The 55626-nt window shown below is 57.1% G+C and overlaps 3 protein-coding genes across 6 annotated transcripts; all 3 read right to left on the reverse strand.

Annotated features, from left to right (window-relative positions):
• Positions 1–11248: 11248 nt before the first annotated feature.
• Positions 11249–15105, reverse strand: XXYLT1 (xyloside xylosyltransferase 1). Its single transcript, XM_026722237.2, has 4 exons — positions 14641–15105; positions 14075–14222; positions 13164–13296; positions 11249–12145 (listed from the first exon to the last, which is right to left on the reverse strand). The coding sequence occupies exons 1-4, from the start codon at positions 15076–15078 to the stop codon at positions 11749–11751; spliced, it is 1116 nt and encodes a 371-aa protein (XP_026578022.2). The 5' UTR covers positions 15079–15105; the 3' UTR covers positions 11249–11748.
• An 824-nt stretch (positions 15106–15929) lies between these two features.
• ACAP2 (ArfGAP with coiled-coil, ankyrin repeat and PH domains 2) lies at positions 15930–41560 on the reverse strand. 2 transcript variants are annotated; one of them, XM_087933756.1, is made up of 24 exons: positions 41345–41560; positions 40511–40568; positions 36963–37082; positions 36608–36661; positions 33512–33570; positions 32561–32744; positions 32162–32206; positions 29118–29213; positions 28601–28675; positions 25828–25940; positions 23583–23603; positions 21783–21834; positions 21303–21403; positions 20565–20670; positions 20159–20364; positions 20008–20077; positions 19655–19749; positions 18672–18805; positions 17994–18092; positions 17510–17718; positions 17244–17353; positions 17037–17147; positions 16856–16917; positions 15930–16130 (listed from the first exon to the last, which is right to left on the reverse strand). In XM_087933756.1, the coding sequence occupies exons 1-24, from the start codon at positions 41395–41397 to the stop codon at positions 16027–16029; spliced, it is 2337 nt and encodes a 778-aa protein (XP_087789882.1). In that variant the 5' UTR covers positions 41398–41560; the 3' UTR covers positions 15930–16026. The 2 variants fall into 2 exon arrangements, with proteins under 2 accessions (XP_087789882.1, XP_026578021.1); XM_026722236.2 differs by lacking the exon at positions 23583–23603 and having other exon boundaries at positions 41345–41535.
• Positions 41561–42477: 917 nt separating this feature from the next.
• On the reverse strand, positions 42478–55149 carry PPP1R2 (protein phosphatase 1 regulatory inhibitor subunit 2). Of its 3 annotated transcripts, none has more exons than XM_026722241.2 (6): positions 54829–55149; positions 54623–54730; positions 54431–54502; positions 48512–48621; positions 47351–47560; positions 42478–43880 (listed from the first exon to the last, which is right to left on the reverse strand). In XM_026722241.2, the coding sequence occupies exons 1-6, from the start codon at positions 55017–55019 to the stop codon at positions 43813–43815; spliced, it is 759 nt and encodes a 252-aa protein (XP_026578026.1). In that variant the 5' UTR covers positions 55020–55149; the 3' UTR covers positions 42478–43812. The 3 variants fall into 3 exon arrangements, with proteins under 3 accessions (XP_026578026.1, XP_026578028.1, XP_087789883.1); XM_026722243.2 differs by having other exon boundaries at positions 42478–46920; positions 54829–55089; XM_087933757.1 differs by having other exon boundaries at positions 42478–44008; positions 54829–55083.
• Between the last annotated feature and the right edge of the window lie 477 nt (positions 55150–55626).

Here is a 55626-nt window from a genome sequence, read left to right on the forward strand (position 1 = left end):
ATGCTGGGAGCAATCCTGACTTGCAACCCGAATAGTTGAGCTGGCGATTGGGTGCAGCTGCCATAGAGGCGGGTTCAACGTCTGTGGGATTCATTGGGCTCAGGGTTGCCAAAGGGGCTTTTTCAAGAGGAAACTGGATTTTCTGGGGGGAGGGGGGGTCCCCCCTTTGAGAACATTTGCCTTCTCATCCCAGCAGCTTTTCCAGTTCAGAATGGAGGAAGCTTCTTGGATGAGGAGCAAAACGTCTTCTTCCTCAGGGAAAAAAACAAAGTCCAGTTGCCTCTCGAAGGAGCCCCTTGGCGAGGGCGGCTGCATCTCAGGCTGCCCTGGCAGAGACCTTCCTGGGCCGGCCTGCCTGCAGCTCGGCCAGCTGCCCTTCAAATGGCTGAGAGGAACCGGCAGGAGTTCCCAGAAAGGCCCCAAGGGATGGAAAGCGGAAGTCGGAGAATGTTTGGCCTCCCGAACAGCGATGAGGACCGTGGAAGCGGCTTCCCGAAGCCTGCCCAAAAGAAGGCGGCGGCGGCGGCTGAGGAGAAGGTGGAGGGTGTCTCCTTCCAGATGGAGGCACTTCGAGGAATAATGGATCCCGCGGGGAGTTGGGCCTCGGCCACCCATTGCCCCACCTGGCCCCCTCCCGCTCGGTTTCACCCTCCTGGAAGCAGCTGTGGCTGTTCCGGTCAGCACAATCGGGGTGCAAGGAGGGGCTCCAGAGGCGGGGTGGGGTCTGCAATCCGCTCTGCAAAATTGATCGAGCGGGTCTGCTTAGGGACCCTCACCCTTTCCCCCCGGTGGGTGAGCTCAGGGCCTGTTCTTAAGCCATGGCTGCTCCCTTGCGCCACAGTCCTGCTGACCACAGCGCCTGGGCCACACTGCGGACCTTTGTCCCCCGGATGGGTGTGTGGGGCAGAGGGAGCCTTCTGCTGGGCTGACCGTCCCCTGGATGCTGCTCAGCTCCGGGCACCTTGCCTGATCAAGGCAGATGGAGCTCCAGCAGAAAGGAAACGGAGCAGCTACCAGGGAACAGCTTGGCATGTATTTGCGTGCCCTTGTCCTGCACAACACATGCAGCTGGGGGGCTCTGGAAGGGTGGACCTTCCACCCCCACGGCCTCCACCCAACACGGGTTGTCCAACCTGCCTGGAGGCAGAGAGAGGGCAACGTAGCGAGGCCGCCATTCCAGGAAAAGGCCCGGCTGGCTTGAGGCTGCAAGTGAGGCCCAAGGAACGAGCCAAGGAGGCCGCGGTCACAGTGTGAGGGGCCCAATGGGTGCTGCGCCCAGCTGAGGGTGAAGGTGCCGAGCCTGGAGAGGCTGACCAATCCAGGAAAGAGGAACCGCTGGATTTCTGGAAGGACCTTCACGGTGTTGCTAATAGGATAACCGGGATTGGGGGGTGGGGTCGAAAGCCTCCTGGGGGATCCTCCGGTTCAGCCCCTGCCCAGCAGAAGGATCAAGGGAGGTCCTGCTCCGGGGTCTCCCCTCTCGGCTGCCCAGCCACCCTTTAGGCACTTAAGGCCTGCAAGGTCCCCAGCAGGACCAGGTCACGAGAGAGAAAAGGCTGGGGGAGGGGGGGCAAACTGGGACCTCCATGGGGCTGCCCTACCTCAGGTGTGAAGAGAGGACGCTGGGCACCCAGGCAGCCCCCTGCCCCCCGCCTGCCCCCCAGCAGAGGGCTGGCACGATTGGGGTGGGGGGGAGGGAAAGGAGGCAAGAAAAGGGAGGGGCAAACCCTAGCATAAGGAAGAGACCAATTGGGGGTAGGGGGGTTCAGTGCTCAGCCTCCCCAGCAGGGCAGAAGGCTCAGTGGCAGCTCTCTCTGCTCTGCCTTCTGGAGCCCCCAGCAATGCTTTGCCCCCCACCTGGAAACAGGCCGCCTGGTCGCCCCCCGGCAGTCCCTCCCAGGGCCAGGGGTGAAGGGGAGGGACAGGCTCTCCCTCAGCCAGGGCTCCAGGGTGAACCTCAGAGGAGGCCAAAGCCCAGGGGAGGAGCGCCGGGAGGGGCAGGGATCTCCCACGCAGGAGCCCTTCTGGGCCCCTCGCCCGGGCAGGCGGCCGTCCCAGCAGCCCTGGCACAGGCAGGCCCCACCTGCAGCCTCGCTGGAGGAAGGCTCGGCTCTGCCCCCCAGGAAGCCCTCCCCTTCCTGCCGTGGGGCCTTTCCCCACCAGGGACCCCAAGGGCTCCTTCTACCCCGGAGGAGGCCTGCCTGCCCGCCTTCCACCTGCCCGTCATCCTCCTCCTGCTGCTGCTGCCTTGGCGGCTTTCCTGGCTCACGGCTGGGAGCAGGCCGGCCGCAACCTTGTGTTGGGTCGCTGCCGCTCAGGCGGCTTCTGCTTCAAAGGCGGCTTCTGCTTCAAAGGCGGCTTCTGCCTCCCAGCAGCACAGCCTCCCTTCCAGCCCCACCGATTTCCAGGCAGCCCCACTTTCCATGTGACCCAGCACAGGCCTCCCCCCACCCTTTGGCCTTGGTGGGAGGACCCACCTCAGGGGCCTTTGTGAGCAGCGCAGCTCCCCAGAGCCTGAGCCCCCCATCCGCAGCCCACAGCAACCCAGAGCCTCGGAGGGCCCGTAGCAAAACGTAAACTCGGAAAGGGCCAATCCAGCCTTACGTAGCTGTTCACCCCCAGACTCCCAGAGGTTCTCCTTGGGTGGGAGGGGAGGGGCTGCAGGGCCCCAGCAAGCAGAGAGACCATCACCGGAAACGCTGGGCAGGGCAGGCAGCGAGGCCTTGGCCGATGGGCGCCTGCCTGCCTGCCTGCCTGCCACAAGCAAGCAGGTGCCCTCTGGGCCAAGAAAGGTCCTGGGTGGCCCTCGGAGGTGGTCAAGGGGCGTGGCCCTAGAGATGGGGGGCAGGCAGGAGCCCCTCCCACAAGGACCAAACGCAAGAGAGCGGTATGGACCGGCCTATTTATCTGCAAGGGGCTGAAGCTGCCCGGCCCTCAAAGGATCAGGCCAGGGTGATTACAGGGGGTCCCTGCTTGGAGATCCATTTCATCACCCTAGAGAGCCCAGAGGTGGGCAAGGGGAACTGCTCCCTCCATGTAGCTCTGATGATGTAACCTAGTTAGGAAAAGAAACATCTGTAAGAAAACAGCCGAGCTCAGAGAACACCAACCCTGCAGTACCTCCATTTGCTCATGTTCTGCACAGAAAACGTCGACCCTTCGGCTGGGGTCACACACCATGGGAAGCCATCCCGCAAAACTCTGACCCGGGCTAACAACAGTGAGGAAGCCCTGCTTGTTGCGTGAAAGTGACTGGAGGATTCCAAGACGAGACGGGAGTCTGAACTTGTCTGAAATGGTATAAAGTCTCTTGCGTGAGAAGACTCCAACCCTTTTGTTCTCTGTTCTTCAAGGACCTCTTGCGTGATCCGAGCGTCAGCTATAGTTTAATCAAATGTTATTTGCGGGGGTCCCTCAGATTTGACCGCTTCTTCCAAACTTGTTGCATTTCCCTGGGCTACAGGAAGGACTCGGGTGTCGAAGGGAAGGACCGGAAGTGACACAGAGGCGTTTTGGACAAAACAGGAAGAAAGAATGGGCTGGAAGGCTCCGTCTGCTTTGCTTACGCATCAAGGGCAGAGATTAGGAAGGGGGCCAGGCCAGAAGAGGCTCTTCCAAGCCCTCAGAGGACACCCAGCCTGGGTCAGGAGGCAGAGCCGCCCCGGGAGAGCCTCTGGCAGGCCTGTGGGACCCTCCGCCCCTTTCCCGGCCTTGGGGTTTCCCGTATTTGGCAAAGCAGATGCGAAGCCGAGGTTTCTTTTCAATGCACACAGACTTCCTGCCTTCCCTGCACTCTCCGAAGCGCCACTCTGGGGAAGTCTTGTTTGGCCTCCGAGGGCGGCTGATCCAGCCAGGCTTGCTTGCCTTCATCTCCCGCCAAGGACGACCCTCCCTGATCAGCCCTGATCGGCAGCTGCCCCTCCCCTGAGATGGGCTTGCTGGCCCTCAGAAGAGGCCACCTGCCTCACCTGTCGGAGGGGAGCCGGCCGGGACTCGAGCCGGCATCAGGAAAGCTTTTTTTCTAGGGGTGCCCCTCAACCAGGGGGTCCCGGAGGCAGCAGCCCCTCCCCTTTGCCCTGGTCAGGTGGGCCTGCTGGCAGGTTTCCCCCTGAAATGCACTTTGGATAGGCTGGTTCCATGGCTGTGCAAATGGAGAGGGGCGTCCCTGGCCCCTCCCCTCACCGGCCTTCCCTTCTCCCACTAGAGGAATGGGGGGTGGGGGGGGGTCCTTGCCTCTTCTTTCTTCCCTGCCAAGGCTGCAGTTTTCTTGCCATGAATTCCCACCGACCAGGGTTCTGCTGGCAGCCCTTCCCTCCCTCACACACACACACACACACACACACACACACACCCGGCAGAGCAGATTTCACTGTCCCCTTTGCAGGAAGCAGCTGCTTCCTCCCCCTCCCATGCCCCCCACCTGACCCTATGACCCCAAAGGAGCCACCAGCTTTCCGAGACGCTTCCTTCCGCTCCGGGCTCCTTCCTGGAGGGCCCAGCCGGAGAAGCCCCCTTCAGCTGGGCACATTGGCCAGGATTTTATTCCACCTCTCGGGGAAAAAAGAGCAGGTTGGTCTAGTGGGCAGGGCGGCAGGCTAGGGGCCAGGAGACAGTATCATCCTGGCCATGAAAGCCGGCTAGGGGACTTTGGGCCTCCCCGCCTCAGCCTAAGTCACTGGCGGGTGATTGTTGTTGTGGGGAGAATGGGAGGAGGAAGGAGTCCAGGGTGTGTGTTGGCCACCCCAGAAGGCACCTGTGGGCCAGTCCAGGCCCTGGGGAGTGGGGGGGGCGTGTGTGCTTCGGTTGGGGAACTGGCCCTTTGGCTGAGTCACCCTGGAGGAGGAGGAGGAGGAGGGCAGAGTCTGCCAGCTGCAGCCTGGTTGGCGTCAGTGCTGAGGTTCCCCCATTTTGGGACTGCTGATTCCATGGACGTTTCAGCACAATGTCCTGTGCAGCTTCCTGCTGTGTAATCCCCAGCGTCTGATTTGGCAGCTGTAACTATCTCTGGATCAGAAAAGCTAAGCTGGGCTCCAACTGAGGCAGCCACAGGCTAAGGAGAATCAGGGCGGCCCCCTCCTAGCAGGAGAGCCTGTTCTGGGCCCCCTGAAAGGGCCAACTACCCCCACCCCCCGCTGGCTGGCTGGCTGGAAAGGGGCCTCCAAGCCCTGGACTGCCTTCTCCTTTGGGGAGGTGCCCGAAAGCCAGAGCTGCCCTGGTCCCTGCAGGGGCTCTTGCCCATCAGCTTTCAGAAATGCCCCCCCCCCCATTCCCCAGGCAGCCCCCTCCACTCTGTCGCCGGGCAGTTCAGCCTTCCCAAGTCTTTTCTTGAGCCAAGAACCGGCCTCCCTCGGCTGCTCCTTTGCCCGCCCCCAAAACCCTCCATTCCCCCGTTTGATCCCTTCTGGCTGGTTAAGGCTGCCCGGGAGGGGCCCCGGGATGGGTCCGGGCGGCGGCGGCGGCGGCTTCCTCGGAGGAAGGAAATCTGCAGAGCCGCTTTGATTCGAGGGAGCCTTCCTGTCCTGGAGCGGCCACCGCCCGCCCCCCGCACCAGAAGGCGTCCTCTGCCTGCAACTATTCCAGGCGGAGCTGCTGCTGCTGCTGCTGCTGCCGTCTTCCGGAGGGAAAAGGCTTCCTCTCCGGAAAGACGCGGCCCGGCCCTGGCAGGCGAAGCGCAGCCGGACCGCCTGACTCGCAAGGCCCGGGAGGACCTGCGACGCGCTCGGCGGGACGGTTCGCTCGCCCTGCAAGCGATTTCCCCGATGCGGCCGGGCAGATGGGAAGAAGAGAAGCGGCGTCTGCAGCCCGGAGAGGGTTTCGCGCGCCTTGGTGGGTTCCTGGAAAAGGCGCTGGCCGGACTGAAAAGGATGCCGGTGGGCAACGCACCAAAGAATACAAAGCTCTTAAGCGCCACAGGCAAATGGCACACATTGCGACAGGCGCGACAGGCGGTTGGGGAAAAGGGGGAAACACGCCAGGACCGGCTCTCCGGGGCAGAAAACGGGGGCCGGCCAGAAGCATTTCCTTCTGGGAGGAGCTTGGGAGGAGCCCAGGGAAATCGGGGCGGTGGGGGGGGGGAGTATGGGGAAGGTTGCCCCAGATGGGGTTGGGGGGGGACACATCACATTCTTTCCCAGTTTGCATCACAGCAACCTTGCAAGGTCGGCCAACCTGAGAGAAAACCCACAGGCCTTGGAGTCAGGTGGGGCTCTGCACCTAGAGCTTTGCCATCCTGGCCAGTGCTGCTCTGCACAGGTGTGCATGCCACACCTAAGCACGCAGTTTCTTGGCAGAGCCAGGCTTCCTTGTCGGCTTTGCCAGCTGGTTCTGCTCAGGTGAGGGGGAGCAGAGACCAACTGTACAAACAAACGTGGCAGCCCATCATCCTGGGCAGATTGGCTCAGGGGTCTGCTGGGCCTCTCCACTCCGTTCTTTCAGCCCCACCGATTGTGCTGTCTGTGGAAGAAGCACTCGCCTCTTGGGGGGGGGGGGAGGGCAGGGAAGGGCCTCTGTGGGGGATATTGTGCCTCAGCCATAATGACTGGGTTCTGTGGCCCATGGACTCTTTGGGGAACCTTCTCCCCAAACATCTGGGATGCAGAAGCCAGGAACAAACCATCTCCACAGGATCAGCCTTTCCCCGTAGCAGCCAAAGCTCACGCTGTGCCTGTCCCAGGAATGGCTGAGGGCAGCTCAGCAGGCTAAGCCAGCGAGGAAGAATTGGTTAGCTCAGCTGTTCGTGGGAAACACACCCTCCTCTCTGGCAGTTGCCCTCAATTCAGAGAGACTCCCGTCCAGCACACGCAAATATTTTTCCTTGGTGATTTGCAGAGAGAAAAGAGCCACTTCCAAATCTCAGAGCAAGTTCAATGCTTTATTTAAAATACCAAACACTTCCAGGGTGAGGTAGGCGTCCATGTTTGCTTTTGTGCTTTTGTAGCCAAAAGTCTTTATGCTGAGAACGTGAGTTTGGGCCTGCTAACTTTGCCCCACTGAGGAAGCAGGAATGGGGGAACGGAGAGCTGGGAGAGGAGGAGGAGGAGGAGGAGGAGGGGGAGCCCATGTAGAAGCTTGGGCGGCTGAGTCTGTCTGAAGGGGGGGCTGGGGTGTCTACAAGAGAGGCTATGCCCTGCTGCCCAGCCCAGGCCCTGCCTTCTTCCTGGAAGAACGAGGACCAATTCGGCAAGGACTTTCAGCGCGTTGCAGAGTGAAGGCAAGAATAGCAGGAGACCACAGGTACAGGAATGGCGGTCAAGGGCGGCTGCTCTGCGAGTGAAACTTCTAAAACCTTCAGAGATCCTGTGCTGCTTCCTGGCATGAGAGAGAGGCTGGGGTGGGGCTCCCTGCTCAGCCCGCGCAGAGGATGAAGCGCTGCAGCTGACGTGTTCCCATGCCAGGAACAGGATCTGGGGCTGGGAGTGTCTTCACAGCTGAGCTGCAGAGGAAGTCCCCCCGCCCCCCCAATGGAAGGAAGGCCCCTGTGCCTGGAGGGTTCTTTTCCCCCAGCCAAACCCTCTGGAAATGCAGCAGTGAACCTCTGAAGCGAAGGGCAGCCCTTCCCTGCCAGGTTCTGCTTTCTTTGGGTTTTGCTGCAAGGTTTGGAAGGCAGCCCACAGCCCAGCCCAGGTTCCAGGGGTGGTGGGGGCGATGTCAGTAACCCCTGGGCTACCCCCCAGCTGTGCCAGTGCCCCCCTTGTTTATCCCTGGTGGCTGGGGGTCCCCGAGGCCCTGGCATTGCCAACTCCAGAGCCTGGATACCAGTGGTGCCTACCGGCCTTGGGAAACTCAAGGGGACTCTGAAGGACTCTTCCCTATCAAAGGGGGGAGGGGCTTCTTTTGCTGGGGGGGCCCCCCTGCGTGGGGCTGTGGGGGTCCGGTTGCACTGGGACTCCCGATTTTCCCCTCCAGTTTGTTGCTTTGTTGTTCCCCCCGTTTTGAGGGAAGTGAGGGGGACATACACCCAGAAGAATGGGTTAAGTTGGCATCTAAGTGAAGCCTGTTTCCAAAATGGAGTCTAGGCTTCCATTTCATCTTCTCTGTAAGGGCTCAGGGTAGCCTTCAGGCTGACCCTCTTCACTGTGTACCCACAACAACAGCCCTGTGAGGTAAGTTTAGGCTGGGATAGAACAGCCGGCCCCAAGTCAGGGAGCTCCGCAAGGGTCTCTGGCTGCCCCCAGGGCAAGTCACCCAGGGCGACCAAGAGTTTGGGACCTTTGTGGGTGGGGGAGGGGAAGGCAGGCTGGAGATGTCCAAGACTCTCCACAGCCCCCCCATGCCTGGCCCACCTAACCCCACAGCCAAGAGGAGGCCAAGAAGTTAATCCTGGCATTTAAGATTAAGGCCAGCCGGGCCGTCTTTGTTCTTGGTGGCACCTCCCAGGTCGGCTGGCTGTCCTGGCAGGGCCTTTGGCTTCCCCAGACAGGCAGGGTTGCCGTGTGGCTCTGGGTTGGAGGCCATCATCCCTGCTGGGAGGCTAAAGAACCGGCCGGCTCCCCCCTGCGGGGCCAGAGAAGGGCAGCCGGGTGTTGATCTGAGGTCAGGGCAGGAGGTGAACCATTTGGCTCTCAGGCCTGGGCGAGCAAGGGTGGCCGATGCTTCCGGTGGGCTTAGAGGAGAGCGGCGCTGAGGGCAAGAGCCCAGGGCAGCCATGGAGAAGGGCCGGCGTGTGCCAGCCCTTTGAGGTAGGAGCAGCTCAGACGCAAATCCTCCTCCGTCCTTATGGGGAGGTTACAATGGCAGAACCTCCTTGCAGCTCGGGCCGTCCCCTCCCAGTCCTCTTTTACTCTCTGGGAGAATTCCTCCCAAGCCCCTCCCTCCCTCAAAGTTGGGCTCCTGGGCGGCTCTCCCTCCTGCCTCCCAAGGCCCTTCGCACAGACTGCCAGCGTCACTCCTGGCTGGGTCTCAGAGCAGCACCTCACTTTCTCACCCTGCTCTCACCCACAAAAGGTTCTCCTGGACACGCCCAGGTCAGGGCCTGCCCCCATCCCTAAGCCTGCCCTTCCTCTGTTGTGGGAGACGAGCCAGGGGTGGGGGTGGGGAGAAGGAATAGCTGGGGTGGCAACGGGCCTCTGCAGGGAACCGGGGCTGGAGCCAGTCCCCTCCCGGCAGGAGCCAAAGGGCTGCCTGAGATGCAGACGTTGGCTCCCTTGTCCCTGCTGGCCTCTGGCCTGAGCCAAAGGAAACCTGACCCGGTTGCAGCGTGCACGGAGCACCACAGAACCGGCCTTGTTAAAGGCTGCCTCTGCCTTGTGCAAGGGAGGCAACCAGGCGCTGGCTTCAGTCTGAGCAGGGACATGGGGAGGCCAGCTGCAAAGCAGCCGAAATGTGCCCCACCCGGGCGTTAGCAAGGGCCACTGCCCATCGCAGGGAGGGGGCCTAGGTTAGGCCCACCAGGAATGGGGGTTCCCGAGCCCCCCGCCTGGCACAGAGCCTCTATGGGGCTTTTCGCACAGAGGGCGCTGGAAGACCTTGGCACGCTCTGTGAAGCAGCTCTGCCGCCTCTTCACTGGGCGCTGGCTGGCCAAGTTCTCCACCAGAAGCTCTCCTGAGACGCGGCTCCCGCCCACTTAGTTTCCTGCCGCTTGACAGGAGGAAACGAAACAAGGCTGCCCCACCTTCCGCCCACACCTGCCATCTGTGCCCAGGCCAGTTCAGAACTGGCACACTGGGGACAGAGACAGGGCTGGGCGGGGGAATTGGCACCCATCAGCCGCAGAAAAGAACTCAGCTGGATCAGGACACAGCCCACTTGTGACACCTGCTTTTCAGTTGGCACTCAGGGCCTCTCACAAGCCTGAAATTCCCCACCCCCCCGCTCCATTGTTTTCCTGGTATTTGGGGCTGGTCATCCTGCTGGGAGCCTTGACCCACAGCCCTTGTTTAGCCCAACCCTCCCGAAGTCAGCCCAGTTGGAGGCCGTCCCCTCCCCTTGCAAGGAGTCCGTTAATGATGCATTTGGGGGTTAACTGCTTCCCCCCAGCTACCTGGTCTCAGGCCCGTGAGAGCTTCTGACGGGGCTCAAAAGGCTGCTGGCTTCCCCGACTCCCAGAAAGGCCTGGGGAAGAGCGCCCTCGTCCCACGTGGCTGGAGGGGGAGATGCACCCAGCGGTGGGACACAGAGGTGCACCCCCCCCCGCCCATGATTAGCCAAGGGGACTCTACCGCCAGACCTGCCAGGAGGACCACAGCCAAATGGCTCCCCGCCCCCCAAAGAAATGCTCCCCCATCAGTCTCTCGGCCCACTTAGGCCATGCAGCATCACAACTGCCAGACTGAAACCTGCAAGCTCCGCCCTCTTTTCTGCCATCCGGGTTTTGGTGATGCCGGCCAGGTCCACCTGCTCCTCTGCACGATGCCAAAGAAGCCCAGCCTCCCCTCAGACGCAGCAGGCGCTTCTCAGCAGGCCCCCCGGGGCCAGCTGAAGCTGCTGAACCCCACGCAGAGCAGCAAAGGAGGGGGGCCCTCCCCCACCTCACTGGGATCCCTTAGGTAAGAGGTGGAGATGCGGTGGAATTGGGGAACCAGGGGCGGGAACCAGGGACAGAGCGGCTGAGGGCTGGAACCCCCTCGGCCCCCAATAAGGAGGTTGACTTCTACCAGCACTCAGTTGCCCCCCCCCCCCATTCTAGTGACCAGGGGTCCACGCCCAGGCCCCCTTCAGTGCAAGTCTAACTCAACCCCCCCACCCCACCCCCTCCTTTCTGCGAACAGAACGAAGGGCAGGCCTGGGGAAGGGTGAGGGGTCCTGCAACTGCAGATCAGGGGCCGGAGGAGGGGGGCTCCCAGCTGCAGCTTCTGAAGATCCACTGGGAATGGCCACAAGCCTCCTCTCTGCCAGCCAAGGGGCTGCCACCTTCACCCCCAGCACTCACCGGCTCCCAGAGCAGCTCTGGGCCTTCAACGCCAGGGCTACACTTGTTGCAGGAGGCCTCCACAAGGGGGCGCAAATGGCCCCCTCCTTAGAAAAACCTGGGATTCGGCTGGAGGATCCGGGGTTGCTACCTGGCCCCTTCTGGCCTGCCCTTCTCCTCCCTTGCCCACCAAGACCCTGGCTGTGGGCACCATCCCTGGGGGCTTCCTGCTCCAGGAGTCCAGCAAAGTGGCCTAGCAAGGGGGGCCCAGCCCTTCCGGGAGGAGGAGGAGGAGGAGGAGGAGCAGCGCATGAACGGCAGCTGGCCTGTGGCTGGTGCTCCTTCCGTGGCCCTCCTGGCTGCCTTGACTGGGACAAGCAAGCGGGTGCAGGCAGCGGATGGAAGTGGTCCTCACAATTTTATTGCACAAGGGGAGAGAAGCCGCAGCATCCCCACTCCTGCCCGGGGGGTGGGGGGGCAAGGGCTAGGCAGCTGCCCCTGATAACCAGAGACCCCCCCCTCCATGCACCCAGCCCAGGAACCCAGAGGCAGCTCCAGCCAGGCATTCAAGCCGGCATCGGCAGAGGGTGGCTGAGGACGAGACGGGGCGGTGGCTCAGGGTCCCCTCCATGGAGTGCTCTTGAGCATGGAGCCCAGTGGCCTCTTCGCCAGGCGCAGGACGCCCACGCTCGACCGTCCCACACACAGGACACTCCCCCCCACGGGCCCTTCTGCCCAACACCCCCCACGGCCCCGAGTCCGAGGGCCAGGCGATGGCTCCTTCCACTGGGGAGGTGGCCTGGGCTGCTGCTGGACTGCTTCTCGGAAGGCCCCTTCCAGTCTCCTCACTGCTGCCCCTCAGGTCCGACCTGTGGCCACCCCTCTGCCCCCCCAGCAGCCGCTACTCTGCCGGGATGGGCGTGTTGCAGTTCCCGTGGTAGATGCGGACGTGGCCGTTGCAGCAGAAGTAGCGCTCGAAGACATCGCTGTAGCCGTGGTCCCGCCACCAGGTGCAGAGCTGGCGGTTCCAGGTGCAGTCCAAGACGTGGAAGAGCTCGGGGTGCTCCATGCCCACCAGGGTGAAGAAATCCTGGTCCCCCAGGTGGCCCTTGAAGTGGAACTTGCTGGCCAGCTGCTGCACCACCGCCGGCTCTAGCAGACGGTTGTAGAGCTCTGACTGGCGCATGGCCTCCAGGTCCAGGAGCAGCACCCCGCTGTTGAAGCCAGGCAGTCCGTCCGGAGGTGGCTCCCCCACCCTGGTCCCGGGATGTTCCTGCCGATACTGCCAGAAGATGTGCCTGGGGGGTGGGGTGGGGGGGGGAAGAGCAGAGAGGTCAGTCCTGCCCACAAACGAGACGATGGGCGAGGAGGGAAGTGGGCACAGCAGCGGAGGGGCCGTTTCCGAGCTCTCGGGTGCCCCAACCTGAGGAAGCCCCCGGAGCACCAGGGACAGCCGCTGCCCCCTTGCAAAACCGCGTCGTCTTTCTCCCTCTCCCTCCCTCTCTCGCCCGCAGGCAGGGGGGGAGGCTTCATGCCACTACTTGCCAGGGAACAATGCCCTCTGGCCACAGGTGGCACCTGCCCTCAGGGAGGGCAACCCAGCCTGGAGCAGCTCCAGAAAGGAAGGAAGCCCTTGGTCCATTCGCAGCAACCGTTTCCTTGTGGGTTGAAGCGACGCATCTCCATGCTCCTCGGCAGCGATGGGCACAGAGTGGCATGCAGCCCCTGACCCTAAAGATACATTGCCACGAAGACCGGGAGCTTTAGGCGGCTTCTTCTTCTCCAGGACACCAAGGCAGATCATTGGAGCATCCAGGGAATAGCAGTTTACCCCAAGAGGCCGCCGTGGGCAACGGGGCCAGGGTTGCCACAGGACCCTGCTCAGCCGGGGGAGGCAAGTGACGAAAGCCCCTGGCAGCCCCAGGAGCTGGTCTTCCCCCTGGTAGCTGCCTTGGCCTCAGTCTGGCTGCCCAATCGCCCTTCCATCACCTGGCCCTGGTGCCAGGCAGGATCTCCACCAAGCCTTGTTTGCAGGCTGTGAGGCAGCCTCCATTTGTTGGGCAGAGGAGCCATCGAGACCCCTGTGCCCTACCAGTGTCAAGACCTCCCTCTGCCCCACAGCCCAACCTGCGGTTGTCACACAGACCGCTTGCCTGCCCCACGTACCACAAGGGCCCCTCCTGCCCTGTGGGCTTTGGCTGACTTCCAGAAGCCCACGCAGTGCCAGGGCTGGCCTGGCCGGCACCCTCCCCTCCACAGGGGCCCTCAGCGGGGAAGGGCCTGGGGAAAGACACCATGCCAGGCGTGGCTACATACCGATAGACCGGCTGCATTTCTTGGGCGATGCCAATAACTGCTCCTTCTGGGAAGTTGTCAAATTCCTGAAACAGTTCCCGGATATTGGCCCGGTACTCCACATCCAGGTCCACCTGTATGACCCGTGAAACTTCTGGAAGCACAAAAAGAGCAGGTAAGACAGGGGCCTCTGCTGCCTTCAGCAGTCCCGGTCGCTAAGCAGGGGAGCCCCCCCCCCCCGAAGACCGGGTCAGAAGGGGGGGCCTCTTCAGATGTCCTCTCAGCAGTCCTTTCTGGGGTGCATCCACTGGGTAGACAACTGGGCTACCTGAGGAAGGGGCCTGCCTTTTCTCCCCCAGCCACTCGAAGGCCCTTCCTGCCCAAAGCCAAACCCCACGGCTGCTTCTCCACCCGCAGAACCCCAGAAGCGGCTGAGCTGAGGCTGAGTCCAGCCTTCGGCTCTGTGGAAAGAGGAAACACTCTGACTCTGGACCCTGAATGTCCAGTACCCTCGGCCGGGTCCCCTGGGCGGGGGCAGTGGGGCTCGGTGGCCACCTGTGCCCTGGCTGGTCTCCCCCTAGAACAACAACCAGCAAAGTAGAAAACATGGTGGAAGGTCAAGCACACCAACGAGGCGCCTCCCCTCTGCAAAATACATTTCCCCAGGAAGAAACATTCAAGAGGATCTGGGTGGACGGAAAAGGCCCCCAGGCTCCAGCAGCCGAGAAGACCTTAACGGGCACTGCCTTAGACGCCTCTGTTCAGTTCCAGCGCCTTAGGATTCCTCCCCCTCCGCCCCGCAGGTCCTTCTTGGGGGGGGTGGGGGAATCCAGACTGGCTGCGATGCTACAAATACTTCTTCAAATTTATCCTTCTCAGCCGGTTAGTCCACAAAGGTCCCCTGGGCACCGATGCCCCCCAGCGCCCCTCACCTCTGGGCATGAGGTGGTGCATGGCGACCGAGAGGAAGAAGAGCGAGTCCCCGTAGTAGCTGCCAGCCCCCGCACTGAAGAGCTTCTGCATGGCCTCCACCGTGGGCTGCAGCTTCTGGGTCAGCACCTCCAGGTCGTGGAAGACCACCTGCGGAGGAGGGCAGAGGGGCTCTCAGGGCAAGGGGGAGCTCTCCCCAACAGGGCACGCCCCCCGCTTCTTTCGGTGCTGTCCAGATGCCAGTTAAGCTACAACAGACTGAGCCACGGAGGGAGACGCCCGGGGGGTGGGGCGGGTGGGGCGGGAAACGAGGCCCAAGGGAGCCGGGCCTGCGGATGCCGCTCCCTCCCGCCCCAAAACCCAACTCTCCGCCTGGCTGAGGGGCCAAACGGGACCCAGCGGAGGCCACCTGGCTGGGCGCGGCTGCTGGGACAAGCCGAGGGAGTCCCCGCTCCCGAAACCGGGAAGAGCCGCCCCGGCGTCGGTTCACAGGGTCCCGCCGGGCCGGCGAGCGAGGGGAAGCCGGAGAGTCGGGGGCGAGGCGAGCCGGGTCCCCCGCGGGGCCCACCTTGTACTTGAAGGCGGCGGGACGCAGCGCCTGCTGGAGCAGCTGCCGGGCGGCGCTCCGGCTGGGCCCGTCGCAGAGCAGGTGGAGCGCCAGCGCCTCCCGCGGGCCCAGCTTGCCGAAGCGCACCAGGGAGCGCAGCGCCGCCGCCGCCTTGGCCAGCAGCGCCTCGTTGCGCTCCGCCTTGGCCAGCACCGCCAGCACGTGCAGCTCCGCCGCCTCGGCCCGCAGCAGCAGCTCCTCCTCGCCTGCCTTGGCCTTGCTGTCCGGCGCCGGCCCGGGGGGCGACGGGGAGGGCGGCCGGGGGGGGCCCGGCGGCGGCGGCGGGCCGGGCCGAGCGGGGCTGGAGCCCGCGTAGTAGAGCGCGCAGGCCAGCGCCATCGCCGCCGCCGCCGCCAGAGCGCAAGGCTGGGCGCGCAGCACCGCCGGACGACGCGCCATGGCCGCCCCGAAGCCCCGCCCCCCGCGGAGGAGGGACCGCCCCCGCGGGGGGGAGGGACCGGCGGGGGAGGGTCGGGCTCGCCGCCGCCGCCGCCTCCCGGCCCACCCCGACAGGCGGAAGCGAGGCTTTAAGCGGGGAGTCCCCCCCGGGTCCCCCCAGTGGCGAGCGGCCCACCTCCAGCCTTTCCCGGGCCTTCGCGAAGGGCACCGACGGCGGCCCGGAGCCTCCCCGAGCCCAGGGACTGCTTTGGGAAAGGGGGCGGTGGGCTGCAAGTCAAAACCACCAGCCGTGAAAGGAGCCCGGGCAATGCCAGCCCAGGAGGCGCTTGGGGGGCCCGGGGCAGCCCCGGTGGGTGCAAAGGCCCCTCCTGGCCCAGGAGAAGATTTGGGGGTCCTGGGGAATGCCGGGGGCTTCACCCCCACCCCGCTTTCCCAGAGGCTGCTCCCATCCAGGTTCCCGGAGCCCCGGAACTTTCCCCAGGATGCACATCACATTCGGCAGATCAGCCGGTGGGAAGCCTGATCCTGAAGGCCAAGAGCCAACCTGGTGGGAGGGAGGCCCAGTGGCAGAGCCAGGAGGACGGAGCCCCCTTCCCATCCCGGAAGAGGCCGAGACTGGCTCTCTTTTGCCTGGGTGGCGGTGGGGTAGAAGCCAGGGGGTGAAAGCACAAGGAAGGCCGCCTCTGGAAGGACCCATCGCGGAGGGCAGGGAGGTGCTGGCTTCTTGGCTGGAGAGGTGTCCGGGGGGCCCCTCCTGACTCTGGGTTGCCAGGTGTGCCCTGTGGCAGACTCCCCCTCCCGGCTGCCTCCCAATCGCCTCCACCCAGCTCCATCAAAAGCAATGACACGTATGCAGTCGAAGCAGGTTTATGTATAAAAAGGGGGAGGGGGGGAATAAGGATACATGAGGGGGGGTGGAGGGCTCATTCGTTGCAGCCCTTGGGCCTTTCAGGGCTCTGGTGTGTCCGGTGGCTGGAAGCGCTTGAGCTTTTCTGGATTATTGGAGGCCATCTGGGAGAAGTCCCGAAAGATGTCCTGGTAGGTTTCATCTCCTGTGAAAGGAGGGAAGACGCGGCAGCACTGAAGAGGCGCCCCATGCCTCCCCCCAGGGCCCTGACTAGCCCCCCAGCCTGTCCTGGGGCGGGGTCCCTCGGTTGAGCTGCCCCGTCGTGCTCCCAGCCAGCCCCCCCTCCCAGGAGGCTTCTGCAGGCCCCTGCCAGCGACCTCCAGGCCACTCCAGGACCCCTGCAGTTCCCTGCCTGGGATGCCGGGCGCTGCGGCACCCAAACTGCGGTGCTTGGAAGATTCAGCATCTATTTGGGCAGGTCCAGCCTGGGCAAAGAAGAGCAGCCGCCGCCAAGGCCAGAGCACGGGGTGGCCTCCAGGGGCGGGAGAGGAGTGGCTGACCTTCCCACTCCCCCGTCCCCTCCTGGCTGACCACCTTCAGTTGCCTTCCCTTCGGAGAAAAGCCTTTCACGATGATGAAGCACCAGCCCCTGCCCCCCGTTTTGCTTGCCCCGGGCTGATCCCAGCCCTGCAGAGGAATTGGGCATCGCGGCCCCACACCAGCCCAGGGGCTTCTGGGCCTGGCCAGTTGGGGGTGCCTGAAGGAGGGAGCACCCTGACTTCAAAGACCAGCCTTCCAATATTTGAGGGGCTGCCCAGAGAAGAGGGGCTCAGCCTATTCCCCCTCAGAACCTCAAACACCCTCCCCCCCCGAGGAACTCCCGTGGGCCCTTCCCGTCCTGCCTCTCGGTGGGGCTATGGGCAGGCGGACCTGGCTGGCCGTAGAGGCCCTCCGACTCCCGCATCTCCTCGTTCATTCTGGCCAAGCGCAGCCTGCGGAGAAAGGAAAAAGAGGCTCAGGCCGGAACGCCTGAGGGCCACCCCACCTCTGCCCAGCCTCCTCCCAGCCTGGTCCTCCTCGTGAAAGGGAGACCACAAAACTCCGTCCTTACAGGGTCACGATATCGGCGTTGGCGGCTTCTATGGCGACGCTCAAGGGGTCCTTCCCGTCCTCGTCCCTGGCATGCTGGTTTGCCCCCCTTTTCAGGAACAGGCACACCTGCCTGTTAAGGGAACCAGCACAGCGGTCAACTCCCTGCAGAACAGAGCCTCCACGGAGGAGCCCTCCGAGGAATCTGGCAGGGGCCCGGAAGACCTACCCGGTGTGCCCCAAAAGGGTGGCATGGTGCAGCGGCCCTCGGCCCTGGGCGTCTCTCAGGTTCACGTTGGCCCCGTTCTGGAGCAGGAACTCACAGGTGACCAGGGAGCCCTGACGGGGAGACAAGGGGGATCCAGCCTGAGCTCTCGGCCAGAAGAGGGCCTCGGCCCTCCCTTCCCCAAGCTTGCGGGATGCAACCCGAATCCTGCGCCCTTGGATCCGGTGGCCAGGGCAGCTGGCCGGCCCGGCAGGACCGGCAAAGCTCACCCCACGAACCGCCTGGATCAGCGGAGTGAAGCCGTTCTTCTCCTGGTTGCTCCAGTTGACACCTGCCCCCTGAGCCAGGGCTTCGGCCATGCGGGGAAGGCTCTTCTGGTAGGCCGCCTGGTACAGCTGCAGCCTTGCGACCCGCAGCCTGGCATCCTGGGAAGCAGCAGCAGCAGCAGCCGAGGCGGCCTCCCCCTGGCTTTCTCCCCCTGGAGGAGGAGAGGCACGTCCTACTTGCCGCTCTGCTCCCCCCCCGCCCCCCCCCAGCTCAGCTCAGCTGGAGGAGGCCCAGCGGCCCACTGCAGAGAGGGCTGAAGCCCCCGTCACTTTAGACATTTTAACACACACACACACACACACACACGTCCAAAACATGTTCCTGCTTGACGCTCTCGGGCAGCCCCGGGGGGGGAGAGGGATGGGGATCCCACCCAAGGAGAGAAGACGAGGGTCCCCACACAGCCTCCCCAGCAGAAGCTCTTACCTGGTTCATGCAAGATGCCAGCTGGGGCCACGGCTGCCAACATCTCTTGGATCTCCCCTTTGCCGGGCTGGGGGCCCTGGTCGCTGCTAGCGCTAGGGACTGTTGTAAGGAGAGGCAGCCCTTAGCAGTGGCAGCAGCCGTGGGGCGGGAGGGACACACACACCTGCCTTGGCAGACTGGTGAGCGCAGGGCGTGCAGCCTCGGCTCGCCCACCCCCAGAGCCTGGGAGGCAGCCCTCGGTTCTCCCTCCCCGGGGCAGAGGGGGGCCGACAGCAGCCCCAGAAGTTGCAAAGAAGCCCAAAGCAGCAGCCATGCGGTGCACCAGAGCAGTCTTACTACTACGTGGATTTGAGGAGGAGTCAGAGGAGGAGGAGAGCAAATCTAATTCCCTGAGACAGAAGAGAGCCCGGCTGCCCCTCACACCGGTCCCTGGGCCGTGGCTCAGTGGCAGGCCAAGGACGGGGGGAGGGGGGGAGTGGCTGGCCAATAGCGGCCGTCAGTAAGCGCAAACCCCGTGGCCTTCTCTGCTTCCCTCTGGGCTTTGGAAAGCCGGACGTGGGAGCCTTCCCCAGGGTTGCCCGGGCGGGATTCTCCCCCCCTCCTTTTACGAGGGAGAGAGAGAGAGAGAGAGAGAGAGAGAGATGGGGGGGGCGAGGTTTCGGCCAGCAGCCTGGATACCTTTCGAGGGGGCGGCTGGGGTTCCAGGGCTGCGTTGCTTCACCCCCTCTTGGCTGGGGGTCAGGGCTGGGTCAGCAGGGGACACAAACCGGCGGTCCACATACTTGGCTCTGATGTACTCCTCCTTCTCCTGCCTGCACACAGAAAACACCCCAGGTGAGCTTCCAGCCCTCCCCCGGGGCACCCGAGGTGGCAGGGGCTGGCTGGAGCGTCCAGCCCTTTGCCCCAGGAGCAGCCAAGGGCAATGGGATGGGCGCCTCGGCCCCGCTGCCCACAGGCAGGAAGCCGGCATCCAGGACGACTGGGCAGCCCCCTCCTCACAAAGGCACACGGCAGCCCCCTTCCCTGCCCTAAGGTGGGAAGCGGGGGAGGGGGGCCAGGAACGCAGCCAGCAGCAACGCCAGCACTGAGGGGGACTGATGATGGGTCCGATTTGTGCAGCCGCCCATCTCACCAAAACCAACTCACAGCTTCGCCGTGCCAGACTAACGTTCTCACTGTTTTTCTTTTGGACACGTTACTGCTTTAGTAGATAGCGGGAACGCCTTCTACTATGACTTCAGTTAAAAAAGGAAGTTTCCCATGATATTATTTTTTAAAAAAACAATAAATATGAAGCAGACGATGGATGGACAATATCCAAGGAGCGATCATACATGGCTTTCCAACCATGGGGGGTGGGGATACCAAGCAAAGGCCCCACCTGCACAAGGAGGCCGGGAAGCGACTCTGTGGGGCTCCCAGTGGGTGGGGCAGGAGGGGGCTTTGTGGGGGCTGCTGCGCTTCCCTTCAACCGGGAGAGCTTCAAGTGGGCCAAACGGGCCTCTGCCTGAAGCAGGTCGTGCCCTCGCCAGTCATTGGACTGGATGGCCTCTAAGGCCCCTTCAGCTCCAGCCTTGTGGGGAATGGGGCCCCTACCCTAACGGAGACCGAGGAGGGTTGAAGGGAAAGGGCAAAGGCAGCCCCTGCGCTGCTATAAGTACCTCTGGCTTCCAGGATGGGGCTTCTTGGCTCCCATTCTTTCTCTGTTTGCTTCATACACCCTGTTTATGACACTGTTTCCCAATTCACACATCAGCTGTAGGAAAATCACAGATCATCAGAACCGGCCCTAACCCTGCGCTGCCTCTCCGGGTGGGGGGCTGGGCCGAGGCCTCTGGGACTTTTCAGTGCTGACACAGTGGTCCCTTCTTCAAAGGCCCCATTGGCAGAAACCGAAAGGGGTGCCCGCCTGGGCTGATCTGAGCAGAGGTCCTGCCCTGGCTGGGCCTCAGCCCCCCCGGACTCCCAAGGGCCTCTGCTTCCCCCCCCCCCACTCGCCCCACAGAGGCGGTACCTTCAAAAGCTCTGGCTCCCACGAGTCCAGCGTCAAGGACCGGACCTTGGAGAAGTGGACGCCCAGGCTCCTGCAGGGCAGGCAGAGGGCACCGACTTAGGAAGGAGGCAGGGAAGGAGGGGAGCGCCAGGGGCTGCGCCCGCTTGCCCACCTGTGAATGCCCGAGCACTCAATGCAGAGTGTGATGCCAAGGTTGATGCTGGCCCAGCGGGGGTCCGCCTGGCCACAATCGCAGCACGCCGCGTTGCCGGCAATGGCCTGGACCCTCTGGAGGGAGCCTTCCCCCTTCAGCGACTTCTCTCTAGACTCCTGGCTGCACTCGGGGCTCCCTGTGGAGGGGGGCCGCTTCCTCTCCACCTGCGGGAGAAGCAGGAAGGTGCTGGGGCTGCCCCTCCTCAGCCCCCAAGACCGTCTCCCGGACGTCCCCGATGGCGCCTCTGCCACAGGCCAGAGCCGGCGCTGACTGCTCCGCTTGCGAGCCCCAGTGGCGGTGGCAGCAGCAGAGGCCTCCAGAGGGGGTGTGGCCGGGGTGGGGCGGGGGGGGGACGGGCACCCACCTCGGCCTCCTCCCCCTTCTCCCTGTAGGCACTGGCGATGCTGGTCTGCACAGCCTGGATCCACGCCTGACGCAGCTTCTCCGAATCAGCCTGCAGGATGCAGCTCCTGCCCAAGAGAGCCACGGCCAGGCGAGTGAGGGGAGCCCCTGGGGGCGCCTGGCTTTTGGCAGCACCTGCCCCCCTCCCCCCAAGAATTAAGGGTATAAATGGGATATCAATTCACACCTTCCAGCCTTAAAGTCAAGCCCCCCCAATTTACGCTGCTGGAGCCGTTTCCCAACACAATCGCGGGGGGAGCTAAACAATGATATCCAGAAAATGGGGGGGACACACAACAGGTGGAGGGGGCTTCTTGCAGAGTGAGAGGCCTTCTGGTCCTGCTAAAGGAAAGCTGGACGGGGGTGTTGGGGGCGGGGGAGGGTCTCCTCTGCCCAGGATTGAGAGGGAGGAGACCCGGCCCCGGTTCAGCCAGGCAGACGCTGGGAGAGGACTCCTTAGCCTCGGCTGAGAAGGGGAGGTTTCCGCCCCCCTCCCCAACTCAACGTTCGTCCCAGACACATTTGTACTGTGGCTAAACACGGTCAGGTTCGATCTTGGCCGGGAAGGGGTTTCCTTCCTGGCTTAGCATCCTGGGCAAAGCGGCCAATTGGGGTTTTCAGAAACGGCACCAACTCCGAAAGGGATCCGTTCGGGCAGGGGGGGGGGGTGGGGGCCTTCGGGCTGAGTCCTCCCACTCACTTGGTCGGGGAGACCACTTCGAAGCAGAAGCGCCTCTCTAGGTCCTCACAGGGCTTCACTGTGCACAAGCGCAGGTCTTCCACCACCACGGTGGGCGCATCCTGGGGGGGGGAGGGAGGGAAGCTGAGCCGTCTGCAGGGCCTGGTCCCCACCTGGAGCCCCCCCTTGCCCCCCCACCACCACCGAGGGAGAGCGCCCTGAGCGAGGAGGGGCTTTCCTGGGCAGCCGAGAGAGAGGCCAAGGAGGGAGAGGCCCAGGGTGCCTGATGCCAGGCTGTGCCCAGCCGTCCTGAGCAGGCACGCCTTGCGTATGCCACTTGCGGGATGGGCGCCTGCCCACCCAGCCCCACCCCTGCCCTAGGCGGGCAAGCGAGGGCGCCAGCGTCCCAGAACAACCTTCCTTTTGCCCTCATTGCGGACGAGGACCAGGCCGTGCCAACAGCAGCTCCAGGGGGGCTCCCCAGCGCCCCCCGGGACTTACCCTGAACTTCTTCTGGTAGACCAGCTGGTTGTTCTGGATGGAGAACCAGCGCCTGCGCAAGGGAAGGCAGCGGAGTCAGCACCGCCCTCGACAGGCGGAGACCGAGGCTGAAGGCACCCAGGGTGGGCACTCCATTAAGCAGGGTACGCGTCTGTGTGTGTGTGTGTGTGTGTGTGTGTGTGTGTGTGTGTGTGTGAGCGCACGCGTGAGACACACTCAAGGGCCTCCGCAAAGCAGCCAGAGGGCCCCCCTGCTGTGCTGCTCTAACAGCGAGGGAGGGGTGGGAACGCCGGGCTCAGCAGCAGCTCCTGGACCCCCTCAGAGCCCTCAACCCCAAAAGGAAACTGGCCAGGACCCCGTTTACGCCCAGTGAGCCCACGACGTCTGGCCGGGATCCAGAGAGTGCTTAGAAAAAGCCCCTGGGGGCCGGGGGGAACGAAGCGGGGAGAGCAGAGGGGGAGATTGCTAACAGGGAGTTGCGCCCTTTACCTTTGGGTTCTTTTCTGAATGACCCCCCACTGTGACAAGTGCTGATAACTCCAGAGATGTGCCCCCTCCCCCCCCAAAAAAAGCAGGCTGAGCCACAGGCAGAGGGGCTTCCCCACTGCCCACCCCAAATGGCCCTGCGCCAGCAGGATGGTTCCCCCCTCAGAAGCAGCTACCCAGCTGGCCCTGGGCGGCCACTGCCCTCCGCTGTTCCAGGCAGACGCAGCAGGGCAGGGCAGGGCAGGGCAGGGATGTGGGGGCAGAGACCCTCCCGTTGCAGTAACTGGCCAATGCTGGGCACTGAGCTCTCCCCCACCTAAGGGGGCTTCAACCCCACTCGCTGCATCTCGGGTGGGTAACGTGGCCTCTCTCCGGGCAGGAGAGGCTGCCACCCCAGCTGAGAACCGCCTCCATCAAGGGCTGCTCTCCCAGGAAGGAAACTCCGGCCCAGCCAGGGGCTCTTGCGGCCTTTTGAGGGGCACCAGGCGCCCTCAAGGACAGGGGAGGGGCAGCCAGGCCCCTTCGGCCCCCAAGGAGAGAGAAATGGCAGAGGCTGAAGCGGCACAAGGGGAAGGCTGAGGGGGAGCCACAGAACCGGCAGGCAACGTGCAGCAATAAGAGGGACGGTGCTACCAATGCGGGGGGAGAGAAGGCAGAGAAGACGGGCTCAGAAGGCATCACCTACTGGGGGTGGGGTAGAACAGGGCGGGGGCACAGCTGCCATTTGGATTCAGCTTGGAGGTGGAGGACCCTCCCCATCCTCAAAGGAGGGGAACAGGAGGAGGGATTGTGTCCTTAACAGCCACAGGGCGGCAGGGTTAAGCCCCCCCCCCCCGACCCCCCCCGGCAGCGCTTCTCCTCTGATGCGTCCCCCCCATTGTTTATTTATTGTCAAACTGATGTGGGGGGGGCACCTCACAAAAAAGGGGCTCTGGGAGGCATACAAGGAAGCTAAAAGCAATAAAGGTATTCAAGCAATGATTAATATTATTATTGCTAAAAATCTTCATAAAAGGCGTAAGCTAAAAGGAAAAGGCTCTTTGGGGGGAGCGAGGTTACTGACCCTGGAGCCCCAGAGATACCCGGAGAGTTAGAAGGGGGGGGGCTGGCCTTGCCTGTTAAGGGACCTGGGCAGCAGGCATGTCCCCCCACCCCCACCCCCGGGAAGAGAGGCGGCTGCTCCTGCACCCTCTCCAGCTGAGGAGGAGGAGGAGGAGGAGGGGGAGGCCGGCCGGGGGCGGAGCCTTGGCTGTCTGGCATGCTTGGGCACAGAACTAGGGAGGAAGCGCCAAGGGGGCACAAGCCGAGAGGTACCTGATGCCACCAGGGGGTTTCCTGTCAGGTGGAGAAAATGAGGGAGGGTCAAAACAGAACCAGGAGAAAGACGGGTGGAGAAACCAAAGTCAAAAGAACCAGGCGGGAAACAAGCCGGCCGAGCGCTGGAGGCGATGGAGCAGAGCTGGGAGAGGAAGGAGACGGCCACCGTCTAAGTGGCTCGGCTCTTGGGCACGGCCCCTCCCCCCCCCCGCCCCCAACGGCCCGGCAAGGGGGGGCAGCCGCCACAGCCACCACCCCCCCTGCCAGCCAGCCCCATCAGGGCCCCCCACGAAGCACCGGGAGGAGAGCTGGGGCGTCGAGCACCAGGGGGCCTCGAAGGGCCTCCCCTGCAGATGCCAATCCAGGAGAATTCGGAATAGCAGGAGTTGGCCGGGACCCTGGAGGGGCCTCCTGGCAGGGAGCCACGCCTAGCCTCTCCTTAAAAGCCTCCCGGGACGGAGCCCCCGCTGACAAGAGAATCCCTCCTTCCTTCCAGCTGGCTCCCCTCCTCAACTGGATTCCTTCCACCTGTTGTTTTTTGTCCTGCCTTCAGGTACTTTGGAGAATAGGTGGACACCCCCCCCTTCTCCTCTGGGGCAGCCCCTCAAATATTGGAGGACCGCTATCCTGCCCCCCCGGCCCTTCTTTCCACTGCACCCGCCCAGCTCCTGCAACCGTTCTTCGTATGTTTTAGCCTCCAGCCCCCCACCCCCACCCCGCCCCCCGATCCTCTTCCTTGCCCCCTTTTCTAGAGTCTCAGCATTGGTTTTATACGGGGGCGACCAAACCTGGATGCCAAGTGTGGCCTCACCAAGGCACGTATGAAGCCTTGGCACTAGAGACAAGGGCCCCCAACTCACCTGCTGCTGCCAAGACCCCTCCCAGGCCGAGCGTGAAAACAAGGCTGCCCCCCCCAACTCACCCCAATAGCGTCAGCGTTCCTGCCTCGGACAAACCAATCCAAGGACTCCCCAAATACAGTCCTGGTGCTTTGCCCAACCTCAGAGCAACCCCCTGGGAAGAAGCTCCTGGAGATCTCTGATCCGCCCTGTCCCTTTGCCCCGGGGTTCAGGGTTCAGGTTCAGGCCCCGTCGTCACCCTCCGGCAGCTGCTCTGGCTCCCTGAGACCTGCCTTGACCTTTGCTGCCCCCGAGGGGCTCCCTCCTTTTGCCCCTGGGACCCCCTCTTTTTCTTCCAAGGAAGATAGATGCCCACTAGAGTGGGGCCAGGAGAGAGATGGCCCCTCTGCCCGGCCCAGAGCAAGGCCCCTCCGGTCGCCCTCTCTCCTCACTGGCCCAGGAAGACAAAGGCGGCCTGCCCTCTTTCCGGGCCAGGCAGAGAGAGACAGGTGCCTGCGGGTGACCGGGCCAGCGCACCCCCAACCTCCCCCGGTTCTTTCCCCAGGCGTAACCAGGCTGTAAGCTGGGTCCTTCTCCCTGCTCTTCCCCACGTGGCCTGACCACCCTCCATCGTCACAATGTGAAAGAGAGAACTTGGAGGTTATCTACGTTTGAACCTTAGGAGCTCCAAAAAACCCCACCGATTTAACAGGGGGCTCCCATAAACTCCCCTGCACTCACCGGGGTCTCCCTTCTGCCCTCGGGGCTCTTTCAGCCCCCTGAATTTTGGGCCGTTGGCTCCGAGCCCCCTTGGGCTCTCTGCTGGAGGCCCCGTTTCCACGCTCTTGTCTTCACTGGAGCAGAACCTCCGCTGTCACCCTCCTCACTCTTAGCCAGCCTGGCCTTTGCTCCCCCACCTCTTTCTCCTGGGTCGTCCTGGGTGGCTCTTTTTCAGCAATTCTCCCACCCACCAGGGGCATTTCCAGTCCTAAGAACCCCCCACCCACCCCCGACCCCTTGCAGGGAGGGACCTCCTCCCCAAGGAAGGAGGAGACCTTTGCAGCATCCTGCCTGTTAACTGCGGGAGGACTGTGCTGGGACGCAGCTCGGAGGGGCAGGAGGGAGGGGCTCCTTCCCAGAGAGCCAAGAGGCAAAGGGCCCCTGGAATCTCTGGCGGGCAGGAAGAGGGCAGGGTGGAGCCGATCTCTATGCACTTACGTGCTTTAGTCTGGCAGGATTCCTGCCTGCGGGCGAGCAACAATCAACCGACTGCTCTGAAGGAGCGCCCCGTTCTCCATTCCTTGGGCTCCGAGTGGCCCGCCACGCAGGGTGAGGAAGAGCCCCTGGGCCCCGGAGAGGAATCCAGAGGCAAAGACTACGGCTCCCTCAGGGAACAGCCTTACCTGTTCCAGGTCTTGAAAGCGTTACTGGCTCGCTTGAAGAGGTAGCCCTCCATGACAATGCCGTTCACCGCATCAACGTTGTACTCCAGCTTCATCTCGTCGCTGGAGAAGTCCTGGCATAAAGAGAGGCCTCCTGTCAGCCTCTGCGGGGAGGTCGGGGGCGCGAGTCCAAGCCTCTCACCTCACATCCAGGGGCCTGAGGAAAGGGCGGGGGAGATTCAGGTGCCCAGGAGCCTCTGGCTCGTTGCTGGGAGGCCTCCACGTGGTCTCCCCACCCCTTTCAGGCGCCTCTTGATGAAGACGTCGCCTAGTTATAATGAAGCCTGCGAGCAAAGCCCCCACGCTCAGCGCACCTGGAGGAGGACTCCTGCGCTAGATTCCCCTCCCCTGGTACCAGAGCCTTGGCTAGTGGGGAGAATCCCCTCCCAGCGATCGCTTCAGCATCACCCCACAGCTAGGGTAGTACCGGTGGATGAACCGCATCACACCCAGGTGGCCCTGCAAGGCTGCGCTGGCTCCGGAGGCTTCCAGGGTGGGAGTGAACAGAAGAGTCGGTGCGGCACTCGAGCTTTTAGGAATCTGCCTACCTATCAATCTTTCCTCTCCCCCATCTATCTACCTACCTACTTAGGTCATCTATCATCTTTATTGTCATTGCACCTCATAACAACGAAATTAAATGCCATCTTCAGTGTACATAACTATAACTATACAAATAAAACACAAACACACATCCTTCACATTCTGTACAACTGAACTGAAAACTCCTGATATTGCATTAACAATGCATTGTACACAGGGGTGGGGTTCTACCAGTTCGCACCTATTCGCTAGAACCGGTTGTTAACATTCTAAGCAGTTCGGAGAACCGGTTGTTAGAAGAAATTACTGGGCTAATCCTGTAAGGAAGGCAGGAAGGAAACATTCTGGGGTTGCTTACAGAAACTGCCTCTCCGTTAACCCTTATTCCATTCTTGGCAGGACTAGACTTCCTGTCTCTGGAATGTTTCTGGAGTTTTTTTCCTCCTCCTTTGCTGGTACTTTGCTCATGTGGAGTGACCATTCAAAGTTACAATGGTACTGAAAAAGTGACTTATGACCATTTTTCACACTTACGACTGTTGCAGCATCCCCACAGTCATGAAAGGCCAGGTGAGGAGATGTGTACCTCCATGTGAGTGATATTGAATTGGCCACACCCAGCCAATAACATAACCACCAAGCCATGCCCACCCAGTCACATGACCACCAACCCATGTCCACCAACTAAGCTACGCCCACAGAACCGTTTTTTAAAAAATCTGAATCCCACACCTGACTGTACAGTATCTATGTGATTCAATCTGTTTAATCTTGCTTTGAAGGGTGGATCAGGATTAAAAGGAGTAAAACCATAAAAGGTGCACATTGCATCGTAATTACTTTGGATTGTAATTCTATTTTTATTGTTTCTAAAAATGTTTATCTTTTATAGTTTTATGTCTCTGGAGGTTCTCAGTCCTCCAGGTCACAGCAGTCCCAAAGGTGCTGCTGGCCTTTCCTGGTTTCCCTTCTCATCCAAGCCATGAAACTTCCTCAAGGAAAACCGGGAGCCCAGTTGCCTTTTGGAAAAGCACCTCTGGGACAATCCTGACCTGGGTAACCGGGAATCCTCTGGGATAGAAGACCATGGAAGGTAAGTATTTTTTTAAAAACTATAGAGTACGAACAGAACCCTAAGTTACAGTTAACAGAGAGGGAGGGAGGCAGCACGATGCCTGGGAGGGGGGAGGATTCCCCTCCTTAATCCACCCCCCCCTCCACTTCAGGCCCCGGTGGAAGGGGAGAGGGTGGGATCCCACGTTCCAGAGGGCAGGAGCCACGGCAGAGGAGGCCCCTCCCCTGACCACAGCAGCCAGGGGAAGGGCCCACACACCTGAGCGGAAAAGCCAGCAAACCCAGGAAGAGTGGCAGCTGGGCTGCAGAAACCGGCTGCCACCCAAGGGCCCCTTCAAGACCCTTCCAGCCAACCAGCAAAGCCAGTGAAACCCCCTGCAAAGATGGACGGTTCAAAAACTGGCCTCCTCCTGAAGGTTAAAGCCGGTTTTATAACCATCCCACGCTACCTTTTCCTTCCTTTAGCACAGTCTCTGGAGGGTTATCCCTTTCCTTTCCCCATTTCCAATCTTTTATTGATCCCTGCATGAATACTTTTTTAATCCGCCAGCGAGGATCGATCGGCTGGGAGTTCCCTGTTTTACCCGGCATGGCAGGGAATGGGGGCGGGGGGGGATTACAGAGCTGCCTTTGGGGGCAGCTCTTGGGGGCAGGAGGGGAGCAAAGAGCCTGCCCCACCAGTAGCCCTTGCTTCAGGGTGGGACCCGAGGACACCCACCCCTCTGGAGAGCACAAACACCCGGGGGGCTGTCAGGCTGAGCCCCTGGACCAGGCGGGCTCTCTTTCCCCTTGAGGCACCTGGAGGGCAGGTGAGATTTGCTTGGCATCTCCAAAGGGCCATGGCACCCAGCGGCAAGGGGCCGGCCTTGGGGCAGGTAACGTGGGCGATGGAAGAGGCAACGCTCCCCTTTCCTCCACCCCGCTGCCCCCCCACCCCCGGCAGCCCCATGGAGAGCCCCCTGCGACGGGGCGAGGCGGGGGTTTTGCTCTGCTGCCGGCAAAGGGGCCGGGGGGGGGGGAGAGGGGTGCTCTTCCAGGGAGCTCCCCCAGGCAGGGGCCCTGCTCTGCTGGGGCGGGCGGCCCGTGACCCGCAAGAGCCCACCGGTGGGGCAGGTACCTTCTGCTGGATGGTGGAATGCTTCTGCTCCATCTCCTTCTTCTCCCTGGCCGCGTCCAGACCCAGGAGGTCCAGCTGGAGAAAGGACAAGGACAAGGAGGGAACCCACAGGCGCTTGCCTCCACTTCACGTCCCCGCGCCCAAGGGGAGCCGCCTTTCCCCGGGGCCAGGCCCTGCCTCCAGCTCTGCCCCCAGCCCTGCCTTTCTCTGGGGGGACGGGGGGGGGGGAGAGACGGTGTCCAGGGAGCCCCAGGGTGCCAAGCTGCCCGTGCGGCTGGACTGGCACATTGCTTCAGGCTGGAGGAAAGGACGACTCGTTCACAGCCTCAGCGGCCGTGCTGGGCTCTCCCCACAGGGCCGGAGGGGGAGCTGAGGCTCCTGCCCAGCAGCTGAGGATTTGGGGCCTTCTGGACTGACATCGAGCCCCCCACAACATCCTCCGTAGGGTAGGAGGGCAGAGGGGCCCCTTGGCTTCCCGCCCACCCACCCCTGGGGCAGCCCCTCCCTCCCTCCTTACCTGAGCACCCAGCTCCTTCATGTAGGGCCCCAGTTCACTGAACAGATCGTAGCCTTGGTGGAAGAAGGCCAGGTGAGCACACATGACGGAGAGCATCTGTGGGGGGCAAAGGGGGCAGGTGAGGGCGGGAGGAGATGGGACAGTCTGGACCCGGGGGGGGCACCTGAAACACCCATGCCTGTGGGCCCCAAGGCTACCTCCCCCCTTACTGAACCCCGCCTTGAGCACTTTGGGGATAATGGGCTACCTAGTGCCTACGAGCCGTCCTCCTGCCCATCGCAGTCGTAAATGAGGTGACCCACTTGGCCAACCTGATTTTATGAGCTTTTCCGTGGCAATTATAAAGTGTCCATACTGTGAAAATGACTAAAGAAATGGAGGGTTCCGGTTTGCAGGGCTTCGGCGGCAGGCAGGAATCCGCGATCGTGCGTGGTTTCTGCCTGGGCTCGCCGCTGGAGCATCCCGAGCCAGTCTGGCTTTGGGGCTAAGCCACCCCGTAGAGGTGGCAAAGAGGCGGGAGATCCCAGCAGGGGCGAGGGAAGCCGCATCTTTCCTACCCAGCTGGCTAAATTCCCTTTCCCGAAGGCGAATGAGCGGCGATCAGAAATGGCCGCCTCAAAGCAGCACTCATCCGGAAAAGAAAGTGCAGGAGGAAGTTAAGAAGTGAAAGTTTTGGCTGACCGGGATAAGAAGCAACAACCAAGGAATCCTGGAATTTAAATTTTAAAAAAGGTACATTGCTCCCACAGAAGATTTCAAAGTAGCGAATGAAAGTGAAAAGGGGAAAAAAAAAATTTCTTTCATTCTCCTTCCTTACCCTGACAGCGAACAGAGATGAATGAGAAATCGGAAAAACCCACTTTGGCATCAAGAGGTAATTAAACTGGATAATTAAATATCAAGGGGACAATAAGGACTTCTGAATATAAAGAACAAACCTTTTTTTTGCTGTAAGTGGGAAGGGAGAGGAAAAGAATAAGAGTAAGATTTGGAAGGAGGAGACTGCCTGGAATTTAAAAGAATCTGATTAAATCCCAACAAGACTTCTAAAAGATACATCTTAACTGGAACTTTGTAACTAAATAGTAACCTCAGGAAAAGAAAGTGAAAAAAGAAGAAAGTGCTACAAGAAACAGCTTGTGTGTATTTGGATTGCTTGGTGACTTGGTGACTTTTGGAAATTATATTTGAATGACTAAAAACACTTGGGTGGTTGTTTGAAATTTTTTTTTACAATGGCACCACTTGTGGATGAACTGAAAATGGAATTTAAAAAATATAAAGAAGAAGAACAAGAAGGGAAGGGCTCTCTTGGCTCCGTTTTTCAATTCCTAGAAATGGCGATTTGTACCTATGAGAAACTACAAGAAAAGACTGCGCAACAAGAAGATTGGGACAAAGAAGAAGCCATCTTTAATGAACAAGTAACTTTACTTGGGGAAGAAGGGGGAAAGTGGGGAAAGAGAATGGAGACTTTAAGACCTAAAAAAACAACCAAAAAGGGGAAAAATAAGGTGAAAAGTGGATATAATATTAGAAAGCAACAGAAAATGGGAACACAGGAGAGGGAAATGGAGGTGGAGAGGTAAGGGGGTAAAAAGGGCAGAGAGAAGCAGCAAGGGAGGAAGGAAGGGAAGAGAAGCTACAAAGGTGTGGAGCAAGATGTAAAGAAACAGAACTTATTTAGAGATAATGGGTAAAAATTTAACTGAAAAAGTGATTCTGCAAAGGTACATAAGATAGTATTGTTATATTTGTATTAGAAATAATGTTAGAAAATTGGAAACAACATATGATTCAAAAGTGGGATAAAATACTCAGTGTAATTCAGTGAAACTTTTGTGAACAAAATAAATGAAATGAAATAAATGAAAGAATTGAACTAGGAAGGAATGGGAACATTTTAATGATATGTTTTAAAATATGAGTGAAGTGTGGGGAAGTAACTATGGAAAGTTTATAAGTGTTCCCATAGAAGTATGATACTTATTTGAAAAGTAATGTGTAAAATGTTTAAGATTTAAATGAATACTAATATTAACAATAGATTTGAATTGGTATGGATTGTTGTTTTAATTATATTATATATTTATAATTTTTTTCTCTTTTAAAATACAATGTGTAACTTTAGAATGTACTAAGCAGAATCCAAATGGAAGTTATGTATTATACTAAGTGTTATAAATTTAGGGGAAAGATATAAAGGCGTCATACTCCAATCAGCGATTACAGGAGAAATTTTGTTTAATGAGAAAAGATAACAGACAGCTGGAAACAGGACAGACAAAGAATACAAGTATAATGATCTGAATTGAGATGAAATAAATAAAATAAAATTAAGAAAATTGAAAGAGGGGAGAAGCTACATAGAAAATGTAGAATGGTAATAAGATATGGAATGGTATATAAAATGAACATGAATCTGAATTTGTGTCTGTACGAAGAGATGTAACCCGGGATCAACCTGCTTTCAAAAAAGATGTTTTATGCTTTTATGTTTTATGTTTTGTTTTTAAAAAAATCAATAAAATGACTAAAGAAATATCAAAGAAGAATACGATATACGACTTATGTGTACATATGTAAAGTAACGTAAATAAATAAGTATTGTACTTTAACAATAGTATAGTAAGTAAGAAACTGGTAAATTAGCTACAGACATACCTATGGTAAGTGAATTTAATTGTTATTAAAGGACATGTACTCTGCTATGATATCGCTGTAAAATGTGAGAACTTGTTTTTTAAAATTTTTGAAATTTTGAATATTAAAAAAAAAAAAAGCGTCCGCCGCTGTCATTACACAAACCACCATAAACCACAGACCAGGGACTGTGCAAACTATAATTGTGGCCACAAGGAAGCGTGTGTGTGTGTGTGTGTGTGTGTGTGTGTGTGTGTGGAGGAGGGCGGTGTCCATCCTAACTTCAGAACTGGGCCATAGGTAGCCCTGGGGAGGCCTGCTGCATCTTCGGACAGCCACTAAGAGGCCGGTTGTAAGCCGAGGACTGCCGTTGCTTTCCTCTGCGCCGGAAGGCCACTTACCGATTTCAGGATCTCCGATCTCCTCTTGGATTGAAGGACGTTGATCTGGGAGAGAAGAAAATCCCTTTGCTTCACTGAGTCAGGAAAGGAGGGAGGGAAGCCCCCCGCACCGGGTGGAGGTCAGGCAGGGGCTGGGGAGGGGGCTGGGAAAAGTTCTCCCAGTGGGTAGTCCGGGCTCAGGCGAGGGGGCGGTCAAGCCTCGCAAGGGAAGGGAACGGGCCAGTCAGCAGGGCTGCTCGCACCCCTTCCAGGACCCCTCCCGGCAAAGACCTGCGTGGGACGGGCCCTCTGGGAAAGAGGCGGCCTCCCTTCCTCCATTACCAGCCCCTCCCCAGCCACATCGAGCAAGACACCCCTGCTTCCCCCTCCCCCGGGCAAGGCGGCCCCCACCAGGCTCACCTGCAGCACGTAGTCCAGAGCGATGTGCCGGAAGCATTTCCGGGTGGCGGTGAGGATGTTGGTGGCCTCTTCGACTTCATGCTGCTTGTTCCTGGGGGCCTGGGCGTTCTTGGCCAGGGCGTTCTCCTTCTCCTCGCTCACTTTCTCAAACTGCTTCTTGGCCTCCTTGAACTTCCGAATGTCTCTAGTGCGTGAAAGGAGGGAAGACGCTGCCAGGCTCCCTCAAGGGAGGGCTCCCCCCCTTCCCCCCCCTCGAGTGGGATTCAAGGGGAGGGAGGCATTTCTTTTCCCTAAGGGGTTCGGCACAAGCACAAGAGGGGTGTGCAGAAAAGGAAGGCAAAGGGTTTTTGGGTGCCAGCAGGGAGAGGAGACGGTGCCTTCCAGACCCTCCAGAACGTGCTGAGCCACAAGCGGGCACTGGCCTTCCGGACGTGGCCCCTCGGGCTCCCCGAGGGAAATATCACACTGTCTCCCACCCCCCACGATGACCGGGGGGACCCCCGGCAAGGCCAAACCCCGCATAAAAGGGTCCCCCAACGAAGAGAAAACCGAAGGAGCCAGGCCGCTGTTGGCCTTGCTCTGGGACCACAGCTGGCACACAGAGTGGCGGATCCCGAAGCAACTTTGGGTATCCTTAACTCTGCCCCCCCCCCCCCCCCCCGCGCACAGCATCTCCCTTGGCCTCGGCACATCCTGCCGTCCCTCAAGAGACCTGGGAAGGGGAGCGGCCTTGCTTCTCTGCAAGCCAGCAGGGCTGAGCGGCTGCCCCCACCCCAACCCCAGGGAGGTCAGGCCAAGTGTTTGTTTGAGAGGGGTTGCGGGGGGGGGGCCGGCAGCGCACCGCCTGCACTTCCTACCTTCTTCTGGGCCAAGATGAGGGCCCTGCAATTCCCCTTTGGGCCAGACTCCCACCAGGCCACCAGTCTTTGGCAACCCTGGAAGTTAACTTACTCTTTAATGAACATCTGGAGTTGTGCTTTGATGGACCTCTGGGTCTGGTCGAAGAGGATCTGAAAGGGGAAAGGGTGCAGCTCAAAAGCTCCCTCCGCATTTTTCATCCCCTTTCTCTTCGGCAGAAGGTTCCATTACAAGGGCCCAATTTCGTTTTTTTAAAAAAAAACAAATTACGTATCCATAGCACTATGATTCGCCTTCGTTAAAATTTCTGTTGCCATCATGCATTGCAACATCTCTTTATCGGTTTGGCTTTTACACTGTTTTCACGTAAACGCATTTCACTCTAACGCAGACGGCAGTGCAATAAGCCAAGTCCAACATGTGGGATGCAATATGTTGAATAGGTGGCCAGCTTAACTAACGTGACTCACTCTGGACTCACCAGGGATGCGGGAGAGGCCCAAGATGCCTTCAGCCAATGCGGGGGGAATGGGCTCGTGGGCAAAACCCCACTGAATTGACTCAATACCACCCCCACCCCACCCCCCCAGGCCCAGTCTAAACTCTCTCTCTCCCCAGGCAGCTCCCCATGCCACGGGACCTCCTCCATGTTGGCTCCACTTGGAGGGTGGCAGAAGGACCTTTTGGCTGAACCGCGACGACAATCAACATCTGAATACCCTGGAGCTTTGGCTCTCTAAGTGATATATATTGTTTCCCAGAAGATTGTTAAGCTGCGGTGGAAAGTAAAGGGAAAGTTTTTTTTTTTTTCTCCTCACTTTCCTTCCCACGGAAACAGCAGATGGAAATCGGAAATACCCGCTTTGGCAGCAGAAGGCACTAACTTTGAAAATTAAAGCCAAGGGGACATTAGATTTCTAAACACTGACATTTAAAAATTAAAAATTTTTTGCTTTAAGTGGGAAGGAAGAGAGGTAAGTGATTTATACCAACGTTTGTTGAAGGAGACTGCTTGGAGTTTTATAAGATTAGAGATTAAATTGCAATAAAACTTCCCAAAAATACCTTGGAATTGTGTAATTGAATTCTACCCCAGGAAGAGAAAGTAGAAGAAAGTGCTAAATGAAACAGACTGTGCTGATTGTGCTGACTTTGATTGCTTGATGACTTTGGGACTTTAACTATCTTTTGAAAGACTAAGAAAACATTTGGATTGTTTAAAAACTTTTTTTTCACAATGGTATCTGTTGAAGAACTGAAAATGCAATTTGAAAAATTAAGAGAAGAGGAAGAAGGAGGCAAGGGTTCCTTTGGATCTATCCTTTGCTTTTTAGAAATGGCGATTTCTACTTATCAGGAAATGCAACAAGAAAAAGGCTGGGATGATGAAGAAGAAGCCATCTTTAACGGACATATGATTTTAAATGAGAAAGAAAAGGGTAAAAAGGAGAAGAAAATGAAGTATTTAAGTTCTAAAAAAACAACCAAGAAAGGGAAAAATAAGGTGAAAAATCGATATAATGTCAGAAAGCAACAGAAAAGAGGAATACAACAGAGAAGGGAGACTAAAAGGCTGGAGATTGAGAGATGGGGGGTAAAAAGGTTAGATTTGACAATGAAGGAAGGGAAAAAGAGAAGGGAAGTTATAAAGGCTTAAAACAAGATGCTAATAAAACAGGTTTTTTTCAGAGATAAAGGGTAAAACATAATCTAAAAAGAGATTCTGCAAAAGTACACATGATTGTATTGTAGTATTTGTATTTGAAATATGTGTTAATAGAATACTGTAGGGAATGTGTAATTAATGTGTAATTAGTTTAATTAGCTAATTTGTTATGGAACAGTATTTTTAATATAGTATATTAAGATCATTACGTTTTATATTTTAAAATGTTATGTAGAATGTACTAAGCAGAATCAGAATAGAAACTATGTATTATTTTAAGTGTTAAATTTGGGGGGAAAATAGAAAGGTGTCATACTTCAACCAGTGATTACAGGAAAAAGTTTGTGTTAAAGAGAAAGATAAATGGATAATTGAAAAAGAACGGACAAAAGATACAAGAATAATGATTTAAATTGAGATTAAATAAATAAAATAGAATTAAGAGAGTGAAAAGAAAAGACATATGGAAAATATAGAATGTTAAATAAGATATGAAATAGTACATAGGGTGAGCATGAATTTGATTTATGTCTGTACAAAAAGATATAACCCGGGGTTAAGCCGCTTTCTAAAAAGAAGTTTTATGTTTTTATGTTATGTATTTTGTTAGCTTATGTTTGTTTATCGAGGATTAATGATGTTGGATAAGAACATATGAAATAGTAATAATATGAAATATAGTAATATGAAATACATGAAAGTATAAGTTTAACGAATAAAATTGAATAGAAATAAAGGAAGAAACAGTGAGAAGTTGGAAAAGAGTAATAAGATATGAAGTTGAATATAAGATGCATATTAAATTGTGTGTGGAAACGTGATAATTTAGAACTATGTTGTACTTAAATGAGATGTCTTATTTGTTTTGTTAAGCAGTTTTTAGAAAAGATGTTCTATGTTCTTATGTTTTACGTTTTGTTTGTCTGTGTATTCTCTTTGAAAATTAATAAAATTTGTTACAAAAAAAAAAAAGAAGGACCTTTCCCGTGAATGGAGACTCAGGTGGGATTCCAAGCCAGTCTTCTCAGGTCCAGATTTAAGAGCCACCCCCACCACCCCCCACCCCCCCAACCCCCCGCCACCAAGTGTGGCCTGCTTGGGCTCTTGCTCCCGTCTACATCAAGACTGCCTCCTCCTTCACGAGACCGGGGCTGGCACGCAGGGCAAAAAATAAAGGAGCAGTCCTCTCCCACAAGCCCACCTAACGAAGGAGGCATTTCAAAAGCCTGGGTGCCTCCCCCCGCCCCCCCCACCCCGGGTCCCATGCGTTTCGGAGGGAAGGGCAGGCAGTATTCCAGGCGGGAGACCACAGCAGCAGCTGGAGCCCCGTGCCAAGAGCAGCGTTCCAGGAAGTCTGCTGGAATAACTGAGTCGCCCGCTTGCCCTGGGAGTTCAAGAGCCAAAGGCCTAGAAGGGTCCACGAAGGGCATCCAGACATGGTTACAGCCAACCACTCACTTATCAGTTGTGTTTCAAGACCCACAAAGAGGCTCTGCCTCAATGAAGCTGCTTCCCAAACATACCGTGTGGTAATTGATCATCTCCTGGAGGCTGTCGGAGAACTTGGTCAAGCTGCCCTGGAAGAGGGAGAAGGAGAAAAGGAGGCGTGGAAAGCAGCACCCAACTGAACAGGGGCAGCATTTCCTTCTGGAAGCGCGGCACCCCGGGGGGCTCCCCCCCCCCAGCATCCAGGGTGACCGCTGTACTCGGGACCAGGACACCAGGGTCTCGCCAGGCGGTCGGAGGAGCCCCACGCCACTGAGTGGGGGAGAAGCAGCCATGCCAACCCCGGGAGCCAAGGAGAGGCTGGCCTACCTGACCTGACCCCCCCCTGGAGCTCAGCTCTTCCCCCACCTGGGCTCAGCACCTGGGCCTTACCTCCACCAGGTCATCCTTGCTCGAGTAATGGGCCAGATCCCGGAGGCCGTGGATGAACTGCTTGTTTGCCAGACAAAAGGCCTTCCCCGTATCAATCATGGCAATGCAGAGCTTCACCAGCTGGAAGGAAAGACAACAGCCTCACGGGCTCTGCCTCTGAGGGCGGAGAGCCCGGGGTGACCCTAGGCCTGAGCAGGGCAAAGGGCGGCGGGGGGGGGCTCCCCCGCCAGAAGGCCTGGATCAAGAGGGGATGCCCGGGTCGCCCTCTGCCCTTTCCAGCCCTCCCGCAATGCTCCCCCTCCTGGGTGGCTCTCTTATTTATCTTCCCAGCAGGAGATCCCTCAGCCCCACCCTGGAAGGTCCAGCTGAACTGGGGTCCTCCCCGGATCTCTGCCTCCCCAGAGACACACCCACCCAGATCAAGACCACCCCCCCAGGCGGAAGACCCCCGGGGGGCCCGCTTCCTGAAGCCCTGCCGCCCCTCCTCCCCTCAGGGCTGAGCCCGGCCTTGGGCTCCATCCCCATTTTCAAGGGAGAACTTCTCCTTTCCTGCCCTTCTTCATTCTGGGGCAACGTGACTCATCCATCTGCCACAAAGGGGAAGCCAAGGCCCAGCTGAGCTTCATTTGCAAGGGAGGGAGAGCGCCTTGCTTCTGCCCCCCGCCCCGGGGGTCTCAGACCCACCTCACAGCCCGAGGGTCCCAGAGGAGCCTCCTGGGCTATAGGGCCGGCCAAGGGCAGGGGGCAGGTAGGAGGGGCGGCTTTCTGGCCACTGAATGACACATCGACCGGGGACTGACCACATCCCCTTGGATGGGGCTTGGAGACGCCTCCAGAGGCAGCCAGCCAATCTGGGGATTCCCATGCGCCCCCAACCCTCCCACCCCTTTCAAGGAAGCCTTTTGCTCCACACATTTCGCTCTGCCAGTCCAGGAAGGCTCCCTTACTCCAACACCCTCCCTCTTCGCTCGTTTGTGGCCTTTAAAGTCTAATTAGGCCTCTCTCTTCTGTTCTAGAGGACTTATTCTCAGTTCTATTGTTTACAACCCTTTTCAATACTTAGATTGACTACATACATTGGTTGCACCAGATAACCATAAGATGTTTTAAAAGCTGTTGGGGGCCGTGACTTTGCCTGTGGTGGCCAGCAGGGTCTCTTTCCCACCCTCTCTCCCAGCAGAAGCAGTCCAAGTGAGGTCCTCCGTCACCCGCAGCCCCCAGGCATCCTGCCGCAGCTGCAGCCAAGTCCAGGACAGCCCCAGAGTTGAATCAAGGGGGGGCGGGCGGCTGACCCAGGGCCTTCTGGATAGCGGTTCGGGGCCTTATTGTTGGACTGTGATAATGCAGTTCACTCAATCCCAATTCAGCCACAAACCCTCCGTGCTGGGGGAGGAACGGCAGGGAGGGGAGACAGGAACAAGCCAGGGGCCAAGGCCAGTCAGGGGACAACAGCCAGCAACTCAGCCCAGGCCACAAGCCATTTCAAATCAAAGAGAGGATGTCCCAATTAACGCCCTATAAATCAAGGCAGGAAACTTCTGTCAGTTTCCACCGTTGTGAATATACACGCCAGACAAACCCTTGGCGGTATCTGGCCCTACTCGCTCGCTTGCTGGAGCTCCCGCAGCTGTGCGGGACTCCCCCTCCGCCTCCCCCTTGGAAACTGGAGAGAGTAGCTCAGCACCTGAGGCAGGGGCAGCCTAGACAGGAAGGGGAAGCGGGCAAAAATCTCGACCATGGCCGCCTCTCAGATGAAACGGAGTAAAGTGGGATGGGCAATTCCACCCCTGGAGGGTTTGCCTACCCGAGAGGAGTCCATAAGCATCCACACTGGCGGAAGAGGAGGAGGAGGCACCAGCAGCCTCGCAGGCCTCTGTCCTGGCCCAGGTGCTCTTTTGACGGGTTTATACGTGGGAGACAAAACCCGGACTTCCCTGGCATCCCTACTGACTTCTCGGTCTCTTGACCAGGATTGACACCTCCTCTCCCCAGGATGACTCAGCTGAGCGCAGGAGAAGGAAGGAAGAAACTGCCTGCATTTCTAAATGCGTTCCATTTCCCCAGGCAGCGTGTCAGGTGTCACAGCAGGGCAGAACCATCGCCGGTCTCTTCTAAGCTTCCTAGAGTCTAAGGGTGGATTTTTGGGCAGTACGACTGGCACCGCTGCCAGCTCGTCTACGTCTCGGCAGGTCTGAATGGTGGGACATAAAAGCCCTGCCACCCGAGGGCAAGGACAGCTTATCCAAGACTTGTGAGTATCATGGAAAGGAGAAGTGGGGAGAAACTCCCTTGGAAGCTGCACTTCCATTGGCCTGGGCAGAAGCCTCTGTCTGTCTGTCTGTCTGTCTGTCTGTCTGCATCTACCTCCAATCCTCAGACCTCCAGCTGGGAAGACCTGCAGGGAGACCAAGAGTACCCAGAACAGAAAAGACACAGCTCAGTATAAAAGGACAAGACGAACGGCACGGCATGCCCCTCCAGAGCTTCAGCCAAGGCTGCCCCTCCTCTCCCCCTGGGGTCCTCCTCACACCTTTCTCCTGCACCCAGGGGGAAGAGCAGCTGCTGGAGGGCAGATCTCACAAGACCGAGGGGGGCATCATCCATGCGCAGAAGACAGCAGGCGTTACTCAGTGTCTCCACCCTGGATTGGCTTGGAACCTGAGCTTCTTCAGCATTGCCCAGTACGTATCGAATCTGTCCACCGAGAATGTGCTGACTAAGAAGGCATGTGGAGGGTCCCCACATATGGAGAAAGTCAACGAATGGCAATTTGGAAACGAGAATTCCTTGGAGTGGCTGCCCTGCATGCATGGGCCTCATGGGATTCAATGGCATTGTGTAGTACATTTGTGTTAACCGCTGCTTTGCTGTTGCTGCTTTACTATAAGTACCAAAGGAATGACCCAACTGAACTATAATTATGGTCATCGATAAACCAAGCACCTTCTACCCATTGTTTAACTGGAAGGCACCAGATTTTACAGAGGAAGAACTTTGTTTGCAAATACTTCCCACAAATGGCACTCCGGATTGAACAGCAATACGAAGGCAAGCTATGTCAAGAACAGGATGCATGGGCCACGTCCAATTCTAAACGAGGTATGGAAGGTTCTGCCCTCTGACCATAAGCAGTACTGCCAGCGTGCAACTTGCCAGAAAGGGGTGCCTATCTATCTATCTATCTATCTATCTATCTATCTATCTATCTATCTATCTATCTATCTATCTTATCTATCTATCTCATGGCAAAGAGGATTGCCAAGCTGGCCAGCTATTTCGTGATGCTACATCTTTTCCAAAAAAGGATTCACAACCGATGAGTGCCAAAGAGAGCGGCTGAGCCTAGCAAATAGCTCATCCCTTTGCATACAGAGGCTTCAAGGCCCACAATCAGAGAGTCACAAAACTGAAAGAAAAGCGAAGGTGGGCGGCATTCCCGGTTGGGCTCATTGCCTCCAGCGGGCGAGGCGGGAACCCCCTCGACTCGGTCCCAAAGCACCCCAAAAGGACCTTTGGTGGGGGCGGGCGCCGGAGCCAGGTTTGCTCACCTTGTCCAGCTTCACCTCCAGCTCCGAGACGTCTCCTTCCACATCTTCTAGGGCAGCCCTGCAAGATGAATCAGGAGATCCCACAGGGATCCATTTGTGACAGTCTTTAGAAAGGGAATCGCAGCTGCACCGATTTCCTAAGGAGCCTGGTGGAGATGGCCGGGCACCTTCTCTCCAGGGCTCGGGGGCCACCAAGGCCCCTCCCTTCACAAGGGCTCCAGGCCCAATTCTGGCCTTCTGCTTCTTAGCGAAGGGCGCTCAGAGGCAAAGGAGCCGCCGGGGCTTCAGCAGCGGCTTCTGGTCTCCGTTACTCGGGAACCAGACAGTTATCGCTCAAACCGGAGAGAGGAAAGAAAGAGGCTCCCCGGGGCCGAGGAAGGCTCGAGAGGCCCGTTTTCCCAGCTGGAAAAGGCAGGCCCGCGAAGCAGGAGCCCTCGGGGGGACTCGCGCCTCCTCCCCCCCACCGCTGGAGAGGCCCCAATTTCGGGGCGGGGGGGCATCGGAGCCTTTGGGGCCTTGGCGGCTGACCCTTTGCCCGCTTTGGGTCCCAGCCGGGGCGACCCCGAAGCAGCGACGTCTCCTACGGAAGCAAGCGGGCCGGTCGGCACCCTGTGGCCCGGGCCGCCCCGCCGAGAAACCTGGGGACGCCGAGGCTCCTCCGGTCGCGTCGCACAGTGGGAAGCGCCTCCCTCGCCCCGACCGGCCCCGCCGCCGCCGCCGCCCCTTCTCCAGCCTCGGCGCGGGACGGGACACGGGGGGAGGCTGTCCCCAGAGGGGCGCGAGCGGCGGCGGTGGCGCCAAGCGAGAAGCGACCCGGGCAGGGAAGGCGCCTACCGGAAGCGGGGCGAGTCCTTCAGGCATTCCTCGAAGTCAACCGTCACCCGCATCCCAAACGGCCGCGTCCTCGCTTCCGGCTTCACCGGGCTGGATGCGGGGCGGCAGACGCTGCCCCGCCCACCGAGGGCGGTCACTTCCCGAGAGCCAATCCGGGCTGCTGAGCCGAGGGCTTTTGCACGCCGCCCTCTCCATCCGTGACGGGCGTCGCAGAGATCCAACCGCGTGCCAGCCCCCAACCCTCCGCGCCAATCCCGGGCGGCTTGAAGAAGACTGCCCAATGAGCTTTGTCCAAAGCGCCGCCAATCCACGAGGAGCGTGGTCAACGGCGAGGAGGCGGGGCCAGCAGCTGGGACTTCAATTCCCGTCGGTACCGTCGCCTCCCCCCAGCTGCGCGTAGTCGGCTGCGGCTCAGGCGCACTAGCGCTTTGGGCTCCAGCGGCCGAGGGCGGCGGCGGCGGCGGCGGCTTCTCCTCATTCCCGCGGCCCGAACACCGGAAGGGGAGAGCTCGCCCAGGCTGGGGGCCAGGTTGCAGCTCCCCTCTGCTGGGGCGCCTGTAAAGGACGCCAAGCGGACGGGCGAGCTCAGGGCTGCGGCTCTCCGGCCCCTTGAGACCTTAGGCGCCGCCCCCGCCCCCAGACGATTCCACCCGCACCCCGGCCCCCTTTTCTTCGGGGAGCGTTCCGTTGGCTTCTCTTGCACGTTTTACTGGCCGAGTTAACTTTTTAGTGTCTCAGCGGAGCCCTTTTATTGTCAGAAGGGTCGAGAGACGCCATTACAGCAGCTCAGAGCTGCCCGGCAGCAAACAAATTTAATAAGCTAAATCCAGTCCCCGCACCCCGAAACCTCCGCTTCCTCCTCACAAAGGGACCCGCTTCTGCCAGGAGTGCTGGGGGGGGGGGCGGTTAGGGTAATGGGGAGAAGAGCCTCCAGGTTCCCCCAGACCTCCACCACGATTGGCCACCGGCCTGGCCTACCCTGGCGGCCTCCATTCAGGCCCCGGCACCAGACCAAAGTCCAGCTCCAGGAAGACGGTTCATTGGGGCCGAGCCTCAGAACAAGGTTACCCTATGGGGATTCTGTCACCATTTCGGTCAAGTTGCCTGCCCCAAGGAGGAGATACTCGATCAGCTTGTTGCAAAATACACTTGGTGGTTTCTTTACTTCAATAAAACAGTTACATGGAGGAAACAAGCCAGTGAAATGGAACCCAGAAGTGGAGGAGCAAACTCAGTAGCACAACCGGGGTGTTTTCCGGGCAACTTCAGCTCGTCAGAACATTCCCAATCATTTTACAAACGTTAGCTGACCCACAGATGCACCTCCCTCTTCCAAGGCGTAAGAAAATCAGGAAGGCCAAACTACAAAACAGCTGTTTGATTCAGTTTCATTCATGACGCGGGGAGGGTGGGTGGAGAGGTTGCCGAAGAGAGACCACAGGGCAAGAGAGGGCTGTGGGAATGCTGCCTCTTCTAGCTACGCAGCAAAAGCAGGGGGCTGTGCACTCTCTCTCTGTGCCACCACACCAGAGTCTCCTCGGAGGAGGATCTCTGCCTGCCTGGTGCTACCGTCAACTGGGACTGCTGGAGAATGCCGCCCTCAGAAATTCTGTCCGGTAATTGGTGTCTCTCCACACATCCATAGATGCATGGATATATATATGTATGAGCGGGAGGCCAGTTAGGCTGTTCCACAGGCCCCGCCAGAGAGAGAAGGAAAGCCAACAGGCAGCACGGGGATGGGGGTGTTGAACCTGGTTTTATCTTCTAGAGGCTGGCAGACCCTTCGACCACGGGGGAAGGCACCCTGAGAAGCAGAGGGCCTGATGGAGGAGCCCGTGCAATGCTCCCAATCCCGGCCCACTCAAGTTGGAAAAAAAGCTACAGCGGCTACCTAGACGGGCTGATCGTCTCCCGCTTTGGAACACTGCAGCTGGGAATGCCGTCCAGCTTTTCCCTTTCGGCAGGCCGCCGAGGCAAGAACTGCCTGCCTCTCCGAACCAGCTAGATGCAAACTCTGCGGGAGGGGAGGGGGGAACTCTTCCATTAATCCCTTTTGCAAAAGGCCTCGTCGGGTGCCAAGGGGCTCATTCTTTTTCCTAGCTGCAGTACCGCGCATTCACATCAAGCCCTTATGGGGACCTTTGTGTGTAACTCAAATACTACAGCATGACAAAAGTGAAAACAAAGTGTCCAGGTATTCTGCAGGTTCAAACCAGAGAAAGGAGTGACACCGATGGGCCTGGCTCACTGGCGCTGCCCCACACTGTGTCCTTCAGCAGATGAACAGCGAAACCATCTTCTGTGACCACTAGAACCAGCCACATCAGCAACATTTTCATTGCCAAACAGAAAACCTTGAGATCACCACCATTTTCGTCAAATACCAAAGTGCAAGCCAACCTGTTGAAACAGACCCGCAGAAGGGTGATGCGGCAAGGAACACAAAAGGGTGGCTTTGGAAGCGGTTACAGTCCTGAGCAGACTTCTTCCAGGCTGTGTGCAACGTTCTCACACGGGTCGCTAGGAGCAGTTACTGTGGGGAAAAAAGAGACGGGGGTGGTCACAGCAGGCAGCCCAGGGCATCCCAGCAGCGGGGCAGGCATTGGTCATCTCTGGAGCAGACCAAGGGGCTCCTCGCTGACGGCATGGGATCCCGCTGGGCTTTGGAAAAAACACAACGCATTAGGTTTCAATGGCACATTCCTAGGTTTTGGATCCTTAATACTTGCTGTGGAAATCAACACTTCCATAGACTTCTCAGTCCTTCGTGTGCCAATTCCTGAAATGAGATGAGTATCTGGGTTTTCTGAGAGCAAACTTAGCATCCCTAAGGGGCCCGTCCTGCCCTTCACAACCATATCACTACTCGAGACTTTCAGTGGGGGTTAAAATGGCCTCCTTCCCAGTGCCAAAACCTGTCTTTTGGACATGGCTGTAGGGGATTAAAAGATTTGCTATTGCCTGACTGCAGCATCTACCTCTAAATCGCTACTCCAGACAACCCTAAACGGCAGAAAACGTACAACCCACCACCACCGTCTGCTGTTGCCATCCTGACCCCCCCCACCTTGGACTAGGCCTACACACGAGGCTCTGCTTTGATTTACTGACTTTCCTGAAGCGCAAAGGAGGCCCGGCTCCTGCAGGCAGAGCAAAGGAGACGAAGGACAGCTCCGCTTTAGTACTTTACTTGAATGTTTTTTTAATCCCCAAATTCAAGATATCCGTCCAGGCATGCTGTGCTGTAAGCAGAGAGAGCAAATTCCATTTACTAACCAATTACACGTGGATTGTTTATCTTTGTGGCCTGTCACCTAGGGATCTCTCCAGTGATCACTCCAAGGAAAAGGAGGGTAAGCGCTTTGATCCCAACAGAGAAAGGGGCTTTTAAAAGCCTTCCCGGAGGCTCATTGGACCTTGTGGTATCCTGGGCTCTCTTTCCAGAAAAGTGTTCAGAGGAGAGCAGAGGCCGAGGGCCCTTGCCTGACTCTCGCCAGGAGGAGTTAATGAGCAGAAGCCTCTGACGTCCAGAGAGGTGGGACCACAAATTCTGGACTAATCAGTCGCTTCCCAGCGACTGTGAGGAGGCTGCAGGTGGACAGGGGTTCTCCTCCTGACCCTGGAACCTGGAGAAAAGAATTCTGCAGCGAGAGAGGCAGGAGGAGGAGAAAATAAGAAAGCCCTCTGGGTGCTGTTTAGCTGCAGCTCTCACAAGCTGCACTGCTGTGGCCAGTGGTGAGGAGGGACTGGAGCTGTGGCCGTAGGGGCTTCTGCTCACCCCTAGCTAGACTGAGTGGTGGTTGGTTTTAGGTGCCCCTGGGTCCAGTTCTCTGCCATCTTTAATTCTGGACGGGGTGCTGCTACGCTAAACGAAACAGGGGCGCAACCTAGGAGTTCTCCTGGACTCGTGGCTGGAACAGGCGGCAGCCACGGCTGGGAGGGGTGGCGGGGGGGCTTAGGACATCCTTCATGCCCCAATTCTCTCTTTCCTGGGTGGGTGGTCTCTGCTGCCTAGGTCCTCTCCAGAGGGGTTTCTTGTATTTCACAGGAGGCTACCCTTGAAGAGCAACTGGAGGCTTTAGGTGGATCAGCCCAGGTGGGCAGTTGGGCGTGCGCCTCCGTATGCCCACGCTGCCTACCCTCTGTGAGCTGCACTGGCTCCCCGGGTGCCTAAGAAGACAATCCACGATGCTTGTTGTCACAGCACAGGGTGGGTAGTTAACCGCTTTCTACCTGCCCCCCCATTCCCAACATAGGGGCATCCTCCAGGTTCTGGGAAGTATCATCAGGCAGGCCTGAAGAGGCAGGCCCTTTCCTTCGAAATCCATCTCTGCTGCCGTTTTGGAAAGTCTCAATCACACAGCTGTTTTCCTGCGAGGCGAATGGAGCCTGGGGGAGACGGAGATGGTCTGTAAAGGCCACTGACTTTGGCTGCTGCCAAGTGTGTATTCGTTACTATGGCTATTGATCGGTTTCACTGGTTCCACGCTAGTCAACCAGGGTTGCCATTTCAAGACAGCGCCATACCATTTTACTGAAATAGTTGGGCAACTTTTGGAGGGTCCCTGATGAGCTGAAGCCCAAAGAAAACCTCTAGTCCCTTCTCCACTCGTAGATGAAGCGTAAAGCAAGATCTCCTCCAAAACCAGCCTGGTCAAGACTGATTAGAAATGTTCCAGCTGGACATCAGAGTGCTAAGATTTATGAAAAGTTCAGTACTTTGGATTTTGAGTTACATTTTTCTAGACTTGTTAGAGCAGCTGAATTCTATGATACACCTGGGGCAGACAGACAGCCATATGAAACATTTAAACACCTGTAAAAGACAGAAAACCCGAGAAGCCATTTCTGGCAGACTCGTAACAAAGCCTAGGTCACCGGAGAAAATTGAGAGTTATTGGTCAGAAAAAGCCCACCGAGAGACAAAATGGAAGGCTGCTAGCAAAAGAATAAGTAAAACTGGGTCTTTCTGTCCCTTCTGAAGAGGCAGACGTCGGTCTCCACTTCTACCGAGAAGCAAGAGGGAGGAGGAAGATCCCAGCCTTTCCCTATTGGTTACTCAGACCGAGTGCCCCCCACGCCCCCCCCCCACACACACACACTATCTTGGCTTCCTCACAGGCGCAGGCTAGGATTGCCCGAGGTGATCTTCCCTCGGCTTCCTTCGCAAAGAAAAGCGAGGGCGGCCCCGCTCTCCTCTTGCTTCCTGTGAGGCTATTTTTCCTTGCACCTTTGTGATTCAAGAAGGCTTCTCAACTCCAAATGAGAAGTTTAGCTGATCAGACTGTGGGTGCCAATTTATGCAACTAGAGGTGGGCGACATTGGACACCCAGGTTTTCTTTGAATTCCTCCGGCATTCACCATTCTTGGAACTTCAAAGAGAAGCAGCGATCAATTTATTCAGGCGAAGAACCGCCCAGCCAAGAGAGTGTCTCGGGGGCGAAGAAGGCTCTTTCCCTCTCCAAAATGAACTCCTGGGGGAAGGGAGCTCCCCCGTCCCCCGGGAGATGCCAACAGGCTCAAAGGAAGCTGATGCAGAAGGAGACACTCTGCTTCTGGCATGCTGCTGCATCTGGAACGCAAATACAAAGGGGGAGGCGCATTCAGAAGGCAAGCCCGCCAGCAGCCGCCTCTGGCTAACGGTTCGTCCGCACCACCTCGCAGCGCCTCCTGGCACAAACGGAAGCTTTCCTGCAAACTGAGAGATGGCAAGAGGGGGAAAAACCAGAAGACCCAACTGTCTGCCTTGCCCTCCACTGTTCCCTCTCCAACTCAAGGAGGAGGTTCCCCCAGGAGGAACAAAGGCCATTGGAAAGAGATGGGGCGTGCCAGCAAGCAGACATCAAACCAAGGCTTCCAGCACTTCTGGCACAAACCGAGAGGCTCTTCCGCACTGCACAGAACCTGGACCCCTGGCAAGAGGCTTCAGGGCGGCAGCGCCAGGAGCGGCCAGTCCAAACCTCCAAGAGAAAAGGACTTTCCCCGTGAGTCCCAGGACTCACCTGATTCTGTACTTGTTTTACACTCATCCTGCATCTCCTCCTCCTCGTCCTCCTCACAATCCTCCTCCTCCTCCTCACAATCCTCCTCCTCCTCCTCCTCCTCAGCAGCCTCGCCGTGCATTTCCTTTGCGATCAGCTGCCTGGCCAGCTTGATGTTCTGCGCTTCGTTGTAATGCATTTTCCTCTTCATTTCAAACTGCCTCTTTTTCTCTGTACGAGGAGAAGCAGAATACACAACGTAACATGGCACCAGCCACAAATTTCACAAGTTTCATTCCATTTTACATGCATGAAATTTTGTAAATTGAAAACCAGTGCAATCAGATTAATTGGGGGGGGGGGAGAATCTCTGCTAAGTCACCCCCACTTCACATAACACGTTGCAGGAATGACTACAAGCGAGGTTACATACAAGAACGGTGGTCTGCTTTTGGGTGCCTGCCTTTTCTCCCACCTGAAAAGCTACCAAGGGCGTGGGGGGGGGGGTGTAGAGGGAGCAGGAAGAGCCCTTCATCAAATAAATTAAAAAAAACAAAAACTGTCTCCCTCAGCCCTTGCTGACGTCTGCAAAGGCCAAACAGACCAGTTGTCTTGGCAACACTGACATAGAGCCTCCAGAAGAAGAAAATACCTCAGACCTGCACAGAAGGCAGAGGAGAGCCAGTCTGGTTGCTCTGACCTGTCCGTGTTGCTCTGCGCATGCAAGGATCACAGAGCCTTTTGTTTTGAGGAAAAAGACACGCTCCCCCTGCGCTCTCCTTCCCTCCCCTGCAGCGACCAAGGCAGGGGACACGAGAGCTGGGACCAGGCACAACCACCGCAGGTGGGAAGGCACAGGAGAAGGCAGGCCAAGGCCAGAAAGAGGGCCTGCCGTATTCTCAAGGCTCTGGTCAAGTCCAGTGGGCCATTTCTCTGGCTACACAATCGGCTCCAGCCCTTCCTTCCCAGGGGGAGCTCTTGCTCGCGGCCTGGTCTTGTGCAGGGATGGGCACCTGAGAAACTGGGACCTTGTGGAGGGCCGCCAACACTGCACCCCCTGCTGCTGCTTCCCCCTTCCCCCCACCCCAGTTGGACTGGGACCACCTATGGGGTGGATGTGGCCCACGGCCATGAAATGCCCGGGTCTGGTCTAGCGTTATAAAATCTCAAGGCCACACCTACCCAATTCTTCTGGAGTTAAGTCTACCTCATCCTCCTCCTCCTCCTCGTCACTGCTGTCATCCTGCCTTGCCAGGATTTTGGGGCCCTGCCCTTGTGCTGCCGCTGCCAACCTGCAGAGAGAAAATGGGAGAGCAGAGGAGGGTGGGAACAGGGGTCTCCTGTCAGATCATGGCCAAGGAGGGTACAATGAAATGAGCGGTGTGGTTCCCTCAAACAGGAAAAGCCACAAAGATAAGCAAATGCCATCCACCCACCACAAGGAGTTCACTGCCATGCATTTAGTAATGTGCCAACTCTGGAGAAGAGCCCCCAGACAAGGAGCCCGGAAGCCCCTCTGGCAGCTGAGCTGAGGGGGAACCCACTCAAAGGGGTTCAGTTCCGCCCCGCTGTTCCCAGGCGTGCTCCAGTCTTACGAGTCAAAATAGGAAGCCACTTTGGAATTAAAAATTTAAAAAACCTTATGCATTTTGGGGGGTTTAGCATGAATAATATATTATATATAATATATAATATATATTGGATTTAATTTGTTCAAAATTAGGAAGTGCTCATTGCTTGTCAGATAAGAAATCCTGTAGCACTAAGAAGCTGCTGCTGCCACCTTCATGAGACAGGAAGAGGGGGGACTTCTCTTGAGAAGAATTTACAAAATATCACAAAGAAGAGATTTTTAAAAAATGATGTGGAAGGTACTTAGGTACTTCCCCCCCCTCCCATCAGTTTAGATTTTAAGTCACCGAAGAGATTTATAGCTTCCGTGGCATGGACACCACCTGCTACGGACCAATTCATTGTACACGTTGTACTCTGACAATAAAGGTAACAATAACTTATGGAGGAATAAAACCTGTTGCTGACAATACTCCTACCTGGAGATCCTGAAGGTATCTGCATACTATTCCAGGATAAAGTTCATAATTATTCCTGTATTTCTTGCGCGATTTCTTAAAAAATACAGGTGAAACTCAAAAAATTAGAATATTGTGCAAAAGTCCATTTATTTCAATAATGCAACTTAAAAGGTGAACCTAATATATGAGATAGACTCATTACATGCAAAGCAAGATAGTTCAATCCGTGATGTGTCATAATTGAGATTATGGTTTACAGCTCATGAAAACCCCAAATCCACAATCTCAGAAAATTAGAATATTGTGAAAAGGTTCAATATTCTAGGCTCAAAGTGTTCCACTCTAATCAGCTAATTAAGCCACAACACCTGCAAAGGGTTCCTTGGCCTTTAAATGGTCTCTCAGTCTGGTTCAGTAGGAATCACAATCATGGGAAAGACTGCTGACCTGACAGTTGTGCAGAAAACCATCACTGATACCCTCCATAAGGAGGGAAAGCCTCAAAAGGTAATTGCAAAAGAAGTTGGATGTTCCCAAAGTGCTGTATCAAAGCACATTAGTAGAAAGTTATGTGGAAGGGAAAAGTATGGAAGAAAAAGGTGCACAAGCAGCAGGAATGACTGTAGCCCACGAGAGGATTGTCAGGAAAAGCCCATTCAAAAGTGTTGGGGACTTTCACAAGGAGTGGACTGAGGCTGGAGTCAGTGCATCAAGAGCCACCACACACAGATGGATCCTGTACATGGGCTTCAAATGTCGTATTCCTCTTGTCAAGCCATTCCTGAACAACATCAGAAGCGTCTTACCTGGGCTAAAGAAAAACAGAACTGGTCTGTTGCTCAGTGGTCCAAAGTCCTCTTTTCTGATGAGAGCAATTTGTGCATCTCATTTGGAAACCAAGGACCCAGAGTCTGGAGGAAGAATGGAGAGGCACATACTGCAAGATGCTTGAAGTCCAGTGTGAAGTTTCCACAGTCTGTATTGCTTTGGGGAGCCATGTCATCTGCTGGTGTTGGTCCCCTGTGCTTCACTGAGCCCGGGGTCAATGCAGCCGTCTACCAGGATATTTTGGAGCACTTCATGCTTCCTTCCACAGACGAGCTTTATGGGGATGCTGACTTCATTTTCCCGCAGGACTTGGCACCTGCCCACACTGCCAAAAGCACCAAAACCTGGTTCAATGACCGTGGGATTACTGTGCTTGATTGGCCAGCAAACTCGCCTGACCTGAACCCCATAGAGAATCTTTGGGGCATTGCCAAGAGAAAGATGAGAGACATGAGACTGAACAATGCAGAAGAGCTGAAGGCCGCTATTGAAGCATCCTGGTCTTCCATAACACCTCAGCAGTGCCATAGGCTGACAGCTTCCATGCCAAGCCGCATTGAGGCAGTAATTGCTGCAAAAGGGGCCCAAACCAAGTACTGAGTACATAGGCATGCTGATACTTTTCAGAGGTCCGATATTGTTCTATGTACAATCCTTGTTTTATTGATTGCATGTAATATTCTAATTTTCTGAGATTGTGGATTTGGGGTTTTCATGAGCTGTAAGCCATAATCATCTCAATTATGACACATCACGGATTGAACTATCTTGCTTTACATGTAATGAGTCTATCTCATATATTAGTTTCACCTTTTAAGTTGCATTACTGAAATAAATGAACTTTTGCACGATATTCTAATTTTTCAAGTTTCACCTGTACATATTTAAATAGCATAATTATGAACATTTTCATTGTTAATTTCCCTGGAATTAAAAATCTGCCAAGAGGTTTCATTTAGGAAAATGAATGGTGCTATGCAAATTTAGTAAATAAATATCCCATTTCCCCAAAAGAACACTGTGGGAGTCAACCTTTCTGGAAATTTTCACCTCTGTGCTTTTAAAAAATGAAAGTTCTCTTTTATATATAGATTACAACAAACAGAAGTGACTTCCCAAGGAGTAAACCGGTGTACCCCATTCCAGGGAGAGCCCAAGTGTGTTCCCAGTTTAATGAAAGCTCAGGGAATCAGGACCATATAAACTTTAGGGAGGCGGCTGTTCCATGGGGCAGGTGCAGCTCCTGAGAAGGTCCCACAAGATGACCAGGCTTGGCAACTGGGACAAGAATCATGGTCACGCTCCCTAATCTTATTTCTTTAATATAGCAATGCTACCATATTTTCCAGCAACACAGACAAAAATGAATGTCTCCTAAGCTCCTTACATAATGAGGGAGAAAAAAATGAAAGAATGCAGACAAGTGTAGTTGACGTACACAGAATTTCAATTCTGTTTGAAAATGAAGATTAAGATGGGTTGATAAACCACAAAAGGCAGGAATCTTGGGGAAACTTAGACAAGGGTGGTGAACCCCAACTCTTGGAGTTTATGAAAGGCCATTTCCAAAAGCTCAGGCATGGGTAAAAGTTCAGACGGAAAAATTTTCAGGTTTTGAAGTCAAAACGTCTTCAAATGGGAAAGTTGAGACTACCCCGTGGTGAAGTCCGTGGGGTTACACTGAAAAAGCAGGTGGAAGGAGAAACATCTAAGCAAGGAGTTCAACACCATTGTATCTCAGACAACAGGTAAGAGGCCAGGAAAAAGGTTGTTCCCATGTGGAATCAACATAAGACGGATCCAGAAAACTGCCACCCATTCACCTTGAAAGTCACACTTTGTGAATTTTGTGGAATCTCTTCCAAACCTCTCTCTCCCTCTTTCCAGAGTCACATCTTTCTTCTGATACCTTCAAGGCCGTGTTGATCTGGACATGTCCCAGCACTCTTTGTTAGCAGGATTCCAGAAATGGTTTGCCTCTTTCCTAGGGCTGAGAGGGTGTCACTGGCCAAAGACCGTCCATCTGGCTTCCTGCCTAAGCAGGCCTAGAACTCAGAGTCTCCTGAGGTCTGAACCACGACATCGATAGAGTCACTGGTCAATTACAGAAGCAGGGCCATCGCTAAGAATTCGTTTAGGGCCCACAATTCTCTGAACGCTTAAGGACAAACTTGAGCATCGTCTCAAGCCTTTGCCTAATCTTGTATGGTCAACATTGTTAGGTATAACATTGGTCACCTAACTAGTTTGGGTAAGATAATATATATATAAGCTATGATTCTTAGTTTAAAGTGTGTGTTACTTTAAATGCAAAGCATGTATTTTGGGTGTGGTGTGAAACCACCATAAGAGGGAGCAAGAGAAGCTAACGAGTCCCTGACGCTTTGCTAGCAATTACTGGAGTTGCAGATGGAAGAGAGGAGCTTCTGAGTTTGTGCATATCTCTCTCTACTGCGAAGAGATAAATCACCGGACTGTTATTTTGTAAGTGTACTGACCTCTCATTTTGGACATTGGAATTTGCAAATGAATAATCCCTGGACGGACTGAACTAAGTGTATGATATATGGACTGTTTTGACTATGCTTTAACTCTTGCTGGAATAAAACTACTTTAATTTTCACTGTATCTGCTTTTACTGAGTGTAAGCTACACAACACTTATCTCACGTATTCTGCCTGCCTGCCTGACTGCCCTGCAGATCTTGCTAGGGTTTATCCCTAACAAACATTTTTCTACAGACCAGATAAAGGAGCGAAGGGCCGCTTGTCAAACCTGCAAATGCAGTCATCAACTGTCGTCAGAGAGAAAATTGGAACTCCAAAAAGGCAATGCTCAACAAAGAGTTGCACAGCTTTCAGATACAAAAAACCAGGATGCAAGGGCAGGCAAAAAAAGCACAATGATCATGTGATAAATGTGAACGTATCACGCAGTGTGATCAGCGTTAGTAAAAATGCAGGACTGAATGAAATTAAATTTCACATGCACCAGCAGGCATGTGGTAAATACATGCAGCTTGCTATTAAGGTATATAGCTGGAGCTCTTACCCAGGCCTGTTGGCAAGAGGAGACAAACAAGAAACCTCGCACACAAGCACGTTGTTTGTTTATAATTAAAGTTCACAAGACGCGCCACACCGCATCCCTGGGCATGAGTTTTGTTCTATTCTGTGGGAACCCCGTCTGCCTCCTTATTGGCAGGGCCTCCTTTTTAAGAGCGCTGGAAACAGAAGCAGACCCCTTAGCACCATCAGGAAGGCGAATGGATTAGACATGGGAAGCTTGTGCAGCTCGGGGGAAAAGGACTTTCAGACGCAACAGGGTCTTCGGGGATCTGAAAGAACTGCATCCAGGAAGAGGAGCCCATTCTGCACAGGGGAGCCTAACCAGAGCAAGGAAATCAACCTCAAAGGAGGGTTTTTTGGGTTAATTGCCCCACTAAAGAAGATAGGTATGCCTAAGTTAAGGTGGTTGAAGACAGCCCTACATAGGTGCTCAGGGGGCTTTTTAAAGTAAAAAGATACTCATATCAGCGGAGATCTCTGAAAAAGAATTTACAGAAACAAGGGACAAAAGAGAGTTAATCAAAACCATGGAGAACTTTCTTACAAGCATGAAATTGCCTTCGATAAGATGGGCAGCCATTTAAGTTTGATTAGAAAATTTATTTTATATTTCATGTTCCTTAACTTCCCATCTCCCTTCCTTCATCAATAAAGTTGGTAAATAAAACGGAGATGTTTCTTTTGAATAAGAAGAGATAAAATGCTATTCTGATCAGGGGAGGATCCAGGTGAGAGACTTTCGGAGAAACCAGAGGCCAAAAGTGACCTGCTGTGGGAGCCAGTTCAAGCGAGAGGCACCCGCGCAGGGCTGCCTTGCTTGGCCTCCGGTGCCAAAATCGCTCCCGGTGTTTGGTGGGGGAGGCGACAGCAAGGGAGATCGACCTCACCCCATTCTTGCCGCCAGCGGCCCGTCGCGGCCTGCAGAAGCAGCAAGAAAGCCGCTTTCCTGATCCCGACACGGGAGCAGAGACCGCTCCCCTCCGCCCTGGAGCGACCCGGCACCAGCCTTAGTGGACGGAAGGCCTTTAGGCCCCAGGAGGGAAATGCCCGCGGAGGGCCGCGGGAGCCCCGAGCTGCGGGGGGGCGCCCGTCCGGACCCGACCCACCCGCGGAACCGAGGGAACGGAGGGAGGCCCGGGCGGGCGAGGGCCCTGCGCCGAGGCGTCACCTACTTTTTGGCGAGGACGTCCGCCGTGGGCACCGGGCTGTCCTCGGCGTCGCTGCCGGCGTCCTCCTCCTTCAGGCTGCCGGGAGAAGAAAGGAAGCTCGTCGGGGGCTCCGTGGGACGGCGACCCTCCCGAGCGACCCCTCCCCGCCGCTCGGCCTCTCCTCCTCCTCCTCCTCCTCCCCCCGCCCGCCCGCACCTGTGGTAGGGCGTGCTGGGCTCGTCGATCTTCATCAGCCCGTAGTCCTTCCCGGGCGGGTGGTAGGTGGCCAGGATGTTCATCTCGTCCCACTTCTGCGTCTTCTTCCTGGCGGGGGGGGGGAGAAGGGGGTCCGTGAGCAGGGAGAGACGGGCGCCCCAACCCCCCCCCCAGCCCGGGGCTCCCCCCAGCCCCGCCCCGCCTACCCGTGCTCCTCGCCGCGGCTCTCGCTGCTCGGCTGCGCTTGCAGGAGCGGCCCGGGGGGCGGCAGCGGCAACGCCTGCGAGAGAGCCTCGGAGTCGGCCAGGCCCCGCCCGCTGGCGCCGCCGCTGCCAGAGCGGTTCTTCAGGATGCCCTTCACGGGCCTCCCGCCGCCCGCCGAGCCCCTCGCCTCCATCGCCGCCGTTTCCCGGCCCGTATGCGCGCCCTGCGCATGCGCGCCCCGGGCGCCGGCCGGTGTCGTCACAAGGGCGGGGCGGAGGGTCACGCTCGCTGGCGGAACGCGCCTCCGCCGGCCGGGTTCGCGTGTGGGCGGGGCTTGGCGGCTGCCGTGCGGGGCGACCGGGTCCCGCCTCCGCTGCCCCACCCCCCCCCGCGACCCCTCGGTCGCCTAGAACCTCGCCGGCGTCGCCCTTCTCCCCCCTTCCTTTCCTTTCCTTTCCTTTCCTTTCCTGGGGAGTGGAGGGGTTGAAGCCTCAACCCCGCCCAGACACGCAGCCAGGCGGGACGGGTGCGGGGCCCCCGCGAAGGGGGAAGTGAGCCTCCAAGGAAGGGGCTCCTCGAGGTGCTGTGGCTGCTCCCAGAAGTCCCCGTCGTCGTCGCCGCCGCTCATTGCCCCCGCCTGGCTGGCTGCGTGCCTGGGCGGTTGTGGGAGTCTGACCGGGGAAGGGAGGCGGGACAAGAAGTGGGGTCCGCCGGGGAAAGAAGCCCTCGCGGAGTCTCCGATCTGAGGGCGGATGAAGAGGGAAAGGAGGCAGCCCCCTTTGCCCTCTTCTGACGCCGCG

Source organism: Pseudonaja textilis, chromosome 4, assembly GCF_049901715.1.
Source record: "Pseudonaja textilis isolate UNSWEBS1 chromosome 4, rPseTex1.2, whole genome shotgun sequence".
NCBI lineage: Eukaryota > Metazoa > Chordata > Lepidosauria > Squamata > Elapidae > Pseudonaja > Pseudonaja textilis.

Bases quoted from the DNA above. Each gene is read 5' to 3' on its own strand.
- ACAP2 (XM_087933756.1), bottom strand. From the start codon at position 41,397: ATGCGGGTGACGGTTGACTTCGAGGAATGCCTGAAGGACTCGCCCCGC. The intron at 37,083-40,510 runs GTGAGCAAACCT...CTTTCCTTCCAG, and splicing joins TGGAGGTGAAGCTGGACAAG to CTGGTGAAGCTCTGCATTGC. The intron at 18,806-19,654 runs GTACTTATAGCA...TTCTGTGTGCAG, and splicing joins CCCCATCCTGGAAGCCAGAG to GCAGGAGAAGGAGGAGTACA.
- PPP1R2 (XM_087933757.1), bottom strand. From the start codon at position 55,019: ATGGAGGCGAGGGGCTCGGCGGGCGGCGGGAGGCCCGTGAAGGGCATC. The intron at 48,622-54,430 runs GTAGGTGACGCC...TTCTCTCTGCAG, and splicing joins GCGGACGTCCTCGCCAAAAA to GTTGGCAGCGGCAGCACAAG. The intron at 44,009-47,350 runs GTGAGTCCTGGG...TTTTTTCCAAAG, and splicing joins TAAAACAAGTACAGAATCAG to CCCAGCGGGATCCCATGCCG.
- XXYLT1 (XM_026722237.2), bottom strand. From the start codon at position 15,078: ATGGCGCGTCGTCCGGCGGTGCTGCGCGCCCAGCCTTGCGCTCTGGCG. The intron at 14,223-14,640 runs GTGGGCCCCGCG...CCTCCTCCGCAG, and splicing joins CCGCCGCCTTCAAGTACAAG to GTGGTCTTCCACGACCTGGA. The intron at 12,146-13,163 runs GTATGTAGCCAC...CCCACCCCCCAG, and splicing joins GAAATGCAGCCGGTCTATCG to GCACATCTTCTGGCAGTATC.